This window comes from Microchirus variegatus (assembly GCF_963457635.1).
Source record: "Microchirus variegatus genome assembly, chromosome: 9".
NCBI lineage: Eukaryota > Metazoa > Chordata > Actinopteri > Pleuronectiformes > Soleidae > Microchirus > Microchirus variegatus.
This window is the reverse complement of record NC_139810.1, coordinates 10,793,365-10,846,836: the sequence shown is the minus strand read 5'-3', so window position 1 is coordinate 10,846,836 and position 53,472 is coordinate 10,793,365. Positions and strand designations below refer to the sequence as shown.

General features: G+C 40.1%; 4 protein-coding genes across 18 annotated transcripts; 3 read left to right on the top strand and 1 right to left on the bottom strand.

Moving 5' to 3' along the window:
• Window positions 1–642: 642 nt before the first annotated feature.
• csde1 (cold shock domain containing E1, RNA-binding) lies at window positions 643–20,840 on the top strand. 13 transcript variants are annotated; one of them, XM_083894809.1, is made up of 23 exons: window positions 643–701; window positions 3,459–4,113; window positions 6,471–6,707; window positions 7,917–8,105; window positions 8,709–8,907; window positions 10,276–10,385; window positions 11,200–11,286; window positions 12,538–12,635; window positions 12,728–12,809; window positions 13,092–13,220; window positions 13,386–13,511; window positions 13,608–13,823; window positions 13,988–14,128; window positions 14,240–14,404; window positions 14,811–14,828; window positions 16,183–16,290; window positions 17,884–18,062; window positions 18,180–18,292; window positions 18,414–18,533; window positions 18,632–18,810; window positions 18,915–19,078; window positions 19,162–19,294; window positions 19,855–20,840. In XM_083894809.1, the coding sequence occupies exons 3-23, from the start codon at window positions 6,582–6,584 to the stop codon at window positions 19,900–19,902; spliced, it is 2,730 nt and encodes a 909-aa protein (XP_083750935.1). In that variant the 5' UTR covers window positions 643–701; window positions 3,459–4,113; window positions 6,471–6,581; the 3' UTR covers window positions 19,903–20,840. The 13 variants fall into 13 exon arrangements, with proteins under 13 accessions (XP_083750935.1, XP_083750945.1, XP_083750943.1 ...); XM_083894819.1 differs by having other exon boundaries at window positions 12,538–12,636; window positions 12,720–12,809; window positions 13,988–14,158; XM_083894817.1 differs by having other exon boundaries at window positions 10,276–10,442.
• Window positions 20,841–21,946: 1,106 nt separating this feature from the next.
• rassf11 (Ras association domain family member 11) lies at window positions 21,947–23,804 on the bottom strand (the record flags this gene model as incomplete). The annotated part of the gene is made up of 3 exons (XM_083895029.1): window positions 23,766–23,804; window positions 23,406–23,518; window positions 21,947–23,313 (listed from the first exon to the last, which is right to left on the bottom strand). The coding sequence occupies exons 2-3, from the start codon at window positions 23,506–23,508 to the stop codon at window positions 21,947–21,949; spliced, it is 1,470 nt and encodes a 489-aa protein (XP_083751155.1). The 5' UTR covers window positions 23,509–23,518; window positions 23,766–23,804.
• Window positions 23,805–27,785: 3,981 nt separating this feature from the next.
• Window positions 27,786–39,749, top strand: ampd1 (adenosine monophosphate deaminase 1 (isoform M)). Of its 3 annotated transcripts, none has more exons than XM_083894823.1 (15): window positions 27,786–27,915; window positions 31,889–32,054; window positions 32,311–32,464; window positions 33,438–33,603; window positions 33,706–33,925; window positions 34,295–34,424; window positions 35,074–35,268; window positions 35,479–35,610; window positions 35,908–36,071; window positions 36,253–36,379; window positions 36,528–36,691; window positions 36,856–36,976; window positions 38,087–38,260; window positions 38,709–38,819; window positions 39,198–39,749. In XM_083894823.1, exons 1-15 carry the CDS (start codon window positions 27,894–27,896, stop codon window positions 39,351–39,353), a joined length of 2,202 nt encoding a protein of 733 aa, XP_083750949.1. In that variant the 5' UTR covers window positions 27,786–27,893; the 3' UTR covers window positions 39,354–39,749. The 3 variants fall into 3 exon arrangements, with proteins under 3 accessions (XP_083750949.1, XP_083750950.1, XP_083750948.1); XM_083894824.1 differs by lacking the exon at window positions 27,786–27,915 and adding an exon at window positions 30,896–31,022; XM_083894822.1 differs by lacking the exon at window positions 27,786–27,915 and adding an exon at window positions 31,566–31,689.
• Window positions 39,750–41,675: 1,926 nt separating this feature from the next.
• Window positions 41,676–45,664, top strand: ogg1 (8-oxoguanine DNA glycosylase; the record flags this gene model as incomplete). Its single annotated transcript, XM_083895028.1, has 8 exons — window positions 41,676–41,785; window positions 42,705–43,060; window positions 43,150–43,329; window positions 43,747–43,925; window positions 44,000–44,147; window positions 44,232–44,281; window positions 44,364–44,499; window positions 45,627–45,664. The coding sequence occupies 8 exons, from the start codon at window positions 41,676–41,678 to the stop codon at window positions 45,662–45,664; spliced, it is 1,197 nt and encodes a 398-aa protein (XP_083751154.1).
• Between the last annotated feature and the right edge of the window lie 7,808 nt (window positions 45,665–53,472).

The window sequence follows — 53,472 nt, the reverse complement described above, 5'->3', positions numbered from 1 at the left end:
GGTGTTTAAAAACGCAATTTCTTAAATGTATATTCTTAGAGGTATCTTAACCAGTATGCACAGACATTCTCACACAGGTCTACAGGGACATCCTTTACAGCACAGCATTACTTTCTATCACTGATATGGGCATTTTCCATACAGGCACATTTTTTGATTGGAGATTTTTTTTAATTTATAGTTTGCTCTCGAGGCCACAAATGAATGGCAGCCAGCGCGTGAGAAGTACATTTAGAAAATGACACTATAAAATGTGGTAAAACAATATAAAGTATTGGCTATGAGTCTATAATATCGCAGATAGATGTTCAATGTTTACACTGGTGTTTACTGGGGTCCAGCAGAGCAGACCCCACGTTGCAACGTGTGGACTCAGGAACTCAACTAATGAAGAGAGTAGCCACTGTAGGAAATGAGAGTGAGGGCGACGCGTTGACTTTTAAAAACAGACATGCTGATGACTCTATGGGTTTGATAGCTGTTCCCGATGTCACATAGCAAGTTACTTTCGCCAATTGTATTACTTTTATGCTATTGTACGCCAAATCTCCCGGAGCCAGTAACTGCTCAGTAGTGGCCACTCTTGCATGTAGGCTCTTTGGTGTGCCTATTGAAATATCGCGATAGTCGCCTCCCTACTCACTACGTAATGTGCCGTGCTGCTTCTAGCGGCGCTGGTGACAGTGCTGAAAGCTGTTGGGGTGAGTTTTTATTATTTTTTTCAGTTTTATACTACAATTTAGTCATTTTTTGTTATGCATTTATAGGACAGGTACTTGTTCTCATGTAATGGGGCCGTAGAAGAGGCTGGTTTGCCCAGCGTTTAGTCACACGCAGAGCCCGGGCCTGGGTGGGGGCAGCCGTGTTTTCACTCGCCATAAATCACCGCACACAAGGACTAAAGAAGTACAGCAGCGTGCTAGCTAACAGTTAGCAACTTAGCTTTGGTGAACGGCCTCGCCACATTGTCAGTGGTATTTTTAAGCATCTGCGCTTTTTTTAACCGTTCTCCAGCACACACGGACGACAACTCATGTGTTGAGTATGTGTACCAATCACGAACGAAAGACGCAACGATCTTAAAATAAAACACCCACACTCAAAAGTTACTCGCACCTAGCTTCTTTGTTGTCCTGTCCTCGTGCCGTTAGCTTTGACATCGTTGTCTATCCGTTATGTTTAAAGCGCACACACTCAGGACGATTACTTTGATCTCCATTAGCTTTGAAGTGAGCATACCTTGTGTAGCAACTAGCGGTGGTCTCTGCGTCACCTGCTTATTGCGCGTTAGTTTATCAGTGTTTGTTATTACGACAGCCGGCGTCTGAAGCAGGATGCTTAACAGCTGAAAACATGATTTTAGTAATTTATCACGTGAATGCCGAGTATATCCGGCCACCAAGTAGGTTTTGTAACATACCTCAAGACTTTTTGACTAATTAGGTGCACACTTTAAGAGAGCCAGACAAACGGAATACGTTTTTTGACAGGAGCTCGGTGTACTTGTTTCTGAGTGCACGGCATGACAAAAGGTGTGTTGGGGGGGGGGGGGGCTTTGCAATCGGCCTCAAGTCACTACCAAATAATTAAAATACCAGATGTTGTTTTTACTTTGGGCCACATTGTGGTGTAATATCATTGTCGCAGTGAGTTTTGTATTTGATAAGAGTTGGAAACGCCCCGGGGGATATTGGCTGTTTACGACGTTAGCGTTAGCCACATGCTAACCTGCTCGGTTTTTGATCCATACAAGGTCATTGACACGATTATTTTAAAACGTATCCTTTCTCATTAGCGATTTTTTTTGGAGGGACTGGCGTGCAGCGAACTGTTCTGAGTTTTAAAGGTATTTAGACATTAGCTAGCAGGCCTCGACGTGTGTGACGTTTTCCATGGCGCTGTCTGCCGCAACGTGCTGGATCGGGCCACACTCGCAGCCCCAGCTGAGGCTGGCGGATTGCTATGAAGTCACATGGCTAGTGCTGTCAGTGACCATTGTTGTGGAGCACTTCTTGTTCTCGATCGTCGTCTTTCTTCGGCTCCTCTCATTATAAGATCCCGTCGAAACTTTTGGGGACGGAGATCTTGCCTTGGGGTTATTGTGTCTTTTGTAGTATTCTTGTCATAATTGTGGTTCAACTCTTTCAGAAATGTTTATGTCTACTCGTTGCTGGTAATTTTATTGGGAGCCGGTTTGGGTTTCTAACGTTGTTTGTGTTTAGTTGTTTATAACCTTTAACCCACTTACCCCGGGTCCCCAATCTCCTTGACTACAGACTGGACTGTTCTTGTAAATGTTCTGACTGGCAAGGGACCAGGTAGTAAATCTGCTTAATGTCATTAAGATTCGTCATGGAAAGCATAGGAAAAACAAAATGTAACCAAATATAGTGTATAACTTGCACAAATCAATACTTAACTTCAGTATGAACCCTGTCACCATTTCCAATAAACAAGGTGGTCACAGTGTGGTACTATTTGTGTTATTGGTTTGTAGGAACATTTAGTTAAACATGTTTATATGAAGATGTTAGTTTAAGTTCCTGGAGTGATAGGGTGAACATGTGCTTCTGTTTTGGTTGCTTATTTTGCCTTTCCTTGTTATACATGATTTAAAAGAAAAAGGTATTTCCAGGATGAATAATGCTAAACACAATGCAGTAGAGGTTCTTTTGAGTTTTTGCCGCTCAGTTTAGCAGTCAGTCCATCTTTTGAAAACTGACTTGTTAGTATAATCACAAGGAAGTACAATTTTTGTTCATCATTGTTGATCTAGAACTGAAGTTAGGCTATGAATACCAAGGAGGCACCTGTTAAAAGCATGTTTAGAATAACAATCACCTTTCAAGAAGCACATGGGAAGAGACATTGCAACACAGTTACAGCAGAATAGATATCATGTATCCTGGGTTGGCTCACCCAGCTTGTTTTCATAGCGTTGTATTTAGGTCAACAACACTCTGCTCTTACCTATTGAAGGATAATTTGTTACCGTGTTTCTAACAAAATTTAGTAAAATGTAGACTGGCATAAACATTTGGGTGGTGGGTAATCCTGATCTTTACATTAAACATGGTTTCAGTAATGTGCTGTTATTTGATGCCCCTATTAGTATGGCTTGAGCTAGAGGTATTCAGGACTATAGATTAGAGGTATTCAGGACTTGTTGATCCACTGCTCTTGCCTCCTAGTCAGCTGCCTGGCATTATAGGCTACATCCAGAGGCATCTGAGGAAAACCTATTTTTATCCTTGCATGTCTAGGTCAAAGAATTTGGTGATCTCACAAACCTCATGCCGCTACCTCACAATTCAAAAACAAAATTGTTTTCCTGTCCCCATCCCTCCACAAAGCTCCAATAAGTGTGATATATAAAATTGTTGTCCATTTACCTTGAGATTAAGTTTCTGTTCTGTTTCTGTTTTGCTTAACAAATTATATCTGCCTTTTCTCTACAGTATGAAGTGAAACGGAACTGAATTTTTGTACCATCCGCAACTGCTTCAAGTTCAGATCATAACAAAGAAACTGAAGATAAACCTCCTAAAACAAGTAAAGTTGCAACGCCGAAGACACGTGGAGGAAAAAGGATCACTTCAAAGGTTCATAACGCAAGAAGTAACCAAATCCTGTAACGACCAAAGAAGACTCTCATCATCCCAACTGAAACAAAGAAGAGAAGCAATCCTACGCCCATGCATATTTTGAGAAGTCAATAACTGATCTGAAACCAGAAGTTTGTGCCTACTCAACAGCTTTGACAAAGCACACGTCCCAACGCTGCTCCTAGCCCTCCTCATCCTCACCACACCTCCGACTCACAGCCGGAGTGTGGAGTGGGCTGCTATCTGCTAGTTTTTCTTCCCCATAGTTCCCCACCACCTTCTCTCTTTTCTTCCCACTGTTTTTAATTGTAATTTTTTTCCAAGCAGTGTTATTGCGCACCTGCATTTGCCTTTTTTGCGCTAGATCCCCCCCCCCCTTTTTGCTTTATGCAACCATCTAGAAACGTGTAACGTGTGTGTGTGTTCAACTGTGTGCATGAAGAGATCTGCAGGAACTTTATAGTTATTGAGATTCAGAGAATTACGAGATCCTGTACAACAAATAAAGGTGAGTCTTAGTATTTTTTCCTATCTTTAATCTACCTTTTTTTTTTTTTTACAGACCGTTTATTTCCCTTCTTCCCAATCTTTGCTGTCATTCAGATACTTTATGGTTTGATACAAATGTACAAACTTGGAATGTGTAATACTGAATTTGGTTAGCTCTTTGTTTGGGTGGGTTTTCTGCAGCAATTCAGAAGAGTTATCAGCACAATGACGGTTGACTTTGTCAAATCTCAGTGCCGTGTAAGCAAACTGGGATGGACAGACATCCACTGTTTTAAAATGGCTTTAACTGAAACTTTTCCATTTTTGTTTTGTCTTAACTTTAATGATTGTATGTGGAGATTTCATTAAGTGGTTTGAAACAAACCTTGTGCATTCATTGCACTTCAGACACGATTGTACATGTTGCTTTCTGTGCTTGTAAGCATACAGAGTGAAATGATTGCAACTAATAACATTCGATTCTGTATGTCATTGACATCTGCGTTGTTTGTTAGGGACAACCTCTGCCTCTAAACAGTTCAAATTATTTAGTTTAAGTAGCAAGTTGATCGCCTTCCCCCGCTCAGCCCCCACCTTTTCTACCGTTTTTGACGTCGTTTCCTCCCTATTTTGTTTTTCAACTCCCTCCCTGGGGCATAATAGCCAACAGTTATGACCCCATTGAGACCTGGTATTAACATCCACCCTGAATGACATGATCACATGCACACAGCGCTAAGTTCAGGTCTAAGTGGACCTGATTAGATCTGATCACAAATCATTCTAGGAGGGTTTTTTTTCCCAACACATGTAGCCATATTTCTCTCTCACACACACACGTATGTATATGTATATATTAGGGGTGGGAAAAATCGATTCTTCGATACATCGCGATTCTCTCTAGAACGATTCCGAATCGATGCGGATAAGTTAATAATCGGAATAAAAAAAAAAAAAAAAATTACTTCGCCTGCTGCAACATTCTGTTCGCTTCGCTCTCTGCAGAGCCAGGGTTTCCCCCAGTGTATTATAAGCCTAGTGGGCCGCCAGGCTTTGCGTTGCTTGTTTATTTATTTAAAATAGATTTTTTTTATACACTTCAGCTTTTTCTATACCGGGGAACAAGAGCGCAAGTTCCCCCATGTAATCCGCGCAGCGCACACTTGTCCAGGTGCCGATTGAAACCCAAGTCACACTATCAAGTGCGTCATTATTACAGTTGCATCGTTCGTGTCAATAAAGATATTATATTTAGGGATGCACCGATAATTCGGCAGTCGAAACACAGCGAGGTCACTGTGGAACAGCACCTGTTAAACGCTGGAAAGTCTCTGCGCAAAAGTGAAACTTGGCTGCGTGCGGCACAGATTATGAACATCCCCTGCGACATTGACTTCACAGCAGAGAACATTCTCTCTCTTTGAGCAGTTAACTAAAGACATCAGCTCATCTGATGCATCTGTTATTCCCTTAATTACAGCGTTAAAGCGTCTTCTTTCACAAAGATTAAGACCACGGAGTGAAAACGATGAAAAGTGCGCTCTGCTCTTCAGAGTCTGTCACCATGTTTCACTCAGATCACCTGCACTTCATCACGACTGTACTCCATCCTCGTCATAAAGATCATTATTCTTATGTGGGGATAAAACATGTAGAGAAATGATCCAGTCTGCTTTAGATCAAATCGAAATCAAATGAGCGCTTGGAGACGCAGGAGCGACGAACGGCGCAGGAGAGGGAGAAGAGAATATCGCAGGGGCGGTGCGCAGAATAAAAAGGGCTGTCTGCACCAGATGAGGGGGCACTACCACTTTTGTATTTATGTTGCTTAATCTTACTTTTAAATGAGTATTAAAGTAAAAAATTGTTGCGTCGAGATGCATCGATAATCGGTTTAGAATCGTTGACTTCTGAATCGAATCGAATCGTGAGGTGCCAAGAGATTCCCACCCCTAGTATGTGTATGTGTATATGTATATATATATATATATATATATATATATATATATATATATATATATATATATATATGCGCATATACAGATGGACACATCAAGTCATTATCAATCACACGTGTGTATTTGGAATTGTTTTTAAAAATGTCCTGTTTGTTCCTTCAAACAAAAGTGATGAAGTGTATTTGCATACAGCTAGTGGATGTGAGACCTGTCACAAGTGGTCTCAGGAGACGCATTCAGGTTGCAATTTAATGCCAGGTGTAAGTTGTATTTGATGCTATCCACTTTTACTCTGCTCTCTCAGGACTGATAATGCAAGGTCTGAAGAGGGTCCATTTTCCTTTGTTTGTGACACCTGCCACACTGGCTGACGTATTTGCCTTACCCATTATGTTTGTTCCTCTCTTCACCCTTGCAGACATCCAGCGGTGTATCATTGGGTGGTTAGATAAAAATAGTACTTAACAGTTAAGCAAAAAAAAAAAATCTAATAAGTTCAGCAAGTGCTCAAGGGAGTTTATGGGAAAATATGGGCAGCCCCTGGAAAGGCTTTGTTGAGTTTACCTTGCCTGCGTCACCACCCACCGCGTTTGTTAGCGCTGACCTGAGCAGCACCTCCCCTGTCGGACTCAGCCTGTCGCCATATGGCCGATCTGTAAGTTTCACCTTCCCATCTCTTTTTCTACGTGCCCCACCCCATCAAACACCCATCCAACCACCTTGCCCTGCATCTCTCTGCTGTGAATGGCCTAACTTTCATCCTTTTTCGGGCTCCCGAGACTAGCCTCTACTCAGTTACATTATGGCAGGGTGAGGGGTGTTCTGTGTACTATACACAGAAATCAAGTACTTTTTACAATTTCGGTGGAGCCTTTTTTTCCTCTACCTGTAGGACGGTCCTGACATTTACAGTTCCCAATTGCACTCAAATCATGGCAACTCGCGACAACAGTTGGTCCCAAGGAATACCTGACTATTGCCTTAAATCGGTAGCTACCAATCAGAACTTAACTGAACTCCATTATATTATTTTTGAAAAAATTTTATGTGGACATTTGACAGTAATTGCTGCTTGGTCAAGCAATCTACATGTGAATGTGTTGCCTGTGTATTTTGGTCAAATATCCATTAATCCTTTTTAATATAATATAAATGAAATATTTCAAGGTTGAAAGACCTGCAATGTACTATGTCTTACCAGTAGATTGTTGTCATAGTGCAGTATAGGGCCTAACATAAGAGGCTGTTCTGGGACCCTTGTCATAACCCATAACCCATCACCAACTCGGCTATCCACTGTTAGATGCACTGCTTATGACCTGTCATTTGCATTTTCTGATTATTCATTTACTGTAGTTTTGTTTTTATACAACCTTAAGTAAGATCGGAGACACTCCAATCTAACCACTTAACCTTAACCAGATGTGTAAGATGTTAGTTTGGCATTTAGTTTTTGAGTTCTCTGAGGAGTTCAATTGTTTTCGAATTAAAGTTTAACGTCTTGTAATTTTGAAGTCTGTGATGTGAGATTATCTATATAGCATATGTGTTGTGTCCTCAGTTTTTGGCTTGATATTTTGGTGTTTGGATTTCTAATCGAGTTTGATTATTGGTAATAGTTGTGATGAGTGAAATAAATGGCATTGAAGCAGTATATGTGTATTATATTACTGGGCCCTCCACATTTGTGTATTGGCAGACATTGTATGACCCATCAGGAGGAGTAGATTATGCAGTATTTTATACTGCCATGCTTGCTAACTGGTTTTGGAAAATTGCAGCACAACCCCTTGTGATAATAGTAAGTTAGGAAAATCATTGAATGATGTGCTCCCAGTGAAAGAGATTGCCTCCTCCCCAACAGCATATTCAAGCCCTATCCCCAGTGTCAGAAATGGAAAGAGGCTCCTCTGAACCGCCAGTGGCTCGCAACACTGGCTCGGCCCCATCTGCTTCCTCTGGTCCCATGCCTATCCCCCGCTCCTCCTCTGTCTCTTACCATCCCCATCCAGGAAGTAAAAAGCACAAGCGGACTCCATTGTATCAGAGATCTGTAAGCGGGCATGATCGGTTGTGCCCACACTGACTTAAAGGCCCTGTTGATAACCTTTGTGTCGTGTGACTCTCGCTAACAGCATGGTCTGTAGTTTTGTGAAAGTTCAACCAGGGTATAGTGACTGGTATTGTATTACAATTGTTGATTGGTTGGTAGAGGGAGGTAGAAGGTTTTTGAGCTGTCTGTCTAACCAGAATTGCATGAAATTCCAGTGCTTAGATGACTTTGGAATAAGGTCAGTTGACAAATGTATTCTAGATTTTTTTGTGCATGAAAAACTTGGGAAACCAGAGGTTTTACTGTCTGGAAAAATCTATTTTGGCAGTAATTAATTGTGTAAATTATCCTGAAATTCTTTTAGGTCTCTTAAGATTGTGTGTTCCCCTCTGTTAATGGCTAGATGGCCCCTGAAATTAAATGTAGCTTTATTTTATTTTTTTCCCCTCCCCATGTGCTTTGAAATGTGCCTTACCTGCATGTTTGTAGTATATTTTTATTTCTTTTTTTCCCGTTTGTTTTTAAGGTTTGCATCATACTTACTGTTTGCGTTGTGTTCATCTGCTACTGAATGCACATCAACACTTTTCTTTTCTTCCTTAGATGAGTTTTGACCCTGGCATGCTCCATAACAATGGGCACACTGCTTACGCAAATGGCACAGGACCTGGCATTAGAGAGACTGGTGTGGTGGAGAAGCTTCTGACTTCCTATGGGTTCATCCAGTGCTCTGAACGTCAGGATCGTCTCTTCTTCCACTGTTCGCAGTTCAATGGCAACCTGCAGGAGCTTAAAATAGGAGGTGAGAGGCTTTGCACTATAATTACAGATAGTTAGTTGGTCTGACCCAGGTTTCACTTATTTTAAAATCACTTGGGTGACATCTAGGGCTGAACGATTATGGAAAATAATCTAATTGCGATTTTTCGTGCCAATATTGCGATGCGATTATTTTTTTTATGGTCTTAATCTTCTGTATTATTAAACATAGACAAGCAATACATCACAAGTATGGCCAATACTATATTACATTAAAAATAAACTGTTCTTTCCTGGAAGACAGACCTCTGTTATGATGACATGAGGTGATGCATGAATTGATAATTGATATGTTTTTTTAACTACTTCAATCACAATAGTAAATTTGGAATTTACAAACATCTGAACATAAAGTGCTGACAAGGAACCCTGGTGTAAACATTAAAATGAAAGTCAGTCACAAGTCACACAAAGTGCAGATTGCATATATATATATATATATATTTATATATATATATATATATTTATATATACACACACACACACACACATATTTATAAAAATAAATATATATAATATAAAAATTAAATAAAATAATAATAATGATAATAATAATAATAATAAATAAAAAGAATATACACACAACCCGTTTTGAAGTGCGTTCAAAAGCAGCTTCAACAGCAGCAATGCGGGGGTGGAAACTATTCTACAGTGTACTACGTCGTTTTAGGCTCAAAATCATGGGTGTAATGTCCATTATTGACCATCAAAGCAGCAACAATAAAAATGAGGGTCAAAAAAAAAGCGGAGCAGAGAGTTTTCTCTCCGCTGGCACAGGTGTGTCTCACAGGTGTGTCGCAAGACGGCTCAGGTTTTTGAACCTTGCTTGTTGTGTCCACCAGAGTGAAGGATCTTGACTGGGTGAGATGCCGTCTTCATTCGTGTAGACGGCTTATTGTTGTGTCCACCCCCGTATTAAACATTAGCGCAAGCTCGTTCGCACTACACACACACACACACACACACACACACACTTGACACGCACAGTCACTGGAGAGAACAGCTGTTGTCAGCATGTACGCTAGTGTTACAGGTGACTGACACACTCATCCTACAAAGAAGCCTTTGAGCACCGCGGACAGTGGCCGAAGCTCCGTATTTACCTTACCGACCCGCCCTCACCTATTCCATTCACAAAAACGGGCCGTGACTCGTCCTCCTCAATGCGCGCATGTGGGAGCGCAGGGAGCAGAGTGACCAGAGACCAAACTTATAATCGCAGCCTTTGCGGTTAGAAAATTGCACTTGATCATATCGCGATATTATCGCAAATGCGATATATCGTTCAGCCCTAGTGACATCACTGAAACTTGTGCTTTATGTTTTGGTTCTTCTGCTTCTCTCTTCTCAGATGATGTGGAGTTTGAGGTATCCTCTGACAGGCGCACTGGCAAGCCCATAGCAGTGAAGCTGCTAAAGATAAAGCCAGAGGTGCTGCCAGAGGAGCGCATCTCGGGCCAGGTGGGGCCAGACCTGCACGCCTATCCCTTTACTGTGCTGCATGGTTATATTCATCCAGTTAAGGAACACCATTTTATTTTTGGTTCTGTCCTTGTCTGTCAACTTAATAGTTATATGGCCCGCTGATTTTTGGGTAGGGGATTCTGTTTGAAATTCACTGTGAGGTGTGATCCTCCTCAATGCCCACATCCAAAAACTGTAACATTAATTAATAGTTGTTTGTCATTTGGATTTCAGATTGGCTTGTTGATGGTTATATGTATTTGAATGCCTGAACATAGTTACCACTGTAATACAGGGGAGGAATGGTTAGAATACATTTGATATATACCTCTAAGGTTTGTGATTATTAAGCATATATGGGCCTGATTGCTCCATCATTAAGTTGAGCTCAGCAGGGAAGGTTCCAGATTGTTAGTGCCTAGTTCATTCATGTACACTTCATAATAACATATAGTCACCACATGACTTAACAAATGTAACAGTACATGCAGATCAGTGTGATTCCACAAATAAACACTCATTCATTTACTTGCCAACTAAAGTCAGGTTAACATGTTCGAGAATTTAACCGTGTATACAGATTTTTGCACTGAAGCATAACCATAAACATGCAGCTTTAATAACTTGTAGATTATGCTCTTGGCACTTGAAATACTTGTTGCAGTGACATTTGTTTGTGATACAATCTTTTTGTTCATCATTTTTGTGAAGTTTTTTTTAATTGTTGATTTATTTAGAAGGAATATTCAACCCAAGATTGGCCAGTCACTGTGCTGATGGCTCCCACTTACAATTTCATCTTTTTCTTCAGGTCGTCTCATCAATTCCGGTACACTTGGATGGAAAATCTGCTCCTGGCCAAGTTCCCACTGGTAGTGTTTGCTATGAAAGAAATGGGGTAAGAGGACTGACCCTGACTTATAACATCCCCAGTCATTAAAGTGCTAGGGTCCTATAATTCCCGCGTTAACGGAATCGCGGAATTGACCAATAAAAACGTATCTAATGTTAAATGAGAGGTAATGTTTGTCTGGGGAAATGTTCCGGGGACCACTCATTCGTGGCACCACCCGTGCATCTCCTCACAAACACTCACCACCCATTCATTATACTTGCCCCCCGTCAGGCTAAGCGTTGCTTGTTTATTATTCACCACAGATTTTTCTAAACCAGGGAACAAGGGTGCTGCGCCCCCATGTAAGCGACAAGCGTCTCCTTGTCCAGGTGCCGATTGTAACCCAAGTCACACTTTCAAATACGTCATTATTACAGTTACATTGTTCTTCATCATTCATCTTCAATAAAGATGTTTTATCTAGGGATGCACTGATAATTTAGTGGCCGAAACACAGCGAGTACACTGTGGAACTGCACCTATTAAATGCTGGGAAGTCTCTTTGCGCAAAAGTGGAACTTATGAACTCCCTGTGACATTCACTTCACAGAAGAGAACATTCTATCTTTGAGCAGTTACTAAAGAGATCAGCTCATCTGATGCATCTGTTATTCCCTTAATTATAGCGCTTAAGCATCTTCTACACAAAGATTGAGACCACGGAGTGTAATCAATGAAAAGTGCGCTCTGCTCTTAAGAGTCTGTCACCAAGTTTTACTCGGATCTACTCGGATCTTCTGCACTTCATCGTGACTGTACTTGATCCTCATCATAAAGATCGTTATTTTTATGTAGGGAAAAAAAAGCCTGTGCGCAGGGGAGGGAGTACAGTACAGCGCAGAGGCGGTGTGTACCAGATGAGGGGCACTACCGCTTTTTTTAATTTATGTTGATTTATTTTACTTATAAATGTGACCAGCATTGCATGGCTTGTTTTAAGATTCACTGGCCAATTACTTGATTAGGGTTTAACTTGAAAACAATTTGTAAGTCAGCGGATTGAAGAAGATAGTTGCATTTCGTTAATGGACATTTTATTCACTCACAAGAAAGCACACACTCTATGGTGGTAAAGTAAGCGTAAAAGGTAAAAAATGGAATTCTAAAAAAAGTTAATGGAAAAAACGGAATTTGAAAAAATTTAAACAAATGTGCTTTCAATGTTTTTGCTTTTTTCTACTGGAAAGTCAATTGTTTGATACTTTTCTTCCAAAGTATTTATCCAAGTTTGACACTAATGTGACTTTTCCACAGGAAGTGTTCTACCTTACCTACACTCCTGATGATGTGGAGGGTAATATCCATCTTGACACGGGCGATAAAGTCAGCTTTTACATGGAAACCAACAAACAGTAAGACCTCTCACCATGTTGTATCATCTGAATGTTTCCCAGCTTGCACTTGATTTTATAAAATTGCATTTTTATCCCTTTATGCATTTCAGTACTGGTGCAGTCAGTGCTCGTAACATTCAGCTTGTGAAGAAAAAGCAAATGAGATGCCAGGGTGTGGTGTGTGCTACAAAGGTATTGTCCACTCGTATCATCAAAACTTTCTCATAGCTGACAAGGAAACCTGATACACCGCTCATTGCATTTGATCAACCTATCTATATTTTTACTATAGCTGTTAGAAACTAATGGATCTGCTATTGACATGTGTTCAGATGCCCTCTGTCATATCTTAATGCTGCCCGTTTCCATACCACAATGATAAAAAACCAATGAGTAACTTTGGTCACATTTACCATTTTCTGATGTTTGCGAACACACTGTATCTGTTATATTGATACATGTGTTGTCTTTCAGGAGGCCTTTGGCTTCATTGAGAGGGCTGATGTGGTGAAGGAGATCTTCTTTCACTACAGTGAATTCAAGGGTGATCTGGATGCGCTGCAGGCTGGAGATGATGTCGAGTTCACCATCAAGGATAGAAATGTAGGCATTGAGCTTTTCAACTGAACATTTTTTTTGTTTTTTACTAATAATTGACTAAAGAATCTTTTGATTGTTATGTTTGTTTTATGTAAATCTACCCATGACTCTTTAAATACTTATTATGCGTATTGAACATTATTTAAATGTAATGTTTTTGTTGATTAGGGTAAAGAAGTAGCCACAGACGTGAGGCTGCTCCCACAAGGAACAGTCATCTTTGAGGATATCAGCATTGAGCAGTTTGAAGGCACGGTTGTCAAGGTCATTCCCAAGGTTCCCACCAAAAACCAGGTATTTTGATTGTTAAATTCTCATAAATGTGAAGAGGCAAAAGCAGTGATGGAAATTCCTACAATTTAATCAATTTTGACAAATCTGCTTGCACAGAACGACCCCCTACCAGGTCGCATCAGTGCCCAGATTGGTTTTGCTGACAAGGAACTGCCATTTGGTGAGAAGGACACAAAATCCAAGGTGACGCTTTTGGAGGGTGACCACATACAGTTCAACATCTCCACTGACCGCAGAGACAAACTGGAGAGGGCGACAAACATTGACATCCTACCCGACACCTTCGACTTCACCAAGGAGAAACGCGAAATGGTGAAGATTGCAAATAAGAAGTTATTGTGATTTCCCTGAAGTGGTATATGATACAGAATTGAATCTATCATTTGAGAATAAAAAGGAATGGCTGATTAGAAGAGGCATTTGTATTAACTGAACTGAAGTGATTACCCATTCATTGCCAACAAAACTCTCTTTAGGGGGTGATAGCAGCTATCCGCGATGGCTTTGGCTTCATTAAATGTGTGGATCGGGATGCAAGGATGTTCTTTCACTTCAGTGAAGTGCTTGAGGAGACCCAACTGCACATCTCAGACGAAGTGGAGTTTACTGTTGTGCCTGTAGGTCCTGTTTATAAGATTTTCACAAAAGTATGTATTATTGTTATTACTTTAGCAGGCACATTCTCACAATTTGTCAACAACACAAAGTAAATGTCTTGTCATTGCCAGGACATGCTCTCTGCTCAGAGGAACCATGCTGTGCGCATCAAGAAGCTGCCCAAGGGCTCAGTGTCTTTTCACACTCAGTCTGAGCAGCGCTTCATGGGTGTGGTGGAGAAAGAAGTTATTGGGCTCACGAACAAGAATGCCAGTCCCACCAAGGGCAAGGAGAAGGTACCACACTGTACACAATTATAACAAACATAGCCACAACGACATCCAGTACAATGAAAATCAATAGCCTGGTTGGTTTGGCCCAACCTACTTCTTCAACCCCTTTACCTATTTTTTAAGTTCTAATTTTCCCTCTTTGCTTTCTCCTCCATTGACCACTTCCTGTTCATGTCCTTTGTTGCTTAGAAAAAAGACAAGGTAGGACTGAGACCTTCTGCATGAAGCCATGAAAGTGATGTCTCACATGCTTGTATTTTAGGCAAACTTTACAAATGTATACCAATAGTTGGTAACTTTCATTAACATTCATTGGAAGCAATAATTTAATGGAGTGTAGGTATACTGTTTTCTAAATGAGGGTGATGAGCTTTGCTGTCTAATTACGGTTTCTCTCTCATTTTTCAAGGGTAAAGTTGTAGAGAAGGTTGGTCTTTGTAGTTTCCGGTCAACTGATCGCATGGTGTTTGATCACCATTTAACCCTTAACATGAAATCAAACATCATATCAGTAACTCATTAAGCTGAAAGGCTGTACAATTAGTGATAAAACACTAATCCTGATGTCTAGAATGGTTTTTGGGAACGGTCTGAAGAAACATTAAAGCTCCCATAGACCGGAAATTCCAATTAACGCTGTTTTTTGGTGTGTATTCACGCCATTACCTTGTTTATGAAGCCCTACAGTTCCAAAACAAATGGTTCAGCCACTGCTGAGAACGCTGTGTTTTATTGTATTTTCGGGCTCTACAAGTGGTCTAAAAAAGCCTGGAATCGTGACGTAAGGATCCCGTCTCCTGAACAGCAGATCCTCCTGCTCCAGACACATCCAGTTGCATACATTGAACTGTGGAGGTGTTTCACTTGCGACAGTGTCTTCTGACTCTGTGTCCGACTCCGGGTCAAAGGCGTAAAAGGGACTGCGGCGGGGAGTCTTGACAAAGCTATTTTTAAACATTGTTAAAACAATGTTTTGATAATGAGTAGCAGTGCATCCACCGTTCCAGAGGGGGGAGCTGCACTTCTGAGAGCTGACGTGCTAATTACGTCACTTCCAGGTACCTGGCCACCACGAGACAGTTTGGAAAGCTCTTGTTGTCTGGCCAATCACAACCCAGTTCTGTCTTCTGGGAGTGAGATTTTGTCTGAATCATCGCAGCTGACGAGAGCTTCAGTGAGGATAGATTTCAATCGGCTCATTTGCAGCAACTAGGAGATTTTTGACCATAAATAAAAGTTAATGTATGTAAGTAGACCTCCAAAACTTGCATATATGTGCGATAGGACCACTCTATGGGAGCTTTAAAGCAAACGGACTGTATAAAACAAATACTCCCATTATATGGTCCGTGATGTTGGCATACTCCCATTGGTTCATGATTACTTTGAATAAATGATAATGACTCGATAATAGTGACTGTTCCCAATAGTGGAAACTTACAGCAGCAATTGGTAATAATGTAGCATTGCACAGTAGGCTATAACTCGAGAGTTGTTGTAGTAGACTCGGCTAATGCTAACCAACTGCTGCTACAGAGTGATGCACTGCACACACTGGTGCCATTCATGCTTGTTTCGGTTATTAACACAATCTTCTAATGACCTTCCATTCTTAAAATTATTCTGAGTCTTTTCAGACTGGTAGCCAAAACCCATTTCTTAACAAATGGGTTTATTGTTGACAAGAGTTTTTGCATTGGCTGGCGTCTACTGGATCAAGCACCAGTAATCCTGAGATGCCACGTTTTGTTTGATTTGTTGCTGTTTTTTTTTTTTTGCAGGAATCGGAGGAAGGAGTGATTTCATATGATGACTGCGGCGTGAAGCTCACTGTGTCATACCATTCTAAGGACCTAGAGGGAGGAACTCAACCACAGGCTGGAGACAAGGTGTGTACTATATTTTCAAATCAAATAAAAACTCTACAAAAGGTCAACTGAATGTAAACTGCTTACTCAAAGGATTTTCAAATTGAAACATTGCATTTCAGTGACTCCCTATTAGGCCAGCACCTCAAGTGGACACTGAACATTAAGCCTTGATTATACTCGCCGTGGTGTGGGTTATACCAGGGAGTGCGCACAAAATGACGTCATATCCTGTGTAGCGGTGAGCATGTGAGCTGCAAAAGGCGCTAGGGCGTGCACCTCTAAATTTTTCTAACTTTGTTGGTTACGGCGCGCGCCAACTCTTCATTTTCAATGGAAGGCTGGCCGAGCAGTTCCGCTTGTACACGCATTTATATGACTCTTCTGTCCAAGAGCACTGAGGCAGTCACATGACCTTATATTCATGGAAGGAGATTGTTACAACCAGGGGTGGCCGGTGTATAGGGACGATTTGGGCGACGCCCTCCCAACTAGGAGAAGAAAGAGAATTTTTTTCCTCAGCAATTCCAAGATCCTTAGTAATAATATTCCTTTCAGGCGTCTCTGCCAGCAAAGGTAGTTATTATCAGTGTTCTAGGTCCTCTTCTGGGGCGATTTGACTGACGTGAAGAATCGCGATTGACCCTCGTGTTAAAAACTTTTTTTTCGAAAAACATACCCTCCAATGCATTTATAATGAGGATTTATGTGCATGCACTAACGTGCTTACGTCATATGTAAATTGAGCAAAGAGAGGAGGGGATAACTTCTCTTCACTTCATGTCTCTCGATAAGTTGTTTCTGCTCGCAGCGCGCTGAGCGAAGCAAAGATCACCGTTTTAAAAATACACGGAGGATTGTGCTCGTTTAATCGGTCCCAGCACGAACGGATAAGTACACATAGTTTGACCAGTGCCACGGAGTTCACGCTTTCATGTGTTAGCTGTTTATGGCTCGTAGCAGCGGACAGCAGTCATTTGAAGCTACGTTTGTTAGCTTGTTTGCTAACATTGTTGATGTTTGTATTGCTCTGCTAAGGGTTTAACTGCAGGTTAAACTTCAGGTGGACAATCGGACTGTTTTGTGTAAGAAAGCATTCTAAGATGCCTTTAGCAACACATGTAAAGATCCAGTTCTGCACTTTCCTTTACACTTAATGAATCATTTGACTGCACTATCTTGTCATATGTTTGTATGTATCTGGTAAAAGTTGTGAAAGCTCTTGATCCTTGGTCAGTTAATAAATACTTCACTTAATATGCTGCCCCTGTCTTTATGTGGTTGCTGGACACATCTTGTGTCCTGTTAAGCTATTTTACATCATACATTAGATTCATGTAAATATTTGTTTATCAAGTTGCCATCTAGTGGACACAAGGAGGACTGTTAATCATCTAACAACACAATGATACTGTCTTACTTTATGCACCTATTGAATGGGTCACCTTAATCATTATCAGAAAAAATTGCCCCCCTCATGCGCTGTCTGCGGAGCCCCGTGCCACGGCGTCACCCGCGAGTATAAATAAGGCTTTCCTCACCTTATGTGGTTGTGTTTGCAGTAGTGATTGTTTGTGTCAATGCCATGTTAGAACTTCAGTGTTTGTCCTCTAGGTGGAGTTCTCAATCAGCGAAGTGAAGCGAACAGGCCTACAAAGTGCAGTCTCCATCAGGGTCCTTAACCGCAATGCCTCCAATGCCAAGAGACTGCATGGATTTGTTGCCACTCTAAAGGACAACTTTGGCTTCATCGAGACGGCAAATCATGACCAAGAAATTTTCTTTCACTACAGGTAGAGGTTGAAATACCCAGATGCATTTTAACTGCTGATTCATTAATCACAGTTATCAATACCTCTGTTTTTTATTTCATTTCTATGCCCCATTTTGCTCTTCTTTTTTTTGTTCAGTGAAATGTGTGGAGACTTGGATAGCTTGGAGCTGGGTGACACAGTGGAGTACACTCTTTCTAAGGGGAAAGGAAACAAAGTCAGTGCTGAAAAGGTTACCAAAGTGGCTGCAGGTATGAGGAAATGTAATATTAACCAGATTACCTGAGATCAATGAATGATTTGATCATTTGTTAACATGGCTTAAAGTGTCAATTAAAATGCATGTGAAATATTTTGTTTCCTCCTTTTTAGTGAATTGCATTGGTGAGGATGTTAGTACAACAGTGATGACGGGGAAAGTCATCCGCCCGTTACGCAGTGTAGACCCCTCCCAGACAGAATACCAAGGGCTTATTGAAGTTGCAGAGGAAGGTTGGTATTATTTTGTGATCAGATTTCGAGAGAGAATGTTTGAAGTCATTTTCTTTGAAAAACATTTCAAGATATTACTCACTTCTTGGTTTCTTTAGGGGGAACAAAAGGCCAGAATTATCCCTTTGGGATCATGGGTATGGCAAACAAGGCTGATTGTCTGCAGAAAGGAGAACTTGTGAAGTACCAGGTCTGTACGGTTGCTCAGACCGGACAGAAGATGGCCTGTAACATTGTCCCTCAGCGTAGAGCCTTGGTGGAGTGTGTCAAGGACCAGGTAGTGATCACTTGTTTTATTAAGATGATTGAAAGCACAGGGTTGGTTATACTGAAGTGAGGGGCCACAGAGCTTTAAACTTAATATTTTGTTGTTGTCCCCAGTTTGGCTTCATCACATATGAAGTTGGTGAGAGCAAGAAATTGTTTTTTCATGTAAAAGAAGTGCAAGATGGCCTGGAGCTTCAAACTGGGGATGAGGTGGAGTTCTCGGTTGTCCTTAATCAACGCACAGGAAAATGTAGTGCCTGCAACGTACGCAGAGTCAGGTAGGTAGTTTAAGGTTTGAAATATTTTGTTTCAGCAGTGATTTTTGATTCATATTGATTGCATTGTGCCCCTAACATTGCAGTGAAGGGCCTAAACAAGTGGTGGCGCCCCGCCCTGACCGTCTGGTGAACAGACTGAAGAGCATCACACTTGATGACGCCAGTGCACCTCGCCTGGTAATTGTAAGACAGCCGCGTGGTCCTGACAATTCAAAGGTACAAGTAAAACAGAAAATGTTTGCTTGATTTGAAATGTGTTGATACAGTTATAAATGCATTATTATACACACTTCAGCACATGATATGATTTTTCTATTTGGTTATACATTACAAAGATCCAACTGCCAGAAAGGAAAAAATCATGCATATTTACACAACTCAATTTCACATAATCACTAACTATTAAAAACCCAATTGGACGAAAGCCCCAAACTTTTTTTTTGCCTCTATTATGCTATCCGTAACATATCCCATGATAAATAAGAGAAAAAACAAATATTACTCTAAATTTTAGTCCTTCATTTATTAATTTTACATTTTGATTTTTTAAAATCCACAGAGATGGGCTGTTCATTTCATGATGACACTAGCATTGTGCCATTTATGTAGTTCTAGGTGCGTCTTTAAGAAAAATACATAATAATAGGCTTTAGTTTGTGGGGGTTAGTTCTCCAATGAGGTTTTCCATCCTTTAACCTTCACACATAACTGTATTACTTTGGTTTTTGCATTATGAAAAAGCAGCAACCTGAATAGAAATGTGTCCTCCTGTGCAGGGCTTCAGTGTGGAGCGCAAGACTCGTCAGCCTGGTGTCATCGACTGAGCAATACAGGACCCACCTCACGTCCCAAAGGGCAACAGCAGGAGATAAGGGATTTTGATTTGACACATGCTTGTACACACAAATTACCACACAAAACATGCACACACATACAGTAATCGGCATGTGTAATCTTTGTCCCCATTGAAACCTGCAAGGGAACTTTTCTCATTCCACAGTTCCCTGCCTCCCATGTATGATGTACTTGATACAGAGTCCACACTGCTGTGTACATGGGATCTCTAAGTGTGTGTGTGTGATGTATACTAGAAGTGATTAGTGTGTAACGGAGGTATTTGTTTCTGAGGGCCTTGTCCCTCTAAATCAGAGTGATGACTGTGTGGCTGTCTATGTCCCTATCTTTTCAATCTGCTTTGTCTGGAATTCTGCACCTGTAATCTGTCCAGTAGTTTGCCTGGGTGAATGAGTGACTGTTGGCATGTCTTTGAGCTTGTGGCCCCCTTTTTTTCCCCTTCCCATTTGCTCCTTTACCCACAGAAACTTAGATGATTACATTTATCAAGTTTCAATTTTCTGTATGCTTTCCTACAAAACATATAAAGCAAAGTTCCCTCCATGAGGAGGATCATATTTCTCATATGTGCGAGCTTAAACTGAGGATTCTTCTCTGCTCGTTTATTTTGAGCAGTTTTAAAATGCTTTATTGAAGAGCTGAGGTGAAAGCATGTTTTGTGTGATGTATGTGAATGTCAAAGTAGTTAATCTAATGGGATTTACTTTACAAATCTGGAGCCTTTAGATACCTTTTTGGTATTCACATGCTCCACGTAAGCAATTTTTCCTGGGTGCAGAATTCCCTGCGGCATCTTATATCTGCAGTTCTTTTTATACTATCTTTTTTTTTCTTGCACATTTTTTTTTCTTTTCATCGAGACTCGATCTGCTAATATTGAATTAAGTAAGAAATAAGGTGCCTAAAACTACAAGAAAAGTGAAAAAAAAAAAAAAAAACCTAAACTAAAAAGATGTATCCTGTTCCCAGCCAACCACCAAAATATTCAGAACAATCTTAGGGTGGCTGCCTTTTCTAGTAGAATTAATAATATGCATCCCAGACCTGTGGGTTGAATTATACTTTATGTAATGTGTGCTTTTTTTTTTCTTAGTGGAAGTTCAATCTTCTGACGTAATAAAACAAATTTAACTTAAATGAGAAAGGTAAAGTATTAGAAATTCAATTAAAAAAAACAAAAAAAGCATTTAAATTCAGGATATCGGTTATTCTACTCTGAAGAAATGGTGGGTGAACTGTTGTGCCTCTGCACATTTGAGTTACAGTCAAAATTGCTTTCAACTTCAGAGATCACTGGGTTTCAGCTGAACCACATACAGAGGTTCACATGTACTTTTGTTAATGGTCTTGAATGAAACAATTGAATTAAAATTTTATGAAAATCACAAGCTGTTTTCTTCTTTTTTTCCAACGATAACATGGACTACTGCACATCATGAAGCAGATTTTATTGTGAAAACCGGTGACCAGTTGCAGAGAACAGTGAAAATGCATAATATTCTGTAAATTATTAATATTTTTACTGCACACTTTGCAGTAGGAATACACCATTGTAAGCAATGAAGTTAATTTAATAATTGAGTTCATTTCACTTTCCCTGTTTTGAGTCATCTGGTTCTGTAGAAACATTAATCTGCTTTCCCTCTTCACACACGTTTGTGTCCCATAGCAAAGTCCTGATTATACACTTACAAGAAATGTTATGATCAAAGGTGTATTTGCAAACAGTAAATTATGCTATAGAAGCGTTTTTATTAGAGAATAAAGGTATATTTTTAAAAGCATTTTTTAAAAATGTGAAGCAACTAGATCAGTGTCTAGGACCAGGAGTTCTACCTGCTACCTCATGTAATCACTAGGGGACACAATGAAGAAGACAAAACTACTGGGTTTCAGGAGGAAGGGAATTCGCCACAGATCTTTTGAGAGGCTCCATCCCAAAACACTCCGTTCAAAGATCCCCAGTTCCTCCTGGTGGCTCCTCAGCACAGAATAAAGTCCACATTCTCTTTATCACAGTTCAATGTTCTCCTCCGTTTTCATTGTCATTCCTTTATTCACATCCTTCGTGCTGCCCAAATATATTGTAAGTTCAGAGCGGTGAATCATCTTTTTAGCCTGTGAGTGAATGTTTTGGGCCTCAGACCAGCTCTTCCACCACTCCCTGAGCTCTGTGGGTCCCGTGGGCCGCCGCTCCTTAATGTGGCTGGGAGAAACGAGAGCATGAGGAGCGTTGGAGGCGTCTCTGGGCAGGAACTTCCTGTTAACATTTACACCCCTGTCTCGATCAGATGGCTGCTGATTTGCATCTTTAGCTGAAACCTCGGTGGTAGCATTTGCTCCAACTTTTTCTAAATCCTCTTTTTTTGCCACAACATTTTGAGAGGCAAAAAAATCAAGCCCCTTTATTTTGTGCTTGTACTCTTCCAGCATGGCCTTGCACTCTACAGTTTTTGCCTTAATCTGAAGGAATTGACATTGCAAGTCTTTCTCATGACATTCTTCTGCCTTTAATTCATTTTCCCAAAACGTGATCTGCTCAATCTCCTGTTCAGCCATTCTCTGCTGGGCTTCCTGCTCAGCCTTTCTGGTCCTCTGCTTTTCCTCAAGCTCAAGAATCTGTTTGTCTACACGTGTTACGTGGGCTTCTAAATCCTGTAAACTGCCGAGCTGACTTATAACTGTTTCTTTGAGACGGTTTCTCTCATCGTCGATGATAGCACAGCTTGAACTGTTCCGGTCATCAGATTTTACCTCTTGTCTTTTCCTGCAGTGTTTGCTTGCTTTACCTTTCGTCCGACTTCCCATGCAGCAGGACGTTTGATGGTCCAAGTCGGACATTAAGCCTTTCTGACCTCTTACTTTGCTTCTGCTACTCCAACCCAAGTGTTCTTTGTCAGGAGTGAGCAAAACATTTAAGGAAGTACGGTTCTTTTTATCAGACTTCTTGCTGCTTTCTTTATCACATGCTGTACTGTAGACTTTTCCTTTCCCCAGATTCTCCAGCCATTCCCAGGCCTCTTCCATGAGAGTCAGAGACTTCCTCTTCGGTTTCTTCATGTCCTCTTTTGGCTGCTCATCTTCATTTCTCAAACAAGGCAGCGATGGCAAGCTTTGGCGATGCAAACTCAGTGAACCACTGCCACGCCGCGTCCTAGCTCCTGCATCTTTCCTTCTCAGTGGTGGGCACGGCTGGTACCTGCCAACGTTGGTTCTGCTCATCTCATCCAAGGCGGGGGGTCCGTTGAGGAGTAGGGTGAGCTGCACCTCCCTGGCCTGTTCTCCGTACTTCTCCAGAGTCTCCAGCAGTCGCTCGCTCGGCGTCATGCACCGCTCAAAGTCTTTGAATTTCTCCCGTAATATGTAGCGGCCAGGCTGACCTGGAAGAAAACAGGAGTGCAGTTATTATCAGCTTGCTCAGCACAAGACGACATAAATGATGTTACTATTTTACAGCTGCGAACATGTTTACCTAGTGCTTGAGCCAACGCTACAACCATTTCTTGACACGTTGTTTCCTCTGTAACTCCACAGACCACACGTGGGATGCCATCCACAGACACCTTCACCTCCATTGTTTCCGGTCTAATATGGAAGAAAAAGCAAGATGAGCAAAAGAAATATACATATATATATATATATATATATATATATACACATGTATATATACACACATGTAAATGTATATGTATATGTATATGTATATATATATATATATATATATATATATATATATATATATATATATATATACATATACATATACATTTACATGTGTATATATATATATATATATATATATATATATATATATAAAATGACTGGGACTTACCTTTAAGTCCTGCCTGAACTACAGAGGCTTGAAGCCGTCTGAGCTGTCAGAGTGAATGTTCTGTCTGGGAGGAAGAGAAGAGCAATTAAGACCAATTAAAATTCCTGATGGCATTTACTACTGGAGGACACAGTGTATGATCCCACCCATTTTCCATCACATATGTACAACAACTAATAATTGCATTTCAAGAGGGTTCCAGCACGACTGTGCAAGATTTATTTAAAGAAAGAACATTTTAAACTTTACATGTAGACATTTTTGTCATATTGCAGTAGGGAAAGAGTGAGAAGAAGAAGTCTGTCCGTCTGTTTCCCTATTTATTAATTCAAGGAACGTCTGTCCTTTCATGTTCTGTCTGTAGACGACATTTATTATACTAATGAAGTGTGATCAGAGGACAGAGACAATAGCAGAGTCAGTTTGTCTCTGTCCTTCCCTCTGTCCTTCCGCATGCCTAAAGACAGTCTGAGATGGGGGAACTGCACTAGCTGTATCTAAATTGAGGAATATTCTGCTGCAACATGCAACTTCAACAATACATAATGTTGTTTAATTTTACTTATCGTACCTTTAATGGTTTTATGAAACTCCATAAAGTTCCAGCACACGTGCATTCCCAAGTGAGGATTATGAGTGCATATAGGTCTGGGTGTTTCTCCTTATCATTCAAACAGGAAGTGTGATTACAATCCAAAAAACAACACAAACATGCAGAGATTGTACACTGTGCAACCAGGGTCGCCACTATAAAGCAAATACAGTGGTATGCAAAAGTTTCATGATCATTTGCTCTTACTTTATAAGAGAAGATCACAGCAACAAGGTTTGATTTCCTACAGAGATGTAGACATAGAGACATCTTAGGGTAGCATCACATAGTTTTATTATGATAAAATAAAATGTAACTAATGGTATGTGCAAAACTTTGAGCACCCTTTTAATCACAGATGTCAGATTCATTCCCACATATTTATCTACTCTGACATCACCAATAATCAACACCAAAACAGAGCCATGTTTTACGATACCAACCAATGAAGTTGTTATGCTATTAGAAATGCAATTCAACCAAATACGTCTAATGTGAAACAGTATTTCCAATACTTTTTTTTAGAATTTAGGACTCTTCTTAAAGGTGACAAGCCCACTTCAAGAAAATAAACTGTGATGAGAGCAACGCTGTCCATTCATGCACCACCTAATGATATTTTCAATAGCTATAAATCTGTCCTCATGGTGTAATACAAGACAACATGCAGCGTCTGCAGTGATCACAATGTATGCAATCAACACCACAAATCAAAATGATTGCTTGTTACTGATTACTTGAACGGTCGTATAGAGAATATATTGCAGAATATATGCATAATAGCACAATAAAATGCTGGATAACTATAAATTAAATTGGTTTGTTCCTGCTTGCACAGTTATATTTACTTGGCTCATGTTTTGCTGCTTCCTCAAAGTGACATTATTTTTTTATTTGATAAAAAAAAAAAAAAAAGGAAAACTACGCAAAATGAACTCTACCCAAACGTCTACCAGGCAGCACAAGCACCTGTTGTAATGTGAGTCCATGGGATGATTTGAGGGATAATAAAAAGCAGCCAAACTCTTGACCCCCTGCTCTCTCTGTGCTCATGTCAACATGTTCAGGTTCATGAACGGAGTCACTGGACAGTGCGAAAAGAAACTCTTCAGAACACTTTTCATTGTGCTCAAGAAAACCTAATTATTTTAGTTGTACTTAATTCCTTAAAGCCTCATATTGTTGATCTCGCAAGTTTCTTTTAATAGCAGGCTGTCCAATTAACACATCAAGCTAAAACATCCACCCATCTAGGATGGATGGCTGGTGCCAATCTCAGCTGACATAGGGCGAGAGACGGGGTACACCCTGGATAGATCGCCAGTCCATCACAGGGACACATATAGAAACAAACAACCATCTACTCTCACGCTCCCTTTAGAGTGTCCAATTTGCCTAATCCCTAAACCTGCATGTCTTTGGACTGTGGGAGGAAACCCACGCACGCACACACACACACAGGGAGAACATGCAAGCTCCATGCAGAAAGGCCCTTGTTTTGACCGGGTCTCAAACCTGAGTCTTCTTGCTGCAAAGAAACAAGAGACCGTTAAATCCTTCTCTGGTAGTGTAACTCTACTAAGGTATAGATTGTTGAAGCATAATTATATTTAGAAAATATCTAGGATTTAATATTTCTTAAGGTTTGTCTTATAAACATCAGCTTCTCAGAGGAATGGCTCATCTCATCTGGCATTTTTATTTCCACGGCCTGACTGACTGCCCATTTCTAACATGATATCTGGGTTAGGGTTCCACCCCAAGTGGAACGCTGACATTTAAGATCACGTTCCCTAAAAATAGACGACTTAAGTGTCCACATGTGGCTGGGGATGAACTGAGAACCAGGACTGTTACTCTGTGAAAATGTGAGAAAAGACGTCAGGGATTTCTTCTTGAGAGGTGAAGCGAGTAATTCATTCAATTTCACCAAAAATGAGTTTTTCTGGTTGCTATGTTGAGAGAAAACTCAGTACTGCTCGTCATCTGTCTGTTACTCATTCATCCCAGCAGTGAAGTGTAATGATGGCAGCATCCCGCTATGTTTGGACAGAGTCGAGGGAGAGCGGAACGTCACAAAGCAACTATATCCTCAATGAAGAACTGAGCCAACGCTCTCAGGACCTCCAACTGCGGGCCAAGTGATTGCCAGAAATGCACACAGTGATTAAAGGTACAATATGGGAGAATTAGTGACATCTAATGGTGATACTGCAGATTGCAGCAAAAAGAGTATTTCACTGCTCACCCTTTCCAAAGCACAACAGCACAAAGATTGCTGTTCTATTTAGTTTGTGTATTAATCTGCTAAAACTTTTCCATTAAAACATGTGTTTACAGAGGCTATAAGAATGTGCAGTACAGAGTGTCTTATGTCCTTTTTTCAGCACAACCTATAGGCAATCTGATGTATTATTATTATTATCATTATCATTATCATTATCATTATCATTATCATTATCATTATCATTATTATTACCATTATTAGAATTTTCACCAACTATATAAACACACCTGAGCAAAAATGTGGAGATATGTCACAGTTCAAAGTTTGCTTGGCTCATTTTTATGAACAAATATAAAATAAAAACTGTCTATTTTGTGACTGCACAATTATCACTACTCCCTTTAAAAATAATAATAATAATAAAAAATTATACAATATAAAATTAATCAGACACAACACATAAGAAGATAAAAAAATACATTTTGTAAAGCCTGAAGATGTGCTATAAAAACTAATTCCAGGATATCCATATAAGGAGTTATGTATTATTATTATTATTATTATTCCCACCACACCTTTAAATTAAACAATTATTTGCATAAAAAGCATGCTGCATAAGAAATAGTGAAAGTGACAGTCCCTAAATTCACTTTAGAAGAAAGCAAGGTAAACATGAAACCTACAAAACATGTTTTTTTTGTTTTTTGTTTTACATTTTGTAGTGTGTGGTGTGAATCTGCTCAGGCTGAGCTCCAGCACCTGGCTGTTATATAATAAGTCCCCTCAAATATTCACACATACTCATGCCCCTCTCTTTGTGTAGAACTTTCCAGCAGGTATGGAGCATGTGCAGTGCGTAATCAAAGCGCAGTCGTCTTCAAAGTTCTGTCACCAAAGCACTTTTTTGCATATTTATTTTCCTTTCTTTCATCTGTAACTGATCATCAGACGTAGCGTGTTAAGTAGTGTGTAGAATAAAACCTCTTAAAGACACTCGAGTTGTCCGCTGTACTTGTTCCCAGAGGATAGTTTGTTGAGGTGTAGGAAGCAGTTGGTAAAAATCTGGACACTGTGTATGTGCATGTGCTGGTCTGTGATTCCTGAGTGAACGCAACTTAAAAATAGATTGTGAAACATATGAGTTGCCCCTGTTGCATCTTGGCAGTTCTGGTTACACGTGAGGCACAGGGCAGCTTAATATCGCACAGACCGAGCACAGGGATCCACACTTCCTTACTACAGGGGTCCAGTGCCTGACCACCTTTTTTTTACCAGTCCTCAGGAAGCATTTCTCTGGAAGAGCGTCATCATGCCTAAAGTCTCAGTGCCAGGTGAGTGTGGGCAGAACCACTCTGGGGCTTGAATGTGCGCTCAACACTAATGGTGTATTCATCTAATTTTGGTTGTGCATTTTGCCCAACAATTTAAACAGTTGAGGCTTAACCCTGACGTCCAGATGCCACTCTCATTGCTGATGTTTCAGGTGAAAGTTGCAAAAATCCTCGGACTGGAGGTTCACACCCTTCCTGTCACACAGGGCACTGACAGCTTTAATGACAGGTTCAATGTGGGGTCAAATAATTCTAATAAGATGTGCATACTCACTAATACATTGTTGTCACAAGTAACCTTTCCTATACTACATTACAGCATATTTACTTTAATACTTACTTTGTCATTTGTATTTGCACCAAATTGCTGGTTCCAATTTCCACCCAAAGGACTCATAAAACTATAATAACCTTTTTATGTCAAACAGGATACATTTTATGGTTTGTTTTTAAGCTTTCATTGCATTCCTTGTTGCAGTAGAACCGGCCACATGTTAAAATCTCACCTATGCTGGTGTCATGGTTTCTAATTTTACCTTCACTAGGCTCGAGGCAGGGGTTTTTCAGAGGGGGAAAAATAGAAAAGCAATGTTCCTCACAGAGCATATAGGGATAGGTTGTAGTGATCTATAGTACATTATGATAGTTCACAGAATTTCAAAGTAAAAGGGTTTGGTATGATATGGAGACGGTTGACAATAAAAGAAAACATTTAAAATGAAATAAAATATTAAAGGTGCATTATGTAATAAATCTAAAGCAACTGGCCATAAAATCCTCCTAATATGTCACAGAGACTCAGGAATAATGTTCATATAACAAACTGAACTCACCAACAACAACAGTAAAGCCAACATATTTGCATTAAAAAACATATTTTGCAGACTGCAAATGATGTTTATGTTTTGAAATCATGTTTTGGCATGTGGCGCCACCTACCACCGTCCACCAATCATTGCAGTCAGTAGAGTCTCAGCTGCCGAGCAACCACGGGTTGCCAGTTACGTCAGAAAACGAACCTATAAAGACCTTGGTATTTTGAATTTGAATGTAGTAACTAAGTAATTTTTGGCCACATTCTTACATATGGCACCTTTAAGTAAATTAAAACATGGACAACTGAAATAAAAACCCTAAACAAACCCATATACCTGTATCTGTATTTACATTAAATATAATACATTTAAAAGTGTGATATATTACCTAATGCAGAAGTATCAAGATATAATATAACATGCAATAATATATGTATATATATATATTCATTATATATATAAATGGGCTTGTTTAGTGTTGTCCATACGTTATTATGTTTTCTTTTATTGTCATAATCATCATATTATTATAATAATAATAATAATAATAATAATAAAATATAGCTCACCGTTTATGACAATAGCTTCCTAATCCTATTTAGTATTATATTCTGTCTATAATCTAGCTACAGGTAGAGGAGGTTATTGGCCAGTTCCTATTATAACTTGATCTGAAGTGGCGGACTGCATTAGATTGATCTAAAAGACCTCTGATCTAGCAGGTCTTGGATGGAGAGTGAGTTACACTTTAAACATTTCACACCAGTGTTGATGTGCAGTTCAAATTCATGTCAGCAGATTTTTACAAACCAGCAGAGCATCAGCGGAGAGCTGACAAGAGCTGTGTTTAGGTGAACAGGGTGTTTGGTTTAATCTATCAGATCAAAGTGATTTGAGTGTTTTCTACACAAGCATATATGAGACTGTTTTCCACTAATGGAACAGTCTCATTAAAACAAGTATGTGACATTTATTCTGTAGCTTACTGTTAATGTTAGCTGTGACACATAATCACACTTGTTCTGTTTCTCTCTAACCCTCAACCTCCTCTCACTGACTGGGACTTTTTTTTGCTAACCTTGCAGAGGGAGGTAAGTACGAGTTTCAAGTTAAATCGTTTGATTTGTACTGTCCCAAATCATGGCATATTTTTTCTAGAAACCAAAAAAAAGTCGAGAGACGGAGAGGAAAAACTGTTAACAGGAAGAAATCTTGAGCAGAACCAGACTCCAAGATGAGCAGCCATCTGAAATGGAGATAGAAAATAAAGATCAGAAGCAGATGTATAAGTTTCAAATATTAAGTATTAAAATACAGTGAGACTAGTTGTTGATAATACTTTTACTGCATGATGATAATAATAATTGTGTCAGATCTGGATCCTGAAGCCCTGGAGTCAGAGGCACTTGGGGAATAAGGACAGAAAGAGAGAGAGAGATATAGAGTCAAGGAAAAGGAAAAGACCTGTATTACAATGTGAGATGTGGAGCATATGCATGAAGTACTGTAAGAATGTGTGACAGCAACCTCATTTTGTCATTTGATTATTAAATCAATGCGTAGACGTGAACTTTAGTGGAAACAGGTGCCATTTATTAAAATGCTGTTCACATTCTATATCAGCTTCATTACTGTGCATCATATGCAATCATATACAAACATAGCATCACCACGTCAAAGCTGAACTGAAAGTGAACACCTCCATTAATAAATGACGTTTTTGCCATGGTGCTCGCTCACTCTGTATGAACCAACAGGTGGACACAGATGGATTATTTGGTTCCTGAATGCCACAGAGACATTTCAAGCATCTTCATGTGCATGAATTTCTTACAAAAGGTCGAGGAGCAGTACAGGTGTCATGTCACCTGAGCATATTTCATTAAAAACCTTTTTTCCTGCAGGGGGACCAGTGAGGCCAGAGCTACTTGTTCTGTGAAGGTGTAATTACAGAGAACTTTTCACAGAAGATTCAGTTGTAACATTTATGATCCCTCTCCACTATACACCCCCACTGTGAATGGCATATTAATCCAACTGATTCATTACACTTGCTTTCCCAGTTAAATGTTTATATCCTCAATATCTATTACTGCAATGTATTTCTTAATTGATGCATCATAAATGCATATAATACTAATTATAGTACATTGCTTGGAATAATTTGTTATGCTGTGGATCACAGTAACCCTAATAATTACTTCTTATTAATAATAACACATGATAACCCATGCTCTTTTGGGTTTATTCTGGGTGATGCTCATCTCTTGCTGGTTCGTTCAGGTCCACAGAGTAAGTATACGGAGGGTGAGACATACTGTAGAAAACAAACACTCTATAGTCATGTGATATTTGCAATGTTAGAGTTATGCTTGAATAGAAAGCCTGGGCTCTTGGCTATGAAGTGCATGCAACAAGTATCTGTTGTAGGCATCAAGTAGTCGGCACCCCTGAATTGAATTTTTTCATGACACTTAAATGTCTTATTTAAGTGCTGTTATGCTCCAGCTATTTGACCTTTGACCTGCCTTTCCTGTGATAAACATCTGGTTACGACCACAAAGAGCCACTAACATCTTAGTACAAATAATCCTCACTTGTAAAAGTCACAATAACAAATTATGTTGTAGTGTCGTCATCAGAGAGGCTCCAGCATTTTGTATCCACATGATTTGAGTTGATTGACTCTATGTGTGTGTGTGTGTGTGTGTGTGTGTGTGTGTGTGTGTGTGTGTGTGTGTGTGTGTGTGTGTGTGTGTGTGTGTGTGTGTGTGTGTGTGTGTGTGTGTGTGTGTGTGTGTGTGTATGTGTGTACAGTATGTCAGTGCTTAGTAACTGCAGTTCTTGTATATGCATGGGACTCTGTGTTTGCAGCCTAAACTGGAGGTCAGAGTTGCAGACCTGAGTCAATCTTTTGCCATGTATGCAGTGCATGTGTGCTGGACTCTGTGCACATCAGGTTGGGGAACGTCCTGCATATGCTTTGTATGTCATGATCCGTTATAGTCCATGTTATGTCCGGAATTCAGTAGCAGTGGTTTTGCAGTGTCCAGGAAATTATTTGTGGTTTGCTCCATGGCCCAGACCTGCTACTAAGTGATGTTGCCGAGTGCATTTCTCTCAGTGACAGAACAACATGCCTCTGCTGTGTCCGACAGAGACCGATGACAAGATGCGGGCCTTCGCGGAGAGCGTCTTTGCATCTGAGACCAAAGATGAAAACGTCCGTGATGAGATTTCCATGTTTGATGTGGCTGAAGACTGTCCCATCCTCCATCATGAGATGGCCCACCATCTGCACACTGAGGATAATGCTGAGAAACGGTGAAACTTGTGATTTAGTTATTATTAGTCGGCGCATGATGAAATCTGTTAGGCCCAAACTTTTTTTTAAAGGGAAACCCACTTTCTAAAGATGACAAACAATCACGGCCAAATTCACAATATAAATCATATCAAAACACTGCTAAATGTCTCCAATTGACATTAACTCTTAACAGTAATTTGTTTGGTTAGCATTTCGGACATTTGGACGGTGATCGGAGCCAGCACACTAAACCTCACGTGTGTTTGTCCACAGCAAGAAGAAGCACCAGCGTTGCTTCAACATGGCTGTGCCCAAAGGTAGCGCTGCACTTGCAGCTGCACCCCCTGTAGCGGAAGTGGACACTCCCACCTACCTGGAAGTGCCTGACTTCCAGAGAGTGGCCATCATAGGAGACTATGCATCTGGGGTACTGTTCATGGAAATCTTTAACTGATCAACTGATCAGTTATTATGTTATTATTCACTGATATTGAGAAGGGGAAAGAGTAAATGTGTTCAGAATCTTCCTTCATTGGGCTTAGCAACAGCTTTTTCTACAAAGTGTGTCAGTAGCCACAAAGCGTCTCTGTGGTAATCATCTGAGAGTTGTCCAGGGTTTAGGTTTCATGGCTGTGGCTTTGACATTTACAAATAGAGAGGGAAGCACGCACTGGAGGAGTCGACTGGTTTGCTTAGGTTTCTGCTTTAGCCGTGGGTTTATTAACATATATTCGGATACTGACTACATCACATGTTGCAGAATATCACACTGTTGTCTATAAATAAGTTCATATTTAAGAATCTTTTTAGTAAGAGATACAAATATTATTTAAGAAACTACACCCAAAATCTATCCTGTTTTGAAGTGTTTTTTTTTTGTTGTTTTTTTTACCTGATTACTGTCGTCATTCATTCATTGTCCACTGCTTTATCCTCCACATTAGGGTCACAGGTCAGTGGGGCCAGTCCCAGCTGTGTAATGTGGTGTCCACCATGGACAAGTAGCCAGGACCAACATACAAACAACATGTGTGTGTGTGTGTGTGTGTGTGTGTGTGTGTGTGTGTGTGTGTGTGTGTGTGTGTGTGTGTGTGTGTGTGTGTGTGTGTGTGTGTGTGTGTGTGTGTGTGTGTGTGTGTGTGTGAGAGAGTGTGTGTGTGTGTGTGTGTGTGTGTGTGTGTGTGTGTGTGTGTGTGTGTGTGTGTGTGTGTGTGTGTGTGTGTGTGTGTGTGTGTGTGTGTGTGTGTGTGAGACTGGGGGTGTAAGGGGGACTATAGGTGACACAGTGCAGTGTTTTGATAATTACTCAGACGTCCACAGGGGGCAAAATAGGTTACATACTGGACCTTTAATTCTTGTATTTGAGATTGTGTAATATGTAAACTTTGTCTACTTCTTAGGTGACCATGGATGACTTTGAGTTGTCCTGTAAGGGTATTTACCGTGCCTTAGCCATCAGGGAGAAGTACATGAGGCTGGCCTACCAGCGCTTCCCATGCACGACCTCCCAGTACCTGCGCGATATTGAGGGAGAGAGCTTCAAACCTGAGGATCAGGTGCAGCCAGGTGAGGAAAAAGAGACACCCGGATCAGGGTGAGGGACATAAATGACCTTAGTTGTATGTTATAAACTGTAATATTGTATTCATATCTTGTGTCTATCCTCAGCCTTCACATCTCCTCCAAAGAATGGGGAAGACCCTTTTGATACCAAGGACCTGCCGAAGAATCTGGGCTACGTTGCTCGTATGAAGGATGGTGTTATATACGTGTACAATGACGCAGCAGCTGCTGACAAACATCAGCCCAAAGACCTGCCCTGCCCCGACTACCTCACCTTCATCGATGATATGAACTTCCTCATTGCGCTCATTGCGCAGGGCCCAACGTGAGTGTTTTGAGATGTTGAGAAAATATGCTCCTCAATAATTTCACCCAGGCTCAACTTCTGCATCACCCTGATCTTTTAAAGTCATGACAGTTGGCCTCCTTTTAGACGACCACCGTGGACGACTGCTCTGTCATCATAACTCAGTGTGTTTGTGTATGTGTGGGGTACTGAGGATCCAACCGGGGGCCACTGAGATGTATAAATAACATACAAATTCCAGACATTTTCATAATTTCTTAAAGTAGAAATGATGTGTTGCATTAATACAAACACTTGAATATATGACACTGAAGCCCCCATTGGTATAGGAAAGCTGTTGATCCTCTTGCAGTGCATTTTAGTTTAGTTTTGTTTTTTGTTTTGCAGTAAGACTTACACTCACCGCCGTCTTAAGTTCCTCATGTCCAAGTTCAACGTGCATGAGATGCTAAATGATATGGAGGAACTGAAGGAGCTCAAGATAAACCCCCACAGGGATTTCTACAACTGCAGGAAGGTACTCATTTATCATCATCACTGCTATATGTTTTAACACAAAATATACACATATATAATATTACCCAATCAACTTTAAAGCCTATAGCCCCCTGTGTATTTTCCTTAGGCTGGACATTAAAATAACAATTTGTTATATGAGAACAATTCCCACAATGACAGGAATTTATATTTGGAAAACTGTTAATAAACTGAACTTCCTCCACTGACCAATCTCATTAGATTAACTAATATCAAATCAACATTTGACATAACAAAAAACAATCTTTTATTTAAGTGAGTAGTGTTCATTTGTATGGTGTCCATCACCTTTTAAATGTATTACACAGTAAATATTGAACTGAAGCTGATTAAATTGTAATTACAATTCACGGAAAGTACGTATTTTCTGTTCATATTTGTTCAGTCATACATTGTGGTCTCAAGAAAAAATGGAAAACGATAATTCAGAATGTCTGAACACTACAGGAGTGCACTGAATATCAACATGTAGAAAAGTTAATTTGTTTTGCAGTAATAGTATTTTCCTGACTCACAGCTGCCGTTCACCTTGTGAATGTATTTGCTTCCCTCGTGTGACCACCAGAGTTATTGCAGCATCACCTGAACCCCAAACCTCACTCGTTACCATCTCTCTTTGCCATTGCCAGGTCGACACCCACATCCACGCTGCTGCCTGCATGAATCAGAAGCACCTGCTGCGCTTCATCAAGAGGTCCTATCGCGTGGACGCAGAGCGCGTCGTGCAAAACGTTAACGGTCGAGAGGTCACCATGAGGGAGCTGTTTGAGACTCTCCACCTGCATCCCTATGACCTCACTGTGGACTCACTGGATGTGCACGCTGTATGTTCCATGATGGACGTAGATCAGTGATTATTTTAATTATATAATGATAAAGACAATGCAAATGTACATGTAGTGTTGCAAAATATCAATTCTTTTACCAGAGTGTGTAAAAAAAGTTTCTTTGTTACAGTTGAGAAAAACACATTTACATTGCATTATCTTTAAATCTACATATCTTTTGACTGTGCCTCTTTTGCTTCTCTGAAGGGCAGACAAACCTTCCAGCGCTTTGATAAATTCAACGCCAAGTACAACCCAGTGGGAGCGAGCGAGCTGCGTGACCTGTACCTGAAGACAGAGAACCACCTCAGTGGAGAATACTTCGCCACCATTATCAAAGTACGATATTGTAGCTACAAATTACTCAAAAAAGTAAATGCATGTATAATTTAGGAAAATAAATGATTCTGTCAGTCTAAACAATACTGTGTACACCCACCCATGTAGCTTTAAACAAGAAAAATATACATGCATACAGTAATCATGACAATAACAACAGAGTCAGCAAAAGTAGAAGCAACATTGTTTATTGTTGTTCCAATTCCAACAATACAAATATGTAATGTGAAAAGGAAAACCAAGAAGTAGGAACCCTAAAATTCCAACTCAAGCAGATTAAATTTTTGTGTGAATCAGGAAGTAGCCAGTGACCTCGAGGATGCTAAGTACCAGTACGCCGAGCCCCGCCTGTCCATCTATGGCAGTAACCCCATTGAGTGGACCAAACTCTCAGGCTGGTTTGTCAGGCACAGAGTCTTCTCACCGAACCTCAAATGGATGATTCAAGTGCCCAGGATCTAGTAAGTTTTCAAACTTTCCTGCATGTCATGGGACCCATGAGCCAATTATTTACCCTGCTGTGGATTCATTATACAGCATCTCATTTGCTGACACAACACTCCACCAAAGGCCTGTTGTTTGTTTTTGTATAATCATGCAAAAGCCTGAAAGGGATTTTGATTTGTCCTTCTTTTATCTTAGTGACATTTTCAGAGGCAGGGACTTTGTGCCCCACTTTGGCAAGATGCTGGAGAACATTTTCCTTCCCGTGTTCGAGGCCACCATCGACCCACAGTCCAACCCTGAGCTCAGCATCTTCCTCAAACACGTGAGTCAGAAACAAGATCCAACATCTAGATCTGTGATCTTTGCTGTTACTTTGGTTTCTTCAACTTGAAAGTGGACAGCTGATATGACCAGATATCATGTCTGGTGAAGGCCTGGAAATGTTTTTATTTTCTTCTCATGGACCACAGGTGACAGGTTTTGACAGTGTGGACGATGAGTCCAAACACAGTGGTCACATGTTCTCATGCAAGAGCCCCAAACCAGAGGAGTGGGACATCGCCAAGAACCCTTCTTATACCTACTACATTTACTACATGTATGCAAACATCGCTGTGCTCAACCAGCTGCGCATGTAAGTAACTTTGTCTCAACATACAGGTTTATATTTGCAGTGCAGGATTTAAAAGTAGGATGTTCTTTGTTTCCATTTGAGTTCTTGCTGATTCATTTTGTTTCTTTACATTCCATCTTGTCCTCTATAAATACTGAGTGACATGTTTGTTGTCTGCTCTGCAGGCAGAGGGGAATGAACACGTTCATGTTCAGGCCTCACTGCGGTGAGGCTGGTGCCATCACTCATCTCCTGGCTGCCTTCATGACCGCTGACAACATCTCCCACGGCCTCAACCTCAAGAAGGTTAGTCCTCTCTTAATGAGACAAAATGGAAGATTCTACCTATCGTCTCACTTGTGCATGAACATTTTAATTCAGCAGCACACACACACACACACACACACACACACACACACACACACACACACACACACACACACACACACACACACACACACACACACACACACACACACACACACATTCATACATTTATGCAGCAGTTCGGGGTGTCAGACACAACTTATATAACTTGAATTAAAGATGATTAATATGTTATGTCCTCTGTCACAGGCAAAGACTTTTGTAAGGTACATTTGAGCGACATGCATTACATTTGGAAAGACAATGACTTACTCGATCACTCTCATTGGGTTGCGCTTTTTAAATTTTCCACATTTTTCTTCTCGACACTAATTTCTGCTCCCACCACCTGAAAAGCATCAGTGGATATTATCTCAGATTTGTTTATAAATCACTTATCTGTCCATCTTTCATTTAACCTCGTTAACACTTAAATAATAACAATTGTTTAAAGTGTAAAATAATGTTATGCTGATACCATGGTGATATGTTGATTCTCAAACATTTCATGTAAAGGTATTTGGATGTTACCTACTAAATAACACGGTATTACTGTATTTTGTCTTTATTAAAACACTATTAAAGTACCAAGAAATTGCATTAGAAATGACCTCCTTATCACTCAATGATGACCATACTTTTACCCTGTTGTTACTGCACTGCAATGTAAAGATTACATAACCACAATATGTGTTCACTGGTTATATTATATTTTTGTGCTGATTAATAAGAACCTTCAGCATTTAACGGTGCCGTGTCTAGCATTGAGATCTAAAATGCTCAGTATCAGTGTAAAGTTGCTAATGTTTGGAGAAAGACTGGATGAACTTGAACACCTCACGCTGCTTTCAGGGGTTGTTGGTCATGGTATTAATTATTTGTGAGTTTCTGCATCAATTTTAACAGTCTCAGATTTAAGAGCTATGCTCTCTGTAATCATCGAGTAACTCCATTGCCCTTTATGTCTTTTTTTTTTCTTTTTAATGATCAAGTCAAAATATCAACTGTACCTGAGCTTGTACACTGATCATATCAACCTTTCACCGCCAGAGCCCCGTACTGCAGTACCTGTACTTCCTGACCCAGATCCCGATCGCTATGTCCCCCCTCAGCAACAACAGCCTGTTCCTGGAGTACGCTAAGAATCCCCTGCTGGAGTTCCAAAAGAAAGGCCTGGTCGTGTCTTTGTCCACCGATGACCCCATGCAGTTCCACTACACAAAGGTCAGAGCAGAAGTGGAGGGAAAGCCTTTGATGATATTGTATACAGTGATGTTTACTGTGTTACAGCCATTGTATTATGTGCATCCACCCACAAGCAATAGCAATGTTACTGTATATACTGCACATTCACACAAAAATATAGTAGAAAATGCCAAAAAAGGGTCCTATGTCAGATCATGCACAGCCTCTAAATTCATTTTTTTTTTTCATTTTAAAAATTAAAGTGGTATGTGACATCACGTGTGACACTTTAATGTCTTTTTTCTTCTACATGGGAGCATAATTTAAAAAAGTGATTGAAGAATGTGCTATTGAAGAAGACCTGCTATTTGAAATGGCTGTCCAGGGTCTGTGTATGGTGTTTCCAGCTTCCCTCACAACCCTCAAAACATGAGCAGCAGATAACATTGTGGATTATTTTGATTTTGGTTTATGTCTTTGTCCACAGGAGCCCCTTATGGAGGAGTACGCCATTGCAGCCCAGGTCTTTAAGCTCAGCACCTGTGACATGTGTGAGATTGCCAGAAACAGCGTGCTGCAGAGCAGCCTGTCTCATGAGGTAACACAGCTGATGGAGACGTTTAAACATGGTGCTGCTGTGTTGACCTTTTTCACACAATTAAAGGTCCGGTGTGTAAGAATTACCTTTCCCCAGTGTGTCAGGCATATATAGTGGCTTTTATAAACCAGAAAGGATGTTGTTGACATGCCTGATAAAGCAGTCATACACTTACACAAATATCCTTATTGGTAGTGTATTATATTTCTGCCAATGAATGCCCCTACATGTTACACACTGGTCCTTTAATCAATAGCTCTTTTGATAATATGGCAACCAATTTGGTGAAAAACCATAATTGGTGTGGTGCTTCTGCACTGAAAAACGAAGGTGATTACAATTATTTCACTCAAATGTGCCTGTGATTTCCATCTCTAGGAGAAGCTCAACTTCCTGGGTCAGGACTACCTGAAGGAAGGCCCAGAGGGCAACGACATCCGTAAAACTAATGTGGCCCAGATCCGTATGGCGTTCCGCTTTGAGACCATGTGCTATGAGCTCAACCTCATCAAGGAGGGCCTGAAGACGGATTAAACAGACTCAACTCTGACATCCAGCTCATTTCTTCAGTAGCTACAATTGTTTTTCACAGTAAATCTTAAATCAAGCAAGCCCCAAAGAAACCAGCCTTCTAACTGATGTTCTCTCCTTTGGAAAAGGAAAAAAATCATCTGCACATCTTTGTATAATTGTCATGTACAATACATTGCACTCTGTGCATTCCCTATGTGAAAACATCATGTAAAAGAATGAAAAGAAATAAAATGTGACAAAAATACATGTATACTGTATGTGTATAGTATTTTGAGGCAGGGCTATTTATTTGACTAATTGCAACAGTGACTACGCTCACATTGCCAGGCTGAGGTGCCTCATATCCAAGTTTTCCATTTGTGTGATTAAAGGCAGATGTTTTGTCAGTGAGAGCCACACGGTTGTCTTAGTGAGTCCCTTCGCCTATTGCCCTGTGTCAGCTGAGATTGGCACGTGACCCTCCAGTGGAGGATGGATGGTTTTGTCATGTAATATATGATTTACATTGTCACAGTATCAAAGACAGTAAAGATAAATATAAAAAATAATAAACGTGTTTCCAAGAAAGTACAAACTTAACGCAAACTTAATGAAGTTACTGAGTCTTTATGGTCCGGGTACTAAATTATAATCCGTTTTTCGGACAAAACCAAAAAATCTGGAAAAACAGCGCCCCCCTTTTAAAAAACGAATTTAGCTCAACCTGTGCACGTTTTGATCGTTTGTTTTTACATTTAAACCGAGTAACAGAAATACCATGCTTGTTTGCTTGTCTGGCCAGCGAACGTTGCAATCAGTGATGGCACCTATGGATCACGACCAAAATGTAATCCCTTGTTCCTGGTCCCATTGTGGACATTCCCTGAACATTTCATCCAAATCCGTCTGTGACTTTTTGAGTTATGTTGGTCACTACAGACAGACAGACAAACTCCAGCGTAAACATACCTCCTTGGTGGAGGTCAATAGCACTTGAAGGAAAGGTCATAAAATCAGACACAAACATTTACTTGAACTCTCAGTTTAACTGTTTAGTTTGGACAATCAAAAGTCAAAGTGACACCCCCCCCCCCCCCAAAAAAAAAAAAAAAAAAAAAAAAAACAATCTCATTAACTTCTTGAACATTAAATTGCTTTCAAGTCAAACAAGTTTGTGTTTACAGGAGTCTGAAAATAAAATGAGCAGTAATTCTTGCTAATTGACTATACTAAAGGCAAAAAACATGTTTGGAAAATCAATGAATGATTAATAACAATTTGTTCATTTTCTCTAATCTCATGAAAGCGATCCATCACTATTTTTCCTCTATTATCAAAGAAAACTCACGATGAACGATCAGAAAGAAGACCTACATGCAGGAGGTCGTCCAGAGAGATGAACTTCCTCTTCAGTCAGACAGTGGACATGTTAGTGGGATGATTCTCTGAGGACAAACACACAGACTCAAAACAATATTCTAACATTTTGATATGTAGCAATGTTTGGGTCAGTACCTCGGGTGTCCAGAGGGAGGTGCTGCAGCTGTTGTCTCACCTCTGATCCTGAGTCTGCATCATTGTCCTCATCTGAAAATACAACTGAAGGTAAAAATCACAAATGACAATAATAATTATACATGAACAGTTGATAATGATGAATCAAATGATTAGTTAATAAAACAAGAAACCTGATTTTTCAGTCTGAACTGAAGTTGAACTGAGCATCTTCACCTCTTCTCGCGTCTTCACTTAAGTTAATTCTCTGAGGTGTTGATCATATTTAGGACATTATCAATGAAGAGAGTGGTGTCAATGTTATTAGCTTTACGTTACCTCAGTATGTAGAAGGAGCTACAACATCCTCATCACAACATTGAGGAGCCCGTTACCTGCTCCACACTCCAGTACAGTGGGTGGCGGTAATGCACTTTGACGCAGGTTAGCGCCCGCCTTAAAACAAGAGGCAGTTAAAGGGCTGCTCACTGTAATGGTGTAAACACATTTACTGTAGTTTCAAACAATTGTCAAAACACACGTTTAGTTCAATAATCACTTCTTATTTGCACTCGATAATGTTTTAAATTACGTGTTTTACATGCGTCTTTCTAACGCAGTGTAAGGTCTTTGTTGTCCATCACAAAAAATGCTAGCTAAACTCCGTGAAAGTTCAAAGTTGTCAAATGCTGCTAATGTTTTCAAGTATCTCCAAGTAGGATCCTTCTCAATGTTTTGGCTACGCTGTTCACACTTACACTGAGCCTTTAATTTCCTCCCACGAAGACACCAATAATATATCAGTGTGGCATTGTTGTAGCGTGTAGAAACGAAGAGGTTTGCGTACAAATGGCCAGACATGCCGTGTTTTCATCGGGGACACATTTATGGAAATCTGTGGACTGTGTAAAGTCACAGCTGCGTCTCGAGCTCACTCTCGCCTGTGGACAGTCTTTTCGGTAGGACGAGCAGAATCAGACACATTTTGAATTGAACTACATGTTTACTCACGTTGTCATGGAGGGAATAAAAGATCAAGAGTATCTAGTTAATTTAAAAATGCTTTTTCCAGAAAAAGAATCATGCTAATCCAGAATAATTGTTCATTTATGATTTTGGTTAAGGCTAATTATCTTGGTTGTTGAATTATCTAGAAAAACCAAAACAAATATTTTTAGGGAACAATATATCATACATTCAGAAAGAAAACTGATTATTCTGTTTTCTAAACAAAAACACCCCTTCTTACCTGAATTGCTGAAATTGAACAAATGAAAACATAATAATAAATGTCAGTTACTTTCTAGGGATTCTTATAGATGGAAAAATGTCAATCAATCAATCAATCTACATATTTTACCATTTAACAAAAGAAACGACATTTATGTCATAATGCAACATTTTAACACTTAAAATCTAAAAGATTTGCCAGGTCTACTCACTCTCCCCAGTTTTGGCCTTAACTATTTTTCAATCGGTTGTTTTCAAAATGTATTTTCAGTTTTTCCCTAATCTATAATACAAGGCTTTAGAAGGAATTCCACTGATTTAATATCATTTGAGAAGACTGAGAAGTAGAAGAAAAAGAAGTAAGCCATAGTTTTCTTATCACTTAACCAATTCACCACACTGATTCTCATAACACCATTTTAGTAAATCACAATTAATTTTCTTTCTTGGGCACCTACCCTATTTTAGATTAAAGTGGTTGTTGTTTTTAGCATGTTTTAGGTTTGTTTGTTTTTTTGTTTGACACATTTCTTTTTTCCTGTAATGTTTTTTTCCCTCCGATATCCTTTTTTCCCCCCATTTATTATTTACATAGTGTATCTATCTGTATTTCTTGTTCTTAGCAATGACACAAATCTCACCCCATAGATGGAGAGAAACGTCAGAGGGCCACTGGACCGGAGTGATAGGGGGACGTGTGTGGACCCTGACCCAGACCGATGATACCCTGTGGTACCACATTTATAAAAACAAAGCAGAACAGAATAAGGGATGTGACAGGAAGAGGAGAGCTGGTACATCTTCCCCGGAGGAAAACAAGTCAGAAAAGAAATTCAAAGGGGGAGTGAAGGAAGAAGAGGTTGAGCAAGTGGCCGTGACTCCAGTGAAGGAGGAAGAACAGATGCTGAGAGATTACTTCCAGCTGAACGTAAATCTGGAGGAGCTGCACACTCACTGGGGACAAGCAGACCCTCACTTCAAGCAAATTGCAGATATCTTCACAGGTTAGCGCAAACTGGTGCACTCACGCTTACACATGAACAGTCAGTATTATGTGTTTGTTGTCTTAAATATGTAACTTGGTCTTGCTCAGGTGTGCGAATGCTGCGTCAGGACCCCACTGAATGCCTGTTTTCCTTCATTTGCACCTCCAACAACCACATCTCCCGTATCCAGGGCATGGTGGAAAGACTGTGCCAGGCTCTTGGCAGCCCACTGTGCCAACTGGACCAAAGCACTTACTATGATTTTCCTTCCCTGACTGCGCTTGCAGGTGTGTTTTTTTTCTTCCTTTCTCAAAAGTGCATAGTGTAGTTCTGTTTCTTTTAAATGTGGTTTTATCTCACTATTAAACAGCCTTTAAACTGAAGTCTGTAAACCTTTCACTGTCACACACCTAAGTACATAGAGAAAATGAGCATTTTTAGCTTACAAGGACACAGGGGCTGCTGGTCCACTGCTGCCTTTTGGTAAGTTACTGCCTGTCCTAATGAAGGATTTCAAACATTGAAGTCACAAAACGACACATTTGAACTTACTGATAGAGGCAGCAGTGGATTAATAACTCTAAAATTTCCGATTATCTCTCAGTGACACAAACTTCTGTTTGTATTACTATCAGTAGTATGTGTGTAAATGTACCAGATCTTGAAACACATTGCTATTTAATGTTTTCAATCGTAATGGGCAGACAGCAGTATAGAGGCGCGTCTCAGGGATCTTGGTTTTGGATACAGGGCTCGGTTTCTGCAGCAGAGTGCGAAGCAGATTCTGGAAACCCATGGGCTCCAGTGGCTCAAAGGTCTGCGCAGTGTCCCGTACCTGCAGGCCCGTGATGCCCTGCGTACTCTCCCCGGTGTAGGCATTAAGGTACAGCAGCCTGTTATTTATTTATTCAATGTTTAAATGAATGAGTTTAATGAATGCTTTCTTTCATCTTGTAGGTGGCAGACTGTGTATGTCTGATGTCACTGGACAAGGCCGAGGCCGTGCCTGTCGACACTCACGTGTGGCAGATTGCTAAGCGTGACTACAAATTTGCTTCTGGCAGCACACAGAAGACCATCACTGATAAACTCCATAGAGATATTGGTTGGTCTTCACACATCAGTTTCAGGCGATTATAAACAAAACGACTTGTTTTTAACACAATCCTATGTTATATTTTGAATACAGGGAATTTTTTCAGAAACCTGTGGGGTCCCTATGCTGGTTGGGCACAGTCTGTAAGCGTTATTTAAAATTCACAATCTTTTTTTAAGTTCACTCTTTACAGTGTCCTATTACAAGTGTCTCCTTCCGTTTTAGGTGTTGTTCTGTGCTGACCTGAAGAAGTTCCAAAAGTTGAAAGAAACTTTAAGTCTGGCGCAGCCAAAGAAAGAGGAAGAGGATGAAGAAGAAGTAGCGAGGACCACATGCAAGAAAACTAGGATTAAGATGGAAGGTGAAGAGACAGTGAAGCATGGGAAGACTAAGTCGGCAACAAAGTGTGTCAAGAAGGAAAGGGTGCTATGACGTAAACAAGCCTTCCTATTACCAACAGCTGTACTACGAAGCCAGTTTGTGAGGTATATTGAAAGTTAGAGTTTTCCTTGTCATGTGAGGTTGTCTTTTAACATGGCTAGATCACAATGACTGCAGACATGCTATTTCAGAGTTTCATCTTAAAATTGTCAAGGTTTATGAAAATGTAGGACTCAAATGCAGGTTGTTGGGATTTTAAAAAAAAGAAGGGGAAGGCAAAAGTAATACGCAAACAGAAAAGAACCCTGAAACATGGGCAGCAGGAATACAGACACTAGGGAGGCAGGGATAATCAGACACATGTGAGACTGATGGTGGCAGGTGATCATATCCTATCATATATCCTTATCATGTCCAGACTGACATGACCTACTTTGAAGTTCATTGCAGAAAAGCTCTGCTGAGGAGTTTGTTCAAATACCATATGTGTGAAATTGGCAAAAATACCAAAAGAATACAAAAAAAGCTCCTACACAAAGACACTTTAGGTTTTGTAAAAGCAAATAGACACAATAGAGAGTACAGATTTACAAATGTTACCCCCCTGTAGCTCCACTCTGGGCTCTGTCCAGTCTCCTACCTGAGCACAAGCAAAATATATAGTCATCAATACAGAGGAACAATTTATCACATTTCTTTTAAATGTTGACAGAAGTGGCCAAAAGGTGGCAGTATGTGGTGCAATGCCAGATGATGTCACTACTATCTGCCATTTGCTTTAACTTATTTTTACTTTTGAAATCAAATCACACTGTTTTTTTGTCCAGCCATTATGGTCTTGTATATGTATGTACACATATATATATATATATATATACATACAATATATTTATATATATATATATGTATATATATATATATATATATATATATATATATATATATATATATATACATATGACATGATATGTGAGCAGTCACATTATGCATGCAGCAGCTGCATCTGTGATTTTATGTGCACACAACCATAAGGGCATTTGTTATATTTGTGGAATGGTGTGCAGCCATGTGAGTTAATGACTGACTCAGCTTTCATCTTCACTCCAGATGAGCTGCACAAAAGCTGGGACACAGAGTCTCATTGAAGATACAAACAAAAACAAACAAAAGTGTGGAGTTTGGAGAACATGGAAGGTGAATGTGTTCTTGAGGGCATGTATTTGTACACAGGATGACACACAGACTAAAACAACACCACAGTAACCTGTGTGTTATGTAAGCAGTGGGTCACAGCTTGTGTTCAGCCCTGAGGAATTGTGGAGTGCAGAGTATATCTTTATCTACTTGCCCTCTTTTTCTTAAAGCTTCTCATACTGACACCAGGGGGCGCCACATTGGGAACATCAGCAACAGTGACAAGGCTTCTGTCTGTTTCTGATGTGCAGCAGTTAAAAGACTGTATTTGTTTGTCTGTGGATGACAACAATATCTGAATGTGATTTTGTGGTAGATGAGTCTGAGAAATCTGGAACCTGTGTGTGCACTTGTATTTGTGACCTCACTTGTGAGGACCGGTAGTCCTCATGGAGACCAAAACCTGGTCCTAATGAGGCAGAACCATATTTCTGAGTAACTGGATAAGTTTAGGGCTAAGATTTGAATTGTGACTAGGTTTAGGTTGGAGTTAGGCACTAACTGGTCTTCAGGAATGTAATGTAAGTACATGTAATGTCCTCTGAAGTCAGGGAAACCAGACACATTTTGATTGCAACCTGTCTTTGTGAGGACACCTTGACTGGTCCACACAACTTTAATGCCCTTTTGAGGGTAAATACATGGTGTTAGGGCTATAATTCAGGTTAAGGGTTATGGTTAGACAATTTATTGTGATATTTTAAGGGTTAGGATATCGGGCTAGGAGATGTATTACGTCTCAGAGTGTCCTCACCAAAAATGGTATGCACAAATGCTTATAGGTGTTTGTGCATATTCTCATTTTTACCACATTTTCAGGTATAAACAGATATTTTTAGGATTCAGTTTTGAGCAGTAATGTTACCCAATAAAAACCCAAAATATATTACCGTCATTTTTTTTTCCCCTTATCCACTAATGAGTAGTGGGATTACAGGGATTACGTTTTACATAACAGAAATAATGATATAATTACTAAGTAAAGTAATGCTGTCATCCAATTTTTTTTTTTTGTCCTTATGCAATGATCTCCAGTGGGCTTTGAGACTGACTCTGGACTTGATTTCAAGTCTGATATGTTTATTAGTATGTTCAGATCTTTTGTATACTTCTGTTTTGCTGATTGGTTTCATTATTCCTTAATGAATGTAAAGGGGAAAAGAATGCGTGAGTCACTGAAAAAAATGTGGTAATTTGGTGAAGTAGTCTGCCAGGTTATCCAGATTTGGGCAAATTATAAGATTCAAGATTCAAGATTCAAGATGCTTTATTTATCCCGAGGGAAATTATTGTGCAACAATTGGGAGGTAAAAGTGTAGATGTACAAGAGTTAAAAGATACATTAAATAAAATAAAATAAAATAAAAATAATAATAAAAATAAAATAAAATAAAAATAAAACAAAAAAATAAAATAAAAATAAAAGTAAAATAAACAAATAAGACAATGCAACAAAGTGCCAAACAGAAGGAAAAACAGTAACTTACAACAGTAACTTAAATGCAACAATGCCACAAAAAAGAATCCAACAATAACATGTTTCAGAAACAAATCACTGACTCAAGCTTTAATTACAGAACTTGATTAAGAGACTTTCCACCCGTGTGTCCTCCTACCTGTCTTAAATAATGCAGGTCAGTCCTGTAACTTATACGTATGGCACCTTTGCCTGACAACTTGATACATGTGAGGAGTTTTTAGTGGGCTTTAAATAAAGTCAGAGCAGAGCCTTATTTAAAGCTTCTAAAATTAACAGATCCTTAAAAAGGAAAGATTTTTGCTGCACCGACGCCGACATGCACCTAACACAACACACCTAATGCTATCTCGCAGTGTGGATTGTGTTTCTATACCATCTTTGTCCAGGAATGTGTAGAATACATTCCACTTGGTTGTTTGAATTGATCGTGCCGGAGCCTCTGAAATGTAACACCAGAGCAGACGGAGCTGTTTCTTTCACCCCAATCTATAAGACACTGATGCTTGATCACAGTCAGCTCAGAAGTGATTCCAGTACATGGGAGAAATAATTCCATTTTTACCACAGTATAAGCCTTTATTTGATTAAGAACAGTGAAGATGCTGATGTTTATCTGCACGCATGAGATGTAAAAAAGAACACCTCCATCAGCTCTGTGCTCTGTCTCTCTCCTGTGGCTTTGCCCCTTTGGTTGTCTAGACACCAAAGAATGAATGATCTCCCCGAATCTGGGCCCCAAATGTGGGGACTGGCTTCCCCATGACTTTCTCCAGCTGCACTGGGTTTCACCACATCTAAGGTGAATCAACACAACTCCCTTTAAATCTGATCCATATTAGGTACTGTGTCAGATGCTGTTATATAAAACATCTGCTCCTGCTCAGGAACAATAACACACATCACTGAAAAGCGGCAAAGTGTGAACGTGCATGGAGCCCATTTTTGGTCTGGGACTAAGACACAAACGTAGATGAAGAATGAACAATCCAGACTAATAGTGATGATAATAATAACTGAGCACTGCCAATAGAAAACAGCTGGGAGACTTTTTCCCCCCCAGACTTTGTTTATTGATACTATCAGGATGTGAAGATGATTTTGTTCACTTGATTTATTGTCAAATGAGTTTACACAAAGCTGATGAAGTCTATCAGCTCCACGTGACTCTGTGTTTCTCAGTATAGCTGCGTTTGGATCTTGTGTTTCCCAGCAACATCGCTGATGTATCTGATGGCGTTAAAATTGTGTCTGTTAACCCCTCACGCTACAGGATAATTTGGCCAGATAATCTGTTCAAATCAGCCTAAAATCAGAAGACACCCACAATTGTTGGAAGGACCAGATTGGGACCGAAATCTGGCCAATTATCCTCTAGTGTAGGGCAGCACCAATTTGGAACATTTAAAAACAGGAATGGGAGGAAAAAGTCACCTCATATCAATGCGTTACCTTTTAAAAAAAAGTGCTATTATTTTTGTTTCATATACATGGCATTCATTTAACCGATCAGTAGCTGGTCCTAAGTTAAGTGGCTTTGAATTTTTGTTGTTTTAGTTTCTTATGTTACATTTTTTTTCACTTTCCACATAGTTGTGTGGTTGCTTTGTTCTGCACATTGTGCTTCCACCTGGAATGAAATGTACTGTATAAACACATTTTGCTCCCAATCTGTTTCAACACTGTGTGAGTGAATGCATTGAGTTGTGCAAGGCGAGCGTGTGGTCACAGTACAACATGAATTTCAAACTACATTTACCCCTGCAGCTTTATCACCTACAAAACCTAGAGTTCTGCAGATTACAGTAATCTTGTTACAGGTGAATTAACAATTCAGTTCATACATTACACACTACACCCAGGGATAGGGTTTATAATATTGTGTTATATTCTAAATTATATTACATTTCAAGTGGAACTGTCAGATAGATATGAATTCTCTGGTCTTTTCTATTATGTAAGTGAGAGTTTGCTGACTTACTCCCTGTACCTGTAGAATATTAGTCATAATCCATGTGTAATAAATCTGATTATTATCTTGAAGTGTCCCTGTTCCTACTGTCCACCCCTGTCAGTGTCTCTCCAGCTGGTTCAGTAGTAATATAATGGCATTAGGGACAATCCTCTGAGCTGCACGGGTTATTTTAGGACTCAGGCTGTACAGTGCAGGCAGTCTAATGAGAGAGACACATACACATATAGGGAAAAAATATGAGAGTGTGATGATTATCGGGAGGTAAACAAGCTCAGAGTCTTTATCAGCACTTGACCGGTTTCAGCAGCACAGTTTGGGCTCCGACAACATGTCCCAACTGGAGTGTTGTGTTTGTGCAAGGCAGAGACAATCAGGCGATGGATGAAGTGTGGAGGCATTGAGCCAAGGTGCAGCATGAGGAGGCAGTATCATGTTGGCTCAAACTGGCCAAACCCTGGTTGGAGGGCAGGAGAGGAGAGAAGAGGAGAGGGAGGCTAGAGTTTCATGCACATGCAGCTCTGTTCCCTGCAGCTTATAGTCATTTGCTCCTGCTGCTGCTGCACCAGAAATGTCAGGTGCCTCCTCCTCCTCCCCTCACCTGCCTCCACATGACACCACCTGGTCACTTTAAAAACACAGTTCAGAGCAGCTGTAGTGGTAGTAGCAGCAGGGGGAGTAACACATACAAACAGCAAAAATAAATTTGTTTTAATGACCACTACACCTTTACTACAATAATCCATCCACCTGGCAGGTGAGGAACATTAAAATGTCCATTAAATACAATAATTATTGCACAACATATGCAGTTGCATCTTGAAGAAACCCCTTATTAGGCACTGAATTAATGCTGAGAGCATTTTTAGGGTGGGTTATGACCACAGTTGGCCTCATGCAGTGCTACACATCTTTACATAGATTTATTGCTTGTGGCTGAATATTGGTCCACTCCTCTTTAATGGCTCTGTGAAATTGCTGGTCATTGGAGGGGAACTCATATCTCCATCCATCCATCCATCCATTATCTACTGCTTTACCCTCCACCGGAGGGTCGCAGGGGGATGCTGTGCCTATCTCAGCTGACATAGGGCATTAGACGGGGTACACCCTGGACAGTTCGCCAGTCCATCACAGGGCCACACATAGCTTTTTTAGCACACGGTTCATTCAACTTTCACCCTGAAGCAAAAATACATTTCATTGGATATTTATTGATCATTTTCTGGATTAATCAATTATGTATTTGGTCCACAAAATGTCAGAACATGGTGATCAGTGTGGAAAAAAAACTTATTTGAAATATATATATAATATAAAACTTTTCTATGGTCAGTATTTATTTATTATCTATATGACCACTCAAAGCTGCTTTTACACTTCAGTTTTTGCCATTCACTCACATTTGTCACAGCTGCTATAGGAGCAACTTGGGGTTAGGTGTCTAGGCCAGGGACACATTGGCATGTAGACTATAGCAGAGCCAGGAATCAAACCCACAACCTCCAGGTTGAAGGACAGTTCGCACTACCACTGAGCTAACATACTTGTTAAATGAAGCAAGGAAACCAGAAAAAAAATGATTTAAGAAGCCGGAAAACGTGTTTGCAAACCTACTAATCAGAAATAGCCGATGATTAATTTAGTGAGCGATTTATCGCCCTATTATCAATTCATTTGAATAAAATATTTTATTTTATTTTTATTTTAGTCACTTTTTGGCCATGTTGACAAGCACAAAACGTTTTTATTAAACACATACACGCATGCACGCGCGCGCGTACACACACACACACACACACACACACACACACACACACACACACACACACACACACACACACACACACACACACACAATACGGCTCGAAATGAGCACGTGCACTGCGGGCTCTGATGACGTCACTGTCAGTGTCGTCACATTTCCAGCGGGCACCGTTTTAACAAGCTGCTGTTTAAAGGTAAATGATGCTCACACACACACACATTAACGAGGCTGGGGCCGCGTGTCGCACGGCCGTTGCGTAACACGCGGCAGCTCGATCTGTAGTCGACCGTGTTTATCCGCTTGTGAAGAGAAAAAAACGAGGCAGGGAGGGAGGGAGAGGGAGGGAGCGATGTGAGGAGAGATGGAGGTGTCGGAGGAGCGGAGGGGGCGTTCATCTCCTTACTAGCTCATGACTGGAGAGAGCTGGCATTGGCACAAGGCTCCAGAGCGCTAGAGTCTGTGTACATGTGCGGTAGAGGAGTGTTCCTTTTCTTTGTGTTGTATTAAAAATTGTTTTTTTTTCCTCCCCTCTGGATAACCTGCTATGTCTTAGCCCCTCGTATCCTGCCGCAGCGGACGCCATCGGAGCGTTGAGTGCCGCAGGTAAGTGACGGACTTTCTTTTCTTTTTTTGGGAACAGTTGTGAATCGGCTGCTATGCGGCGATACTTTGCGCAGTGACTCACGCGTGACGCGCTCCTAAACCTGTGCCGCGGTACGAGACCGTGAGTGTACATGTAGTAAGCGGGTTACTACTAAATAGCCAACATGGGGTGGCCATTTGACTGTCCAGAATTCACATCACAACTGTCAGCATCATCATTTTGACTGGGCGTAATTACATTTGGTCTCAAATGAAGATATCATTTGAATATGCAGAATTAAAATTAAATGTATCTCCAATTTAAGCTACCTGAAACCTGGAGCTGCAAAGATTAATCAATTGCATTATCAGTATATAAATACAAGTTATTTATATACTTTAGTAGTATATAAATACCCCCCCCCCCATCAATTCATCCATTCAATTGTAAACAATAGTCCTCAGTCATATAATCAATCTCCACAATAATAAGACTATCCATAATTGCAGTTCATTAATTCCTCAATTCATGATATGTCATTCTGACTTTAAAAAAAAATGACAATATAGTATATTTAATTGGTAAGAGAATTAAAGTCAGTATTGCAAACTAATAATTTAGTACTGGTTATGTGTCACATATGACCAGACTGTAGCTATTAAATGGTACAATAGGGATGGGCAAATCCAACAATTTGAATATTCTACACTCCAGTGCATGAGAGCTAGTGAAAGTCATGCAGGGTTCACATGAACAGGAGCAGCTTACGAGTTGCATTCAAGATGCTGGTAAATTTCATCACTTCTGCCAGGTCTGCAGCATTTTATTCAAGAACACTCACAGTCCACGAGCTAAATGCTTGCTGCCACTGCTGCCACCTTGTGACAATATATGCAGCACAAATTAGTCTTTGTAGTGAGAGATTTTTTTATTTATTAATGCAATCCTTTATAAAATATTTGTTTTTATCTTTTTAATCTTGACTTTTTAAACTGTGGTTTTCATAAATGTCACAGTTTTACCTGTGTTTGGTCCCCACACTTAGGCCTTGATTCGACCGTCAGAAAACAAAATCTGATTATTGCTTATCTAGATTTGTTCCACAATGGCTTTTGAAAGTCTGGACACAACCAATCAAACAAATCTGACTCAACCCACATTTGGAGGTGGTTTGAAATGCAATTCATATCAGATTTCTACCTAGGCAGCTCACTCTGAATCAAATTGGATTTCAGTTGCTCTCAAAAACAGTGTCAAGGCTGGTGACAGAAGTTGTTGTTACCAAAGCCACTGATATTGAGCATTAGATCTGCTCATCCCTACTTTCTTCAGCCAACTACTTAGCTAGCTGCTTACGGATACTTTTTGACTTTTTATCCAGTTCATTAAATCACCCATAGCTAGTATAGTATAGAAGGTAAAAACCTGGTAATCTGTCATTGGACTGGCCTGGAAAACATAAATGCACTCAAATACATGAGGGAATAAAAGGGGCCTGTGTGTCCACTCCAGTGGAAATAACTGTGCACTTACGTGGTGGAATAGCAACAAGTGGAGTAACACTTCTCCATTTGGCCACAGCTTCGAGGTATGCAGCATGTTGTGTCTGTCTGCATGTGTACATTGTGTTTACGAGGGTTGGCCAACCTCAGCATGTGTAGGAGAAAGGTTGTGGTGTCGTGTCAGAGTCTGCACCTGCTCCTCATCAGGAGCTGAACACATTCAGAGGGCAAAAGATTGCTACAGCATGTAAGGCTGCAGAGCCAAATCACTTCCCAATGCACTGACAAGAGAAAAGCCTCGCTATATTTTTTAAGTAGCTATAAAAAAGGATTTATAAGCTGTTCTGAAGCTGTTTTGAAGGGGGCCGAAGATGCTCCATGCATCAGTACTGAATAGACCACTGTCTTTCATGGCTTACCTTGTAAAAAATATTATTCACTCATATTACAGGTCAGA

Coding starts and splice junctions, on each gene's coding strand:
- csde1 (XM_083894808.1), top strand. CDS start 6,582: ATGGGCAGCCCCTGGAAAGGCTTTGTTGAGTTTACCTTGCCTGCGTCA. Junction 13,512..13,607: donor AGGTTCCCACCAAAAACCAG/GTATTTTGATTG, acceptor CTGCTTGCACAG/AACGACCCCCTACCAGGTCG. Junction 13,824..13,987: donor CCAAGGAGAAACGCGAAATG/GTGAAGATTGCA, acceptor AACTCTCTTTAG/GGGGTGATAGCAGCTATCCG.
- ampd1 (XM_083894822.1), top strand. CDS start 31,581: ATGCATGGGACTCTGTGTTTGCAGCCTAAACTGGAGGTCAGAGTTGCA. Junction 33,604..33,705: donor TGAGGATCAGGTGCAGCCAG/GTGAGGAAAAAG, acceptor GTCTATCCTCAG/CCTTCACATCTCCTCCAAAG. Junction 36,977..38,086: donor ACGGCCTCAACCTCAAGAAG/GTTAGTCCTCTC, acceptor TTTCACCGCCAG/AGCCCCGTACTGCAGTACCT.